Genomic DNA, 71,940 nt, shown 5'->3' with positions numbered 1-71,940 from the left:
TCTAGAAAAGTTTTGTTTAGACTCCCAATTTTCAAAACAAAAAATCCAAAAATATTTTCCATTATTGACTTCTTTAGAAAGTCTTTTTAATTATTAAAAAAAATATATATATAATAAAATAAAAAAAATCCGAAAATATTTTCCTTCTTCTTTAAAAATTGAAAAGAAAATTCAAAAAAAAAAAAAATTTAGAAAGCATTTCTTTTATTAGAGGTAAAATTCCAAAAAATATTTTCTTTCTTCTTTAGAATAAGAAAAAACAAAAAAAAATATCTTCCTTTTACTTTTGAAATTCTCAAAGTTCAAATCAAAAGAAAAGGAATTCTTAGAAGTCTTTCTTTCAAAAAGAAAATCAATCAAAAATCCAAAAAAAATATAAAAATACTTCCTTTCTTCTTTTAAAGCAGTTCTTTTACAAAAAAAAATAAAAAAAATAATCATAATTTAAAATCAGTTTATTTACTTTATTCATGACCTGCCCGAACTACGCGGGTTTGATTCTCACCGGATGTGAGATACGTAGGCAACCCTCATCGGGTCCAACCCCCATTTTTGCTAAAATAGCCAAAAACCAATAAATAAATAAAAAATATGTCAAAATTTTAATTTTTTTTCATAAATAAGTCGGGCAGTGTCCAGCCTCCACTTTTTGCTAAAACAAAATAGCCAAAAAAAAATATGTGTCAAATTTTAAGAGTCATAAAGAAGTCGGGTGACGTTGTTTTATCAAAACATAGCCGAATGTTCCCGAATGGGACGCCAGAAGGCCGACTTTGCATAAACAACCACCTTTTGGGTCATGTTTAGGATTTTGGTCTAGTTGACCCACACAGCCTTAAAAATCTTCGTCCCCGAGGCGTTGAAGGGCCGTGTTTGCAACACCAGGTTTTTATTGTAATTTGAAAAAAAAAAAAAAATAGTCGGCGGTCAGGTGAATACCGTTTGAATTTTGTCATAATAAGCCGAGCCAGCTTCGACCGCGTCTTAAACCGTTCTTGCCGAAATAGTCTCAGAGTATCTTTCAGTTGTCGAAAGGCTATTTTCGTAAAAGAACGGACAAGTGTGTAAAGTGTCATAAAATAATCCTCTCCGGCCTCAAAATTTGGACGGGGCCACATTTGCAAAAATAACCGTTTGGTTGCATTTGTCAAACGGAGAAAGGAAGCTGGCCGTTTGTTTTGGAGTTTGTAAAACTTTTGATTATAATATGTGGGTCGTTTGATTTTCAAGTTTGTAGGTCATTTTTAAACCTTTGAAACCCAATATGAAAATTGAAAAAAAATGATTAGTATTGCTTATCTTTTATTGGTCCGAACTACGCAAGGTCTGATTCATGCGGGGTCATGATACGTAGGCAATCTCCATAAGATTCGACCACCACTGAAAAAGAAAAAAAAAGAGGGGAAGAAAGAAAAATAAAGGAAAGCGCAAGTGCATCGCATTTCTGATAGAACAGTTTAACTGCTTAGGTGCATTGCATCTCTAATATATGATTATCTGTCAAATGCCCTGACACTAATGTGCTGGCTTCCTTTTGTTGTGTTCATATATAGAAAAGTGGTTGGTTGTGGTAACTCCTCCCTGCAAAGCAAATGACACAGAACATCAAAACAGGATGGGTCGGTACTGATGACCGACAACAATTGGTCGAACAGAACAACGGGTTGGTAGAAGAAGTGAAAATGCTTAGACAACATGTGGCAGACATGTATCAGGCATGGATAACTGGGAAAGCACCACCCCCACCACCGCCAAGCTTTTCAAACTCTGGCATTACCCATCCCCCATACTCTCCATCCCAACCCACTTATGACAGCTTTCCTAGCTACCCGAGTAGCTCCATCACTCGTCCACGCTACTCCCCTCCCCAATGCTACTTCTCTCCACGAGGTTCCCAAAGATGGGCTTCACTTTCCAAATACCCAGCTCCACAGAAGGCATATCCACCCTCACAAGCCTACCGGAAGCCCCCTGGATCAGGTTTCCGGCCCAATCAAGCATTTAGGAACGAAAGGTTGCTGAAATGAGGAAAGGCTCTCACCCCTATCGGAGTATCTTATGCAAGTCTGTTTGAAAGGCTAAAGCATGCTGGCTTGATTGAGCCGCTCCCCGCATATACTCCAGATCCACATGCAAGAAACTTTGATCCAGCAGCGCAATGCGCGTACCACTCCAATGTCATAGGGCACAACATTGAGAGTTGTCGTAATTTGAAAAGGGAAGTAGAGAAAATGATCCAAGAAGGGCGGATTGTGATCGATAACAGTAACATGGAGCACTCAAACCCTATCGAGAACTTGTTGACGGAGGTTGATGATATGGAAGCTGATAATGGTCTTGGCAATACTAATGCAAAGCTTAGTGGCTAAGATGCCAATTTTGATAAAATGGGAGGACGCTCCGTTCCTTGGTTAGCAAGAGAGAAGCTGTTGGTGGTTTATTTTGTTGTCATTTCTGTTATCCGGATTATTCTTAGGGTTGTAATCCGAATATTGTCTTGTGTCAAACCTTCTTATCTTTCCATTTTTGTCGTATCAGTTTGTTTAAGTCTCGTGGATGTTGTGTTAAGATTTTATTCTGGTTGTTTTGTTTGTTTTTCTAACCATTTCGCCGGAAGTCTAATACAAAAGCCGGTCTTTTATTATTTCCAATCATCTTTTTATTTAGTCCTTTTGTCATTTTCGTTCAATGCCGATTCTAGGGACATGACATGTGCACACAGTTTGGGCCTAGTCTTTAAAGTTAATCATAAAACCCTGGAGAGGTGATCAAAGCATTTAAGGGAAATAAGAATAGTTTGATATTATTTGAAACCCGAGCCATGTGGAATTGGGGCAAGTAAAACATAAAGAAAACCGTTAAATGCAAGATTCACCAAATTGGCATGAGGGTCGTACATAAGAGTGAGAGTGTCGCCCAGCAGTGCTTTAGAAATGACAAATGAAAAAGCAAGTGTTTAACATAATTGTCAAGTCCAGCACCATCGGAAGAGACTATAAATCTATGTTCAATTGTGTTGTTTGCACTTGGCATGTTTTGAAGACTGGAATGACGAAGGCATTTTGTTCTGCTACCTAAACACTTCATCCTTCGTTACCCCTTTTGAGCCTTATTTATTTTCTTTCATACCCCTCGTTCGGAATCAATAGCAATGACTAGGAAATACGAGCCTGGAAGGTAAAGAAAAAATAAAAAAAAACGAAAAAGAAAAAGAAAAATGAAAAAAAAAGTCAAATAAAAAAGAGGAATTGGGAACTACGTTTGACCTGATTCCTCAAAGAGGATACGTAGGCGCTTCACGGCTCGGTCATAGGGTGCATAATGGCCACAATGGTCACAGTGTACATGGTGTAATAATTTGGAAAAAAAACATAATAATAATAATAAATAATCCCCAAGCAAGAAACTGGGGCAAGGGTTGCGCTTGTTGTAAACAAATATGATTTCGAAGGTTGTAATTTTGAACCCCAAATTTATTTTGTTTTTTTGAGCCTTTAATATCCTTTATTTCTAGCCTATCCAAAACCCACATTACGGTCCAAAGAAAGACCTTCTGATCAGTCTGCAAAAGATGCCAAGTCAGACAAATGAGAATCTTACCGACGAACATAACATTCTGTTCCACAGCAGAAAGAACTCTAATCTCCAGCAGAGAGAATCATACCGGCAACACTCCAAATCCCCAACTGGAAAGTGCTATAAATGAGAGAGTCTTATCGGTGAAAATCTTCACGGACACCATAAGGCGATGAAAGCTGAGAGAAAAACCCAAAATGAGAGAGACTTGATAGTGAAAACCCTTCGGGCACTACAAGTCGAATAAGATTGGGAATCAGATGGGGGATAGTCAAGGGAAGACCTTGAAAGACGATTGATGACGAAGGATAGGCCACATATGCATGTCATGACCATTAGAGTCAGTGTTTTCATTTGATAGGTTTTTATTTATAGTTTCTTTTGTTAAAGAGTCATTTTTTCCTTTGTCTTTTATTCTGTTCCCTTTTATCTTTTCCTTTCATAGAAATTTCCCCAGTAGAGTCTGTTTGGTCAAGACCAGTGGGAAATGACTTCAAAGTAGACCATCAGCTTTCCAAGATAAGATCTGACTAGTACATCCAAGTGATATAGTCAGGAAGGAACAAGCGCGAGGCCAATGTCAAGAAAGATATCCCCGGCAAAAGGGAATTGACAAAAGGATCGACGAGTGTCAAGAGGGATATCCTTGCCGAAATCAAAGGTTATCAAAACCTCAAGGCCAAGGCCCATGGAAAAACAAGAAAAACAATAAGCATGATTTGGGAAATTCATGCGAGACTAAAAGGTCGGGAAAATGCAAGTTTCCGAGCCATGCCACGAAAGAAGAGGGATATCCCCAGCAAAAAAAAGGATTATCCCCAGCAAATAATATCATCCCCAACAAGTTGTGGAACGCAGAGCAAGGAAGGGAAAAGGGAAAACCATCCCAGTGAGAGTATCACAACCAACCACCGCGTTTTAAACTAACAAATTTTGTTTAAATTGAAACAGGTAAAGGAAGTGGCATTGATGATAGAAATGCAGGCCATAAGAGAGACTGTCAAACTGGGGCACTGGAAGTCAGATACCTATTCAGGGTAAAATGAATATAGCACCAGTCTCAAGGGAAGTGGTCTTTGAACCAGTTTTACCCCCAGCATAACAAGTTTTAATAAAAGAAGTTGTTCCCCAGCAGACAGAACAAAGGGATGACATTTGTGCTCAGAAAAGAAAAAACCATTATCATCCTCAGCAGCTTCCAGAAGAATGAAGCATCGATTTGAAAGGATAAAATTCCCCAGCAACATTATCCTCAACAACGTTATCCCAAGAAGATAACACTTTTATCCCTAGCAGTGTTGAGCGAAAATAAATTCTAAAAAAAAAAATTGAATTTGAAGGAGGGGAAGAAAGGAGACTCCCACAGTGGTATTATCCCCAGCAAGCAAGAACAAAGCAGAGCAAAGGAAAAAGAAAAGAAAAAGTCAGGCGTCCACCTGGAGAATGAGGATGAAAAAATTGAAGAAGAAGTCAGGCGTCCACCTGGAGAATGAGGATGAAGAATTAAAGAAGAAGTCAGGCGTCCACCTGGAGAATGAGGATGAAAAAATTGAAGAAGAAATCAGGTGTCCACCTGGAGAATGAGGATGAAGAAATTGAAGAAGAAATCAGGCGTCCACCTGGAGAATGAGGATGAAGAAATTGAAGAAGAAGTCAGGCGTCCACCTGGAGAATGAGGATGAAAAAATTGAAGAAGAAATCAGGTGTCCACCTGGAGAATGAGGATGAAAAAATTGAAGAAGAAGTCAGGCGTCCACCTGGAGAATGAAGATGAAAAAATTGAAGAAGAAATCAGGCATCCACCTGGAGAATGAGGATGAAGAATTTAAGAAGAAGTCAGGCGTCTACCTGGAGAATGAGGATGAAGAATTAAAGAAGAAGTCAGGCGTCCACCTGGAGAATGAGGATGAAGAATTAAAGAAGAAGTCAGGCGTCCACCTGGAGAATGAGGATGAAGAATTTAAGAAGAAATCAGGCGTCCACCTGGAGAATGAGGATGAAAAAATTGAAGAAGAAGTCAGGCGTCCACCTGGAGAATGAGGATGAAAAAATTGAAGAAGAAATCAGGCATCCACCTGGAGAATGAGGATGAAGAATTTAAGAAGAAGTCAGGCGTCCACCCGGAGAACGAGGATGAAGAATTTAAGAAGTCAGGAGCCCACCTGAAGAACAGAATGACGATATATTGGTTGAAGTCAGGAGCCCGCCTGAAGAGAGGAATGGCGATTATTTTCAAAGTTGTTGTCAGGAGCCCGCCTGAAGAGAGGAAAGGCGTTTTAAAAAGTTGTTGAAATCTTGCCAACCTAAAGAAAGGAATGGCGATGTATGGTTTGAAGTCAGGAGCCCGCCTGAAGAGAGGAATGGCGATTATTTTCAAAGTTGTTGTCAGGAGCCCGCCTGAAGAGAGGAAAGGCATTTTTAAAAGTTGTTGAAATCTTGCCAACCTAAAGAAAGGAATGGCGATGTATTGTTTGAAGTCAGGAGCCCGCCTGAAGAGAGGAATGGCGATTATTTTCAAAGTTGTTGTCAGGAGCCCGCCTGAAGAGAGGAAAGGCGTTTTTAAAAAGTTGTTGAAATCTTGCCAACCTAAAGAAAGGAATGGCGATGTATGGTTTGAAGTCAGGAGCCCGCCTGAAGAGAAGAATGGCGATTATTTTCAAAGTTGTTGTCAGGAGCCCGCCTGAAGAGAGGAAAGGCATTTTTAAAAGTTGTTGAAATCTTGCCAACCTAAAGAAAGGAATGGCGATGTATTGGTTGAAGTCAGGAGCCCGCCTGAAGAGAGGAATGGCGATTATTTTCAAAGTTGTTGTTGAAGTCAGGAGCCCGCCTGAAGAGAGGAAAGGCGTTTTTTTTTAAAAGTTGTTGAAATATTGCCAACCTAAAGAAAGGAATGGCAATGTATTGGTTGAAGTCAGGAGCCCGCCTGAAGAGAGGAATGGCATTTATTTCTAAAGTTGTTATTGATGTTGGGAGCCCGCCCAGATAACAGAGTCATACATATCAGTCTTTACATTTCAGTTGTTGAAGTTGGGAGCCCGCCCAGACAACAGAGGCATACATTTCAGTCTTTATATTTCAAGCATTGAAGTTGGGAGCCCACCCAAATAATAGAGGCATACATTTCTAGTCTTTAATTTTCAAGTATTGAAGTTGGGAGCCCGCCCAGATAACAGAGGCATACATTTCAAAATCAAGTCAGAGGACAATAAAACAGAGGGTTACAATAGGAATCCCCAGCAGGAAACAATAAAATTCCCCGGCACCGGGAAACAGAAGGTTGCAACAAGAGGTCACAGCACAAACTCAAGTGCATGTGTCAAAAAGAAGAAAAGCACCGGAAAAAATGCAAGAAGACAAGAAAGCAAGGCAACAAGAAAAATTGCAGTATAGCTTAGCTTCTTGTTTTCTTTTAAGCACGGTGTAACAAGGAGATCGGTAAGCAGTAGTAATAGCATGCAACAACAGTAACATTGCAGTCCAACGGTAGTCCCAGCTACCAAAATTTCCCGAACTACATTGACCTGATTCCTGTTTAGCCCAGGATATGTAGGAAACCTTTGAAGCAAAGGTTCGGTCAAATCTTTTTCAAAAAAAATGTTTCACACGGAGTACTCGGATGGGCAAAAATCGCTCGCTTTATCTTTGCACGAAAACCCTTCGTGTCTTCGGGCAAAGAGGGGCAGCTGTAAGCACGTGATTTTTGCCCAATATGAGAATTACTCCCAAAAAATTCAAAAATAAAGTAATTTTTCTTGGTGTGCAATTTTGTGATATTTTGAATAATTATTTGTATTTATCTATGCATGTTTATTTGCTAAATTAATAAAAAATACAAAAATATGTCGCATTTTGCATATAGGATTTAATTCTACAATTGTTAATAATTAAATTTGTTTTACAAAAATTAAAAATTACAAAAATAGGCATCGTTTGCATTTTTAGCATTTAATGTCCAAATATACAATTTTATGCTTAATTAATACTTAATTGTGCGTTAATTGTTATTGGGAGTTAATTTGCGCGTTTATAACTTAATTTAGTTCTTAATAATAGTTTAAGTATTTTTATAATTTAGTTTTAGAAAAAATAAAAGAAGAAAAAAGAGCGAAAATATAAAGAAAGTCGGAATTAGGCCTCTTCTTCAATTTCAAGCCACAGGCCCAAAAAATGGCCCAATCTTCCCTACGACCCACTCCATTTCGAACTGGGTCGACCCAGTCCATAACCCAAAAGACCCAATACCCCTATCTTGCATTTCAAAGACACAAAACAAAACAAAAAAAAAACCCAAAAACCCTAAAAATGACCTAAGTCATCCCCCCCCCCTATCATTCTTCTTCTTCTTTTCTTCTTTCTTCTCCAAACTCTAAAACACACATCCATGGTGCCATGGCTAAGCTCCAGCAGCTTCATCTCCTTCGACACAAGCGCACACACCACCAAGAAGCCCATCTTCTCCATGTCGAGCTCAAAAGGCTCGTCCATGGCTGCGTCTTCGTCGTCGACCCATCGCCATGGCCATAACGCCATGTTTGTTGCTTCTTCTTGCTGCCTCTGAGTCGTCCGCATCGACACTGCTGCTGCTCGACACCCCACTGCTGCTGCTGTTCGACGTCGACCAAACGCTATTGCTTCACCATAGTTCGTTGACCAAGCTCCTTCGTCGCCGCTGCTTCTCCTCCTTCCTCCGAGCTGTTGTTGCCGCGATGCTGCCTCACATTCGTCTTCTTCACTAATCGAGCTGTTGCTGCCTTCTGCTTGTGACGGGCTGCCATTTTTCGTTTTTAAAACGATGCCAAACGACCACCTTCTTTGGTCGTCCGTTCGTGGTCATCTTCGGCGTCAAGTTATCTAGGTGCGAGATTCGTTTCCGGACAGATTGTTTCCATCCAAGTTCATCGTCATTCGCTCGATGCTTGGGTCGTCAAAACAGTCCGTATGTATGTCGTTCGATCCGGTTAGTAGATTTTGAGTTTTATGTTTGTCCGTATTTCGTTTTGATATTTCTCGAATCTAAAATCGTTAGATATTTGAATTTTTGTGTTGTTTGTTCATGTGTTTTGTTGATTTAATTTTCAGATTTCAAATGGAAATTTAATTAGTTGTTTTTCATGTTTATGTCATGTTAATTTTATTTATTTTGTAAAAAAGGTAAAAATTTGTTAGTTTAAATGTTTGTTAGATTCAAATTGAAATTTAATTAATTGTTTCTTCAATTTGTTTCATGTATTTTATGTATTTTCCGGAAATTGTTAATATTGTTAAGTTCAAGCTTAAGTTCATAATTGTTTCTTCTTAGGTTTTTGTTTTGTCATTTGCCTAAAAGAATTTAGTTGTAATAAGGGAAGTATGTTGGTTTTAATCATTTGAATCCATCGTTTTTATTTTTAGATTTAATTCATGTTCATATTATGTTTGTTTGATCTTGAATCCGAAATGTGTATAGTTTGATTTTTTGTTTATCATTTATGATTATTTCTTGAATTTGTCTCATAATCTTGTTTATAGGAATTGTTTGTTGTAATGTTGTTAGAGTAGTTGATTTCAAGTTCAATATTATTGAATTTAGAAATCTAAATATACTTGTTTGTTGTTGTTGTTGAATCCGAAAATAGGATTGTTTGTTGCTAAAATATTGTTCAATCAAATTTTAGTTGTTCTTTGTTGTTCAATTTGTGTTCATGTGATTTGTTGTTGAAATGTTGTTGAAATCATGTTCATGTGCTTTGTTGTTGAAATGTTGAAGAAATCATGTTCATGAAATTTGTTGTTTGAACATTGTTAGAAATTAATCATATTGTCTATATTTTGGTTATGTTTGATTAAATGATGTGTTATAGCTGATGGGTAGTTTGGTAATTTGTAGTACGTTCAGGGGTAGTTTGGTAATTTCAGTAAGGTCGTGAGGGGTAGTTTAGGAATTGTACATTTTGAAATTGTTTATTTGAAGCACGGGGGACAAAATGAAATGGGGTGAGTTGTGATATAGTTGTTTAATATAAAGGGGGGACAAGATTTAATTTAAAGGGGGAATCTTGCATTATTTTAAATGAAGCATGGGGGACAAAATATAATGGGGTGGTGTGATATGTTTATTTAATGTAATGGGGATGAGTGGAAAGATAATGGGTTGGGTAGAGAAAAAATATGAATTTTAATTAATTGAAAGGTTTATGGGATGGGTTATAAGAAGAAGTCTTGAACACAAGACATGGAATAAAAAAAGAGAGAAAAACGAGAAAAAAATACACACACAGATAGAGAGAAAAAACGGACAGAGAATAGAAGAGAGAAAAATTCCGAAAAATATTTAAGCTTTCAAAATAAAAATAAAAACTAAAAAAATCTACTGCTTTCTTTCTTTGTTTGAAATTAGTATTGATGGTTGTTGTTTCATTTAAAGCTTAAGGCTTTTGTTTTTGGGATTACTACTCCACCGGTCTGTTACTGGGTTGTTACTGTTGATGGGCAGTTGTTGTTGTTGTACTGTTATTACTGCTGCTGATTCTCATCTTCATTTTCTTTTGCTTCCAATATCAGGTACATATCTGTAAATTCATGTCACGAAAAGCTTCAACATGACAAATTAATGAAGTTCGGGAATTATAATTCTGTTTTCCATTCGTTCAAGTTCATTAGTTAAAAAATTTGGTTTTTGTTTCAGTTGATTAATATAATAGTACGTTTGGTGTAATGAATATAAGATAATTGTTACCTCTTAAAATTCGTTTAAGTGTTGTAATAATATCATCTATTTCGGAATTTTCATTAAGTGAAGTCATGATTGAAATATCAAGGTAGGGAACATGGCATAAAATGGGCCATTAATTACATCCCGTAATATTGTTAGCTAAATGTAAAGTAGAATGGAAGTATCAAGAAATTACATTATTAGTATATCTTGTAAAAAATCTGATTTTGGTTTAGATTGATATAAGTTGTATGTTCATATATGGCATGATGATGAGTATATATATAATCATATGTGGAAGGTGAGTTGATACAATATTAGGAATGGTTCAAACGTACAACTATATTGCATGTGATGAAATTTTATTGAATCAATTTGTATAATAGTTCTCTTTCTTATCAACTTGACTCTTGTCTTCCATTGCAAACATTAACCAAACCATTGCAACTTTGGACTAAAACATATACATGAGAAGGACATAGGATTTATAAACGAATCGTGGCATTTTATGTAAAAGATATATAGAAGAAGAGTTCGCCTTAAATGAAACAATGAAGATTCTGCGGAAACTATTAATTTGTTTACCATTTTAAGTTCTTTCCCAATTTTACACACGATTCGATTTATGGACATCCAAATGTTGTATCCACGAAAAAATGTTAGTTTTAGATACGTATTGTCTGTTTTCTTTTTCACGTCATTAATTCTTTAAAATTTGAGGTATATGATTCATATGTGTAAAACAAGACTCGCGGTCAACACATAATAACAATTTGTAGAGAACCTTATCAAGAATATTTTTGAGATTAGGGATACGTTCGCGTAACCTGATTATATTTCTAAAAGCAATTCGGATTATGCGTTCGCGCAACTTCGATCGAATATTTAATAAAAGGGATTCCTCGGAGAATATCATTATTAATTTCATAAAAACCCGAGATATGAGGTTCACTACTTAATTATACAAAAGGGGCGAATGTTCTTGATTTTATTAAAGCATAATTTCGAAAATAATTATAATAATTATTATATTATCAATATCATTGTGTATACGTACGCGTAACACGATTTTTCACGTTAAAATATAATTTATAACACGAATATACGTACGCGTGATTCGATTCAAAGAAGGGTCTTTAAATCTAAATAGAAGCGGTAACAATAAAATCATGTAATAAAAATGTATTTAACAAATCAAAATAATCAAGCCGAATATAACAGTTGAGCGACCGTGCTAGAACCACGGAACTCGGGAATGCCTAGCACCTTCTCCCGGGTTAACAGAATTCCTTATCCGAATTTCTGGTTCGCAGAATAATAAACAGAGTCATATTCTCCTCGATTTAGGGATTAAAATTGGTGACTTGGGACGCCTTAAAATTCCCAGGTGGCGATTCTGAAACAAACAAACAAATCCCGTTTCGACTGTCCTTTAATTGAAGAAAACTCCTTTGTACCCTCGCGGGAGCGGAAAAGGAGGTGCGACAACTACCATCTGACCAATTTTCATTAAATGATGCCATTTTTCAAAAATAAGAAAATAAACAAGAAACAAACAAGAAAAATAGATCAAGGTAAGAAAAATTAATTACACAACTATTCACAAGTTTGGACCAAAGCACTTACGCTTATTTCTCAAATAACCTAAATTACGTCAAATTGTTCCCTAGAAACGGCGCCAATTTTGATGACGTCCAAATCCACTACTAAAAAGTAAATGGACACAGTCACATGCAATATAATATACCCAACTATGAGTCGGTGTCGAATCCCACAGAGAACTATATGTATGCGATTAGGAATGTAAGAGAATTATCACTTGTTATGCAATGCCAAACATTTAGAATTGGTTTGAGAAAATATTTATATCTAAATGTGGAAATGTAAACTAACCTAGAAAGCAAGTAAAATGATCAATGGCTACAAGTATGGATGCATCGAGAATTACACTCAAGTAACGATCCAACGTATTTCACGATTTTACAAATATGGGCGAGTTTATGTTAATTAGACACGGGTAATAATTCTATATTAGCTTCTTCCAAATACTAACAAGACTTCCTAATTGAATTATCCCTAAAATAATTAAGAGATTAAGCACACCCGGAATGGCTACAAGTAGTTCAATCCCATCCCTAGGTAGATTCTATAAAATGAGGGTTAATGCCTCGAGTTCTTGTTAATTAATCGTTCCCAACCCCAAATAATCTTTCCCAAAATTCATTCGGAGTTAATGGGCAAGTCCTAGGGTTAGCTAATCCCTTTGGAAACATTAAAGAACAAGAATAATTAAAGTAATAATGACTCACTTCATAAAAGAATAAAAATCATTCAATACATAAGCACAACAAGGTATTTAATCCACACTTTAAACATGAATATTTCCATAAACAAGATTCAAGTGTTGAATAAAATACTACACACTTAGATATACAATACAAAGCAAGGAAATGAAGAAATGAACATAAATGGGTAAGAAATTCTCAACCACAAGCTTCAAATCTTCAAGACCAAAGTGTATGTGCAAAATCCTAGCTTCCAACCTTGTTCTCTCTAGTGTTTGGAACTGAAAATATGCCAAAAGATATTTTACAAGTGAGCTGGTTTGGGTATTAAAGGATTTGGGGACAAAAAATATGAAATTCCAAAAGTGCCCAGAACTGAACCACAATTTTCGCATTTGCGAACAAAAGTTCGCAATTGCGAACTATGGCTCCACTGCTTGACTTCACATTTGCGATAAAAACATCGCATTTGCAAAGGTTGACTGCCTAGTTGACTTTCGCATTTGCGGAGTATTCTTCGCATTTGCGAAGATTGCCTGATTGCTCTTTATTCGCAATTGCATGAAACGTCTCGCAATTTCCATCACTGATATATAAGCAATTCCCAGGTATATGTCGCATTTGCGACAACTGAGGCCCCTTCCCAGATTTTTTTCTTTTTAGCTTCTTTTTGACTCGTTTCACTTGGTTTCTTCAAGATCACTTTTAGATGACATAGAACCTATAATATAGAAGTAAATGGCATTAAACACATGATTTTATCACTCAAACAAAGCAAAAATATAGGCTTAAAGACAAGATAAGTTGGTAAAATACCAACTTATCAAACAACTGGAGTTTTGACTGAATTACTTTCACTGGCACGGATCATCATGATGAACTTCGAAGGCTTCTCGGGCTTCCCATCCTTATACACTATCTCAATCATATGTGTTTCGGCATGGGATGGTAATGAATTTTGATTGATGTTGGGTGCTTCCGGGCTTTGGACCTCAATCTGGTTTGGATGGCGCTCTTCAAATGCCAACAATTTTCTATTTCATGCCCTGGAGCATCAAAACAGTATGCACATCTGAGGGAATAATCCAGGTTCTTCGGAGGGGGATTTGGTAATTTTGACTCAATCGGCCTTAAAGCGCCCAACTGCTTTAACCTCTGAAATAGACTGGCGTAAGACTCTCCAAATGGGGTAAAAGTTTGCTTCCGCTGCTGCCTTTCCTTTCTATACTCCGGCCTGGGGTGAAATTTTGGACCAGTAGGGTTTCGGTATATTTGTGGAGGCGGATAAGGATTTTGTGGAGCTGGTGCACGTCATTGGGGGTGAGGAGGGGGTTGAGCATATGACTGTGCATGGTGGACATGGTATTGGGGTGGCCTGACTGAATACTGAGGGTCTGGTGGTGGGAAGTAGTGTTGGGGTGGATTATATGGAGTTTGGGTGTAGGTTTGAGGCTGGAGTCGAGGCTGGGTGTAATGGTGTCGTGAACCCTTTGAGCCAGGCCACGATCCTGAGATGACCATAGCAACATCTTCTTTCTTCTTTTTCCCTAACACGCCCCTGGTGCCATTCTGGATCGCTTGTGTGGTTGCTTTGATGGCAGAGTAACTCATGATCTTGCTCGATTTGAGTCCTTCCTCTACCATTCCTCCCATCTTCACTACTTCATTGAAAGACTTACCTATGGCCGAGACCAGATGACCAAAGTAAGTAGGCTCCAAGGCCTGAAGAAAGCTATCCACCATTTCATCCTACTTCATTGGAGGGTCGACTCGTGTCGCCTGCTCTCTCCACCGGAAACTATACTCCCTAAAGCTCTCACCGGGCTTTTTCTCTATCTTAGTTAAGGATAGGCGATCTGGGACAATTTCTATGTTGAACTGGAAATGCTGAGCGAAAGCTTGAGCCAACTCATCCCAAGTGTACCACCTGTTGTTGTCCTGGGGGGTGTACCATTCCAATGCTGCACCACTCAAATTTTGACTATAATATGCCTTCAGCAATTCATCTCTTCCCCCAGCGCCCCTCATTTTGCTGCAAAATCCTCTTAAGTGGGCCACGAGGTCTCCATGCCCGTCGTACAAGTCAAATTTGGGCATTTTGAATCCGGCAGGCAGCTGGATATCGGGAAACAAGCATAGATCCTTATATGCCACACTCACTTGGCCACCTAACCCTTGCATATTTCTCAGCGACTTCTCCAAGCTCTTTACCTTCCTAAATATCTCCTCTTGCTCTGTGTTTTTGGGCGGCTTCTCAGTTTCGACAGGAAGTTTAAAGTGAGGAATGTAGGAGTTGGGACTTTGAAAGTGGGCTCTGGGGAATAGTACTAGTTATCTTGGGCTTGGAATGTCGGTTCACTAGAAGATCGATGGAGGGTAGCTTACGGAGCTGCTACGAAGACAGGGGTAACTCGCGGAGCAGGGTATGTGGTTGTTTTGGATAGTGGAGGTTGGATGGTTTGGGAAGTGGTGCCATGATAGTGATGGTAAGGGATGAAGCTTGGTACATGTTGTGGGGATAGATCAAGAATGGGGGGATCTTGAGATTGAGCTAGTGGTGGGATGAAAGCAAGGTTAGCAGGGTATGACGGTGGAGGATGCCCCTTCATCCATGCCTGATACATTTTGGCCAGTTATTGATTTAGCTTATGTACCTCTTCTTTCAAACCAGACTCAGATTCCTCCATTTCTCTCGGCGGGTCAATAACACTCGCGTCCAATTCTTTGCTAGCCATGATCGCCTTGTGTTTAGACCTGGTATTACATGGATGGCTTGCCAGAATGCCGAACAAACTAACCGCCTTCCTAAACTCAAGGACAACAGCAAACTTGTTAGTGTTTAAGGGTTTAACAGATAGGCAATCGCACGTTTGGGATGCAATGCACCTAAATAGTTAAATGCTTCTATCGTGTATCTGAACGATTACATGCGTCATCTCGGCTTTAACTAACTCTTTTCACTTTGCATTTTCTCTTCCCTCTTTTTCTTTTCTTTTTCACTACTGCCCTTTTCCAGTCACTATTGACTTTCCCACTAGGCACTTGTCGCTCCCCTTTTATTTTTACACTCGCTTTTGTTCTCTTGTTTTTCCACTCTCTCTCTCTCCACTTGATTTTTTCCCTTTTTCATTTTATGGTTATGGTCGAATCCTATGGGGATTGCCTACGTATCATGATGCCGCATGAATCAGATCATTACATAGTTCAGGTGATAAATGCGAAATAAAGAAATAAATACTTTTGGTTTTCAAATTTTCATTAAATAAAAACATTATGATTTTCCTCTATTACAATGACTCTGTCATACAGACTCAAACACTAAAAAAACCGAAACAAGACTCAAAGTGGACTAACATACTCTAAAAGAAACTAAAATACAGACTCGAAAATAAAATCAGGAATACATAAGTGCCTCCAATACTGCTCCAGGGACCAGCGGGACATCAGTCGGTCTCGCTGCGGGCCTACGTGTCATATCTTCTTGGAGGCGATATAGTTCATCCATTATCCGACGAACAAAAATCATTACTGCAATGAAGAATATAGACCTGTTCATGTCCTCGCATTTATTACACTTTATCATAATAGTCAGCAATTCTTCTAATCCTCTCCCTGATGACGCCCTTCTCTTGTAGCAGACGTCCAATATGTTGAGATCTAGCCTCCAAAACTTGTGTGGCTGTATGATTTTGCTCTTGCAGCTGTTGCAAGTCCTCTTCTAGTCGCAACATCAATGCATAGCAGTGCTCTCTTTCTGCTTTGAAGTTCTTTGCTTGCTTGGTCATTTCATTCTCAAGGGTATTGATCTTTTTCTTCCGACCCGTGATTCCTTTGTCATACCTTTCCTTCAACTGCTGAACGAAACTTGCCCGCTCTTCTGCATTCTTAGCCAACTATTCCCTGACTTTTGCTAATTCACCTTCGGCCCTCTCCAAATCAACCCCAAAATCGCACACTTTCCGTCTAAGGCCGTTGATGAGCTTTTCATGTTTTCACCTTCTGGTAGGGTTCTCAGCTGCTATTTTCATCTTCTGGATTTGGGCTCGGATGACTTCATTTTCTTAGGCCAACCTCTTCTTTTCGCCTTCATTCGCAGCGACTTGCAACCCACTATCAAATTTAAGATCTCTGACTTACTTTACTAACTTGCTTATGGTGGCCCTGTATTCATTTTCTTTGGTTAGCCAATCCCATTGTTCTTGTGATGCTTCAACAAATTCTTGGATGTGGGGTCTTTTAGCTGGTCTTCCAAAATCAACACTCCTTTTATACCAGGCAAGGTAATCGGGCGAGACTTCACCCTTGGATAAATCACGTACTCGGGTGTTCGCGGTCAAGTATTGGCACTCACTCCAAATCTGGCAAACCACTGCTTCATGAAATTGGCAATTAGAGCGGATCTCGACTGTATGAATGCTAAGGTCTTCGTCTTTGAGGATTATTTGGCATCTTAGTAGCTGTCTCAAAACTCGGTATGGGGCATCAAGTTGGATACTTCTGAGACCCATTAGGAGGAAATGAGAACCGATGGCAGGCATGTATATAATCTCATTAACAAGAAGCCAACCTAACGTCCATTCTATCTGATCTGTTGTTATGGAACAAAGGTGAGATATCCAATCTACTACCCCTTCTGGCATCTCGAACCCATTGACCCTTGTATCGAACTCCTCTATGGTGACATTTGTAGTAATAAATTGCACCCTTCGAAAAAATCTACTCCGGATTTGCAAGCTGTGAGAGCTCGAAATATTTCAGATATTATCATAGGTGTGAGGGTGCTCTTGGCATTGGTAAGCAAAATATTGACGAATCCAGCTGCCCGTAGATCAATATTCTCGTCCTTCCTGGGAAGCACTAGAAGACCTAAGAATGCCACCTTGAAAGCGAAGCATCTATGCTCTTCCCACTTTGGTCGGTTCCTTTTACTACAGATTCGAGTGGAAAAGCCATCCGCCAAGTCTGCATTCTGGACCTGTCTGCTTATTTTTAGTAAGTCCAGAAACTTGTGAGGAGTGACGGCCCTTGGAGCGACCAGGTATTTATGTCTTAGACCTTCTGTACTCCCAGCATAAACCGCTATCTCCTCCAAAGTAGGTGTAAGTTCGAAGTCCGGGAAATGTAGAACGTTGTGAGCTAGGACCCAAAATGTCACCAGTGCTTTTATTATATCACCCTAGGCCTAATCTTAGAGTCCGGTGAGTGCCCCTAGGTAATGGTTGATCGTGTCTCGTCCTTGCTCACTCAAATCTTCCCACCACATGTGAAGTGACAACGAAATCTTAGTCATGACCTTCATTGTTAAATTTTGACTCGTGCTCATTCTGCACATTTAGATTAGGGTGATTGGTTTAAAAACAAAATGAATCATATTTCAAATTGATAAAAAGGGTTTATCTTGCAAAACTCAAATAAATCAGGGCTACTTTTGCGAATGCGGCCCTTCAGTACTTCGAAATGGAAGATTTTAGGGTTGTGTTCGCTAAGTGGCCAAAATTGACGAAGAAACTATCGGTGGTTATTCTTGCAAAAATAGCCTTCTGGCGTCCCGTTGGGACATTTGGATATTTAGACAAAAACGGTGTCACCCATTTTATTTACTACAGAAAAAATGATGACACTTCATATTTTGGTTATTTTTGCAAAAACGGGGCTGGACCCGGTGAGGGCTGCCTACATCCTACATCCGGTGATAATAAAACCCGCATAGTTCGGTCAGTTTTGACACAATAGAAAAAACATAAATATTTTGAAATAACTTTTCTCCTTTTTTTCTTTTTTTTTTTTCAAAAATTTCGGCATAGTTTTGAGATATTTTGGACAACAGATTTTGGGAAACGGATGAAATTCTCTCTCGTACCCCGAACTTGGTTTTTCTTTTGATTTTTCTTACCTAATCTAGAAGCCGGTCAACATGCAAGCCGAAACAAATAAATGTACAGGTAGCACGTAAAATGCATCAGGTTGGTCTTTTTATTTTCGGGTACACCTGTCCTAGATGGACCAAACCCCTGTGTTGAGTCCCCAAAGTCAAATGCACTTGAAGCAAACAAGCGCTCCTACAAGGGATCTGGCATGAGGCTATGTTATTCTAGGTCTAAAACCTCGGTGTATTGTTCTAGACTTGGTTTACCCGAGCGGACAACTCGAGCCGGGGAGGCTACGTACCGGGAACCAAAAGGTCATCCGGCTTTGTAACTGGTCCGAACCTCGTTCTAAAATTGGGATATGACTCTAACAGAAAAGAAGTCACGCCAGCGTGCACTTTCCAGAAGATTAGAAGAGAAGGGTTTCGCAGCAATTTATATACAGTTCAAATAATATCAAAGTGGTAAAAAGCAGCATTTAGCATGTTAGGCCCAAGCATATAATAAAAATTAGATAATAAATAAGCCAAACATAACAATTACTCTAAGCTCGAATTCTTGAACCCTGAACAAGAGATTTTATGTTCGTTCCCCAGCAGAGTTGTCAGTGCTGTTACACCTCATTTTTCTACCCACAAGGGGGTATAAGGGAGTTTTTCCAATTAAAGTGGCAATAACCGAAACTGGATTATTTATTCACATTCATAGTCATCACTTGGGATAATTTATGGTGTCCCAAGTCACTGGCTTAAAATCCCGCATCGAGAAAGTTTGACTCTTATTTATGGTCTGTGAACACAGAAATCCGGATAAGGAATTCTGTTAACTTGGGAGAAGGTGTTAGGCATTCCCGGATTCTGTGATTTTAGCACGGTCGCTCAACTATTATTATTGACCTAATTATCTGATTAATTATATGTTTTATACCTATTGTGCATTTTTAGCTTTTCACCGCTTTTAATTATTTATGGGATTATTCTAGAACAAGCTACGACTGTCGTACATTTGTTTGGTCGGTACACATTGCGAATCGTGTCACGAGAACCGTACCCACGACTTACAACATGTTTAAATTATTAACACTATTAGTTGTTATGGCCGGGTCACATAAATGTACCCCCGGATTTGGAAATTATGTATCACAACTACATCACGGAACCGTACCTGTAGCTATGTTAATTTTATTATAGCGCGCCTAAAGCAAAACTATGAAGGTTCATGTTTAAAGTAAGTTTGGAGTTATAAAAGGCCACTAATTTTAAGTTTGCATTGGAAGAGAAACCAGACCCTTAATTATTTAAAAAAAATAAAAAATTGGGCCAGCAGTAAGCCCACCAGGTTATTTGATCAGGGAAATGCGATATTAAAGCTTTTTAGGCTCGAAACATGAGCCCAGAAGTAACGAATCATCAAAGACCTTGCCAGGTCTAAAACGATCAGGGCTATATTATTTTGGGCTAACGTTAGGCCCATCAGTCTAACAGATGAAATAAACCTCCACATTGAATTCATTTTTTGTTATATTAACAGAAAATTTTAAAACTAATGCTGAAGACTCTTGGGCTCGGAATTGAGCCCCAAGGCAAGAGAGACCTAGATCTGATCGCCTTAGGCCTTATGTCAAGCAGGTCGTCTCATATAGGCCAAACACCATGCCCAATTATTTCAACCAAAGGGATTTTGGTGCTTGGGCCTTAGTTGAGCCTCATTTCATTTGTGCACAAAATACACTACCTAATTACTGAGAATGTAGAATACATAATCATTCACTATAAACTAATTTATCAACATGCTGATAATATCCACAAAAGATTCAAGTCCTAAACTTACTCATTCATTACCCTTAGATCTAAACATGCCATTAATCTAACAATACTGTCATTCGAGGTGATTCAGCTAATAATTCAAACACATATCCCTTCTAGACATAACAGTATACACTTGCATATTCCCAACGAATGTCCAGGTGAATTATTACAAGTTAAGCATTGTAAACTGTCAAACCATACAAGAAACAACTAAGCTAATTCAATCCTTCAAACCTAAATATTGTGACTAAATTATAGAATAGAACATCAATTTCAGCAAGCTTAAACAAAATCTGGAAAGAAACTTCGAAACCAAAAAACGAAGATATCAAACAAAGGAGAAAATCTGAAGTTCTACTCAAGGCCAACATGTTACAATCTTCATCTTTGTCATTTCAAAGCTCATGAGAATACCTGGATACAGCAAAGAACAGAAAGATGTAAGAATTTCAGCAAGAAAATAAGGGGAGATCAGTAGCCAATCAACAACAGTAACAGCCTCGACTTAATCCATACTCAAGCCAGAAATTTCAGGAAAAATGTTCTAAGTTTTATGCTAAAAATCAAAGGAGGATAGAACCAGCTCCCAACAGAATAGTAGCTGAGTCTTTTGTAATGCTTTTTAGGGTTCTGAATCTCTCTTATAATGAATGAGAAAGGTACTATTTATAGGCATCCAAAATGCCATGTGCTTAGAAGGATAAGGGAATTATTCCATTCAACCACAAAAGGCATCTTTTAACAGAATTGGACAGCTGGTTGTCCCTCATTGGCTTCAGCATTTTGTGCAGGCCAAATAGGGCCAGCTGCCCCTATTCTAGAACCTTCTAACATGGTCTTATCCTATTTCATATTTGCCCGTCCTTCAAACAACCCCCTTTAAGTTTTTCTTTTGTTCAATTGACCCCTAGAAGTTTTCACTAATTTACAAATTAGGGTAAACACAAACGAGCAGGCCAATGTAAATCAAACAACAAAACTAGACAATGTGATTGAATTTTGAACATCTGAACATTAAAAAAAAAATAGACCTAAAATGAACTAATTTCATGGTGAATCTCTGATTTAAACAATCAGAAATCTAATTCAAACGGCTAATGACAAACTACTCAAATCACAACAAAAATATAAATCAGATTGAATCTAAGGGACAAACAATGAAGGATGAATTGGCATGGAGCATTCAAATCAAATGGATAACAATAACACAAAATAACCTAAATAACCTAAAACATGCAACTAAATACCAAAGCGAGAAAGAACAAGAAGAACAAAAGCAAGAAAAGAAAAACAACATACGGAATCTATCCTAAAAGTTACGATTTAATTAATGTTGTTGCTTAATTAACCAAAACAAGAGAAGACGGAGATGAATAAAACCCTAACAACACATTTTTTCATTTTCTTTTATTTTTATGGGCGTGAATCAGAACAAAACAAAAAAAAAATAAGATAAAAAAAATAAAGAGAGGGTAGTACCTAATGACACAGAGAAGAACAAAATGGACCTCGTGTTTGGCTTCGATACAACTTAAAATCGACCCCGAAAGGTTGTTCTTGTTAAGAACAACCATTTGGGGTGAATCTCAACACTATGGAATCAGAAAAGAACGATGAGGAAAGGACATGCATGACCCAGTGTTCTTAGGGTTCTTAGATCCAAATTTCGCGGAATTGTAGGGGTTTTGACGGGAGATATTTGGTGATTAGTGGTGAGGGGGAGAAGGGGGTTGTAGGGTGTGAGTTTGGCGGTGTTTGGATATCGGCCGCCGTCGTGAAATAGTTTTCGGTGGGGCAGCGACTAGGGTTTGGGTTGTAAGGGCTGAGAGCATTTGGGGGCGGCTAGGGTTTAGGTTAGAGACGGGGGAGTGGGAACTGAAGGGATTCTCTGGGCATAGGGAAGGTTAGGATAGTTATATAGGTGGGGGTTGGTCAGTTCTGAGCCGTTGGATCGACTGAATCCAATGGCTGTGATGAAAAAACGTGAAATGGGATCGTTTTGGAGAGTGGGGATTGGACCAGGTATTGAAGGGAATTGGGATGGATTTTGGACGGATTTGAGCATTAAAAATTGGCCCAATTATTTCATTTTCCAAATTATTTTCCCCTTGTTTTCCTTTCTTTAACTACTTAAAATCTTAAATTAATTTAATTTGCAAAATTAAACTAATTATCTAATTTTAATATTTACAAAATTTAGTTAACCCTAAATTAATGAAGAAGAAATTACTAATCTAGCATTAAAATCTAAAAATGTAAAAGGAACGATATTTTTTGTGATTTTCATTTTAATAAAGCAATTAATTAACCAATTAATCCTAAAACATGAATACAAAAATCTAATATGCAATGCATGAAACTCGAATATATAATTTTTGGTATTTTCTATGCTTTTAATGTATGCAAGAATGTACCTAAAATGCGTATAATTAAGCAAATATTCCTAAATATTTTATAAAAATTAAAATAAATTACAAAAATCTATTTTGTGATTTTGTAGGAGTATTTTGGGTTGGGCAAAAATCACGTGCTCGCAACTTCTTTTTTTGGCTTGAAGGAGGACCTGGCATACCTTGATCTTACACATGCATCACACACCTTATGATCCTTGAGCCTTGAAATAGGCAGCCCGCGAACCATGTCCTTCTTAACTAGCTTGTTCAGCAACGAGAAGCTTACATGTTCCAATCTTCTGTGTCATAGCTCAACATCATCATCAACAACACTCAAACATGTAAGATCCCCGCTGTTTAAAGACGCAAAATCAGCAACATAGATATTTTTGAATCTTTTTGCCATTAGAACTACTTCATCAGTCACAAGATTTGTGACTGTGCAAGTCTTTGATAAGAATTTAACTTTGTTTCCTTTGTTGCAGATTTGAGTGACACTCAGTAGGCTGTATTTCAGACCATTCACATAGTACACATTCTCAATTGAGTAAGTGAGTGTCTTCCCAACTCTTCCAGCTCCCAGAATGTATCCCTTTTTTCCATTGTCAAAGGACACTCTCCCACCTTGCATGACTTTGAGTGAAAGAAAATCATCAGTGCTTCCAGTTATATGCTTAGAGCAGTCGTTATCCATATACCATCTTTGGCTGCTTCGTTTCACTACTCCCTGCACAAGGAAATAAGAGATTAGACCTAGGAACCCAAACAAGTTTGGGTCCATTGTAGTGAGGAAAAGGGCGAATTAAAATTTTTCTTATCCAAACAGGCATTACACGTTTTTTATTGGAGAGACCAGGTTCCTTAGTAGTAGAAATTGATCTAGTATCAGAGGACCAGGTCCACTTTAGAAATTTATCTAGGTCATTTTTAACCATGCCTAGATCTTCCTGGAGTTGTCTATTTCTTTCAAGTTTAGCACACAGACTCAATTTCATCATTTTGAGCTTATTTCTGGTTTAAGATGTGCCTCACTTGCCACTTCCTCGCGTTTTAAAGTGTTTCCAGAACTGTTTTCTCTTTTTAACTTTTATTGTTTCTTTTAGATCTACAACTACTACCAACAAGTTATCTCTCTCATGCTCTACGCTTTCAATTTTCTCAGTTAGAGCATCATTTTCTTTCTTTAAATCCTCAATGTTTTTTTTGAATTAACCACTATGACTACAAATCATCTCTCTCGTGTTCTACCTCTCCTAGTTCCACAGTTAACACATTTTTATCATTGATAAGATTATGATATGCATCAATCAGAATATTAGCTAAGGATACAAGCTTCTTTTGAGAATAAGAAAATTTCTTTGAACGTCTAGAAAATTTACCTCATCTTCATCCTCGTCAGATTTTTCCATCAGGGCAAAGATGGAGTCATATTCAGCTGCTTCGTTTTCAATGGTCATCACAGAGGTGTCGCCTTATTCATCATCTCCCTCAGTCACTGGAGGAATCTCCCCATGCACAAGAGCTTGTTTCACAACATTGTCAGCAGTATCTTTTCTTAAATTTTCTATCAAGAACCGGGTTTCTCTTGGCTGTTTTGTCTATGTTGTGCTTGTACTGGTCTTACTTGTGGAGAGAAAATTTTTTGATGAAATGTTCAGGCTTCCCGCATTTATGACACAAGTCATAGCCTTTTAATCTGCTGGAGCTGCCCTTTTTTGGAATGTTTCCATTTCTGCAAACCATTTTCTGAAATCTCTTTGTCAAATAGGCTATGTCAGCATCCTCACCATTTTAATCATTGTTGCTTTCTTTGAGGATCAGGTTCTTTTCCATTTTGGGTTCTTTTCTTTCATGGTCCTTCTTTTTCTTCATTTCATAGGTCTTCAGATTTCCAATGAGTTCGTCAATGGTCAGCTTTTGTAGATCGTTTGCCTCTGTGATAGTATTGACTTTACTTTCCCAAGAACAAGGAAATACACTTAGTATTTTGCTGACAAGTTTGTTCCTTATATTGATCTCTCCTAGAGAGTGGAGCTCATTGATGATGGAGGTGAATCGAGTATGCATGTCCTGAATGGACTTATCATCCTTTCTCCTGAAGGGTTCATACTCAGTAGAGAGCATGTCAATCTTTGACTTCTTGACTTGATTTATTCCTTCATGTGCAGTTTGGAGAGCCTCCCAGATCTCCTTTGGCAGATTGACAAGCAAAAATTCTATTATACTCGTCTGATCCGATACCACAGACGAGGATTTTCTTTTCTCAGAAGTTTTTCTCTATAGCTTTGCGGTCGGGATCGTTGTACTCATTTCTTGTCTTTGGAACTGTTACAGCTGGCTTGAAAATGGTCTTCATAGGGACGAAGGGTCCATCGCAGATGACATCCCAAAGCTCTGAATCTTCAGCCATGATAAAATCATGCATCCTTGTCTTTCACCATCTATAATATTGTCCATTGAATCTTGGTGGTTTGTAGGTTGATTGACCTTCTTCAAAGTTTGGTAAAGCATCCATGTGAATCCTTTCTAGGTATCCTTATAGAAAGAACATACTCTGATACCAATTGATGTAAACTTAGAGTTCACCAAATTGTATAGAGAATCTGGTTCTCTATTAGTTGCCACATAACACACACATCAGTAAGTAGATGACACATCAGTATTTTACGTGGAAAACTCTCAGCCCCGAATTAAAAATCACGACCTACACTCGTAGGATTTTAAATTCACTAACTGAGCAAACTTTAGATTACAACCTATTGTAATCTAGAAATTTACCTCTTAAACCCTCACCTACTTGCAATAACTCTATTGCAAGCTTCTTTGTAATAACTCTATTATAAAGCTCTTTTGACTAACTCTAGCCAAACACAAACACAAAGTTTATGGTTTTACAGACGATGTCCTACGGAATGCTTCTAACTAAGTTGAGTAGGAATTACAAGTAATAACACGATCAAAGATACAACAATACTAAGGACATATAGTAGACTCAGTGCTGGGATCCGGTACTTTGTTCTGTTGCTACTTTGTTCTTCAAGCTTTTGAGTCGATGAAGGCAGCAGCACACTTGAGAGGGACTTAATGATTTAGGGTTTGCAAGTGTATATTTTCCCTTGCCTCATGTTGGTAATATATAAGTGAAGTCATTGGAATGATATATGCAATTATCCGGTACAAAGGATGCTCCATAAAATTGCACAATTGAGTGTGCAGAGAAATAGTGCAGCAACTTTAACAGTTGTAGGGAGTTGACTTGTACTGTTATCGGAGGAACTGAGAGCCATCTGTTCCCTCTGCCGTTTCTTTGACTGATCAAGTTGGAACTTGTGCCAGACATGTGACTTGTTGTTCTTGAACACTTTGAGGATGTGTAACAGGTTCCTTATCTGGTCCTCATATGAAGTTTGTAAATCATATAAATACAAAAGGCACATAACTTATCAATATATATTATCATTTCCGCTTATATGCACTATCCTTACCCTCTTCAATTGTTTAATTAATTCCTGCTTTTATTGCCATCGGTGATTTAATTCCAATTATTCGCAAAATAGTTTAAAATTGCTATTCTTTTTCTCGTAAAACAGGGAAAAGTTAAATAATTCCTATAGATATTCAAAGTAAAATTAATAGAGTCAAAGTGTTCTAAATCTGTGTGGTCAAGAGGAGATGTATCGGCAAATGACTTAACAATCTTACTTTGATTGTGAGAACGATTTTCTTTGTATTGTGGTTGAAAACTAGTTTCAAACCTAACCAAGCAGGGGAGAGTGCACGGTTAGCCACTAATAACACATGTATTACTTTTAAGCCACTATTTAAAATATCTTTAGTCTTTAGCCACTGCTTTAATAAACTTTAACTGTCCGGATGAAAATACCCCTCTACTCATGTTCTTAATTTTTGAACTTAACTTCAGGACATCAAGACTATATGTCCTTAACTTTTGAACTTGTAACTCTAAGTTCAGAACATCAGGACTACATGTCCTTAACTTCAGGACTTTAAGACTACTTGTCCTTAACTTTTGAACTTGTAACTGTAAATTCAGGACCAAGTGTCCTTAACTTTTGAGCTTGTTAGTCTAAGTTCAAGACCTATTGTCCTTAACTTTTGGGCTTCTTAGCCTAAGTTCATGTGCTATTGTCCTTAACTTTTAAGCTTGTTACTCTAAGTTCAGGACTTCAGGACCTATTGTCCTTAACTTTTGAACTTGTAACTGTAAGTTCAGGGACCTATTGTCCTTAACTTTTGAGTTTGTACCAATAGATCCTTCTTATTTGATTGATTCACATTTTCATCATCATTGTTGTTATCCTCATCAAAAGTCTTTTCCTTGTGAAATATACAGCAAATCTTAAAGCTTCTTGTTGAGGAACCCATTACCCACTGTACCTGGCTTCCATGAAATGCTCTTCCTGTTCTGTTTCAGTTTCAGAGTTAGGGTGTTGTTATATGTTGCTGCTGGTGTTCGGACGACGATGAGCAGGAGGATTCCGATGAGTTGTTTAGGGTTAGGATTATTGTTGCTATTGTTGTTCCGGTGGTCGCCGGTAATGGTGATTGTCTTGCGCTTCTCGCCATTGTCGGGGCTCCAGTTCTATGGAAGAAAGGGTAAAAATGTCTTTTCATATTAATTTTAATAGAGTAATAGCTATTTTTGCTCAACATTAGAATTGCTGTATAAAAAATAAATATCATCTTAAATAGTGGCTATCCCACGCCATTTCTTCAACCAAGTATTGTACCAGTTTGTAATGCTTTTGTGGCTCTAAAAGCAATAAATAGGGTCAATTACTCAACTTCCTATTGTTTGTAATGCTTTTTCAAGTTGTCTTAAACAAGTCATGATATTTTCATGACTAGTAATGCATATTGTTACGGATAAAATTAAAAATTTACGGTTAAATATTTTTAACAAACTAAAGAAAGAAGAATAACACATAACCAGGGGCGGATGTATCGCTTAATTCACGGGGCAAATGAACCCATGGTCTCTTCGTCAAAGTAGGTAATTTATGTACATATTTTTTAAAATTGATTTAATATCATCTGCTGGCACTCATGCTCCAAAGAGGCTAAATGATGCACTTGGTTGAATGTTAAGTTATTTACTAAAGGAGTAGCGATCAATTTCTATTTAATACTTTCGTTTTTCTCTTTTCTTTAATGGTGCACTCATGTTATAAAAATCCTAGATCCACATAACATGGGAGGGAATGCTATTTAATTCCACTTGCTTTATTACTCCAATAACCATGTTATTTCTCATTTACGAATTTAGAAAATATACAATACCATTTTCTATGAACGAAACAAATAGAAAAACTGAACCAGCATTCCTTTTCAATTAGTAATTAATAAAACAGGACGAAAAGTATATGCGGTGAGCGTGGATCGAACACGCGACCTTCAGATCTTCAGTCTGACGCTCTCCCAACTGAGCTATCCCCGCAAACAAATTAAGTGCACCAGCCGGGAATCGAACCCGGGTCTGTACCGTGGCAGGGTACTATTCTACCACTAGACCACTAGTGCTGCTTGTTTATCAACTAAATATTTAACTATTGGTTGTCACTGATATTTATTCTAACAATTGAAAGATGTTATTTTTTTCTTACAAGTTTATGATAAATATATGATTACACTATTGACGAATATAAAAGCAAGTCAAAAAGTAATAAAATAATTTCATTTTCTTACATTTTTATTCAATATAAATGTGTAAATACACACCATCAACAACGACATACATAATGTGATCCCACAAGTGGGGTCAGGAAAGAATAGAGTGTATGCAAATCTTACCCTATGTGAGATAGAAAGGCTGTTTCCGATAGACCATCGGCTTAAGAAAAGCGTGAATGTGTAAAAACACATATTAACCGTAAAAGTTAATACAAAAAAGAACGGTATGTCCTGCATTTGTAGCTGCCAAATTGACTATGTTCATATTGAGCTGATGATCTCCTAATTCTATAAGAAAAATATAACAATTCCTCAAACAAACTGTACATATACCTACTTATGCTTTTACAAGAAAAAATCTCTCTACACTCTATATGCTTATCTATCTTGTTCCTAAACTAGAAATATATATAGAGAATTAAATGTTCTTCACATTCCTCGAGCCTGAGCTTGACCTGCTCTTGCCTTCTCCAGCCTCGCTCGTCGTGCAGCTTCCTGGATCTGACGATCATGGTCTTTAAGCATTTGATCTACTTTACTTGATTGAACTAGTAGTGAACCAGAAAAATAGATCTTGTTTCCCTCGTAATCATGGCCGTTCTACACAAAGAAACAAGAGCTAGATAAGTAATCGATCATACGAGATACCCATTCTCACTAACCACAGAAATGTAGCAAATTAAAACAGCAAGCATGCTATTACCGACTGCAGACAACATTTTGATTAGACGAGAGTTTACTGGCCTTCGAGTAAAAGTAGCAGTGATGATACGAGGGCATCAAGGTGCAGGGTTTGGAGAAGGGCCGCACCCTTGACCTAAGGGGTATAATGTTAGTAGCCTACCCTGATGCAAGCATCAGTGGCTGATCCCACGACTTGAACTCGTGACCTTTGGTCACACGGAGATAACTTTATCGTTGCTCCAAAGCTCCCCTTGGAGTGATGATATGAGGGAACAACAAAATAAGACATCTTTAGTCAATAGCTAAAGAAGTTCAATAAGACTGCTTAGTATTGCAATGAAATGGAATTAAATAGAAAAGAATTGACACAACGAATGAATATAACCGACCCCAACTTATTTGAAACTGAGGTGTGAATAATTGATTGATTGAGCTAAAGAAGTTTGCGTATTCTTGAGAGTTCGAAGTTTCAGTAGTGACTACACAGTACCTCAGTTCTTTCCGAGCACTCAAACTCTTAGATATATGTGGTTATGAGAACTTACCATATTTGCCTCCTTCAAACTGGTCCTTCCACTTTCAAATTGATGAGAACCCGTATAGTTCTGCGTGAGATACTTCCCGTCCTGCTTCCTCGAATGTTCATCTAGCAACCGCGCTCGCCTTTCTACTTGATGGGCTGCATCTCGAGCATCTCCAGACACAACGGACCTGGATGCTGCTAAGTTCGATATGTCGGCTCTATTCAGACCAATAGAAATATCATCATATTTCATCCCAGATTTTGCGCACCCAACCCCTAGAGCCAGAGGGACTGAATGAGAAAATGTCTCCGAGAGATCCTCGTTGGCTGAAAATCTCTCTGAAAGATTCTCGAGGTGATTGTTGACAGTTTCTTTCACTGCTTGTGATGCTTTAGGTGGATCATTTCGAAAGCCAGAAGCAGCTACCTTCTGGGGATTGAACCGATCACTTTGGCTCTTAGGATTGGAACTGGTCTGCTTCCCCTGCTATAAGGAGCAATTAACCAAACAAATCGAGAACTTACAGAAAAAACACAAGTGCAGATATATGGTATGGGTGCAGATTGAGTTATTTCTGAAGCAAAGGTCAGCAAGATACAAGGGTTATCAAATATAGACTACCTCACAATATTTAGTGGTTGAGATCTTTTTTTATTCATTTTGAGTTTTTACATAAATTTAAACTTGCTCAAAGCTCAAAAGTCACAATAATATCTCAATTTTCTTCACATTATACTACACTAATGCTCCACCAGGAAGGAAAAAGAAAACAAATCATATGCTCGCCGATAGCTACCACAAGTTTCCAATCTTTCACGGAATACAACTAATTTATCAACAGTTATATTTTCAACACATTCCAATTTCCAAGAGGAAAATTTGAAGAATCATGATTGTCTAGCTTCCCGTATTCTCAGCCTCTGGCCTTAAAAAAAGGAAACTTGAATTAATTTGAACACAAAATATAAACACCCATAAAAAATTACCTGCATTGACCTTGCCAACTTGGCATTAGCATCATCTGCTGGAGCTGCCTGACGTTCTTTTGATCCATTTGCAGTGGGTTGCCTGCAGTAATTATTTCAGATGACTATTATGATATGGACATAGGATATTTGCAGTCCGAAAAACAAATTTTAGGTTGCAAATTTTTTATATTTAAGAAACGACAGAACTGTATAAGCCAAATACCGTCATTTAATGCAAACATCTATTTCGTTATGTTAGATCCATTTAAGTATTTAACCATATTCCAAGATAATGTTTATGTATAGAATCGAAAGCATGTTTTAAGATGATAAATACCATTTTTACAAAAAAGAGACATGCTTTCAGGTTACCCATACAAAAGATGGATTTTGTTAACAGCATTTACCTTTTAGCTTCCTCTTCCCGCAATTTTGCATCAATTTCCTTGCTGGGAGGATATGTCGGCAAAGTTAAAGGATCACAAGCAAATGGCTTTGTGGTGAAGAACTGTAAGAACAGGGAATACCTTATTGTTAACAAGGAAAACAGTTGTTGCTACTTTATAATGCGATAAATGATGGAAACACATTGAAGGAACAGTATAAAACTGGCTACTTGGAAATAGACTTAAAATTCAGATCTGAACAGTGGTTGATTGTGTTCTTCATTAAGCATTTCTTACACAAAATCAAGAATAAGATGAATAGTTTTAAAAAGAATGATGAATAGTTTTTCTAACGCCATTATGATAAGTTATTCAGTCTCATATATCAAAAAAGAGGGGAAAAAAACAACAGCAACAACAAGGTTAGTCAATGTCAATCTCATCTTCCTAATGTGTGAAACTGTCTCATATTAGGGCAGCCCGGTGCACAAGGCATCCCGCGTTCACGTAGGGTCCAGGGAAGAACTGCACCTCACGGGATGTGATGTAGACAGACTATCCTAATAAAAGCATTAGCGGCTGCTTCCACGGCTCGAACTCGTGACCTATAGATCATACAAGAACAACTTTACCGTTGCTCCAAGACTCCCCTTCGTGAAACTGTCGCATATTGCTTCTGAAATAAAGATTCACCTTTCCATGTCTGCTTCTTTCTTGTTGCCACTCACCCTGGCACTTATGTGGTTACTTTGCGAGAAAGCAGGACGACATTTGAAAAGGTGGAGCAAGACTTTGTACATCTCAGAGCATGTCTTATATTTGTGCTTAATTCTGCTGTGCCCATGAGATTATTGTTAGCGTAGATGACTGAGAATTTCTTGTAAAGACTCATACATATGTTAGAACTCCCTTTATCCCAAAAAGCATAACCTACTTTGACTAGAGTGGATATTAAGCCTAAAGTTTGAATATATTGTTATACCATATTAAAAGATTTAACATAAATTTGAATCGTTGGAAGGAAATCTTAAAGGGACAAAAAGGAAAATAGTTCAAATACTAGTAAATGACAACAGCTACTAGGCTCCATTAACAACATGAAATATGTAACATAAAGTAAATAAGTTACAAAAAGTACAAATATTTCAGCATTGAAAGAAAGAAGTTGCTGAACTTGAATGACAAGGCTTCAAAGCACCAACTTTTGGACGGAAAAAAGGAGGGGTGGGGTTAAGGGGCAGAGCTAGAAGCCTGAATGCGGGTTCGGCCTAATCCAGTAGTTTTTGCTCAAATATTGTCTGTGTTAAGAAATTCATTAAATATGTAGAAATATTAAATTTAGAACTCAGTTAGTAGCTCTTAAATGATCGTTCTAAAAATCCAGAACCCATAAAGTTAAAATCCCGGTTCTGCCTATGGTGGGGTTGGACGAGTTAGAAAAGTACCTCACTCTCAAGAGCACCAGCTGCTGTTCCTCTAAGTGAAGGATCGATAGAAAGTAGTGTCTCCAGTAATCCGACAGCAGATGGAGGAAGCTCCTTAAATCTTTCCCCAATACGCCGTTTGTAAGGCTGTACAGGTTTAAATACTGCTGAATAAGATAGTTTTGTTTTTTTCCAATAATCCGCAGTTGGCGAACCACAAAGCTTAAAGATTTTATGTAGTTGCTCCACCTACGATGACGGAAATTTAACTCATTCATGTTAAATCTCTGATAACTAATAATATCATAATTAAGGAGAAAAATACACTTGGGATTGAAACGTAGTTGATTGATAGGTCGAGTACTGTAGAGAGTCACAAAAAGTGTTAGAACTATATACCTCTGTCCTACCGGGCATTATAGGCTTGGCGACATATAATTCTCCAAGTATACAGCCAGTACTCCACAAGTCTACTGCAGCTCCATAATGACTTGCTCCAAGTAATAGCTCTGGCGGTCGATACCAAAGAGTCACAACACGGCTTGTTAATGGAACACTTTGCTGGTTATCGAAAAAGTTCGCCAACCCAAAATCTGCAATCTTTAAAGCGCCATTATTGTCAATTAGAAGATTAGAACCCTTGATATCCCGATGCAGAACACCTCGATTATGGCAATGATCAAGTCCACTTAAAAGCTGTCGCATGTAACATTTAACCTATAAAAAACAAAGAAAGATTAAAATCTAGTTATTAAAATTGAATCGTGCAGTGTGAATGGAGAAATTATCATATTTAAAAAAAAAAATAATAACGTCCAACAAACAGCCCATTGAGAAGTACCTGCGGCTCTGTAAATTTAATACCGGGAAGAGACGCCAATCCAGTAAGATCGTGTTCCATGTACTCGAAGACAAGGTACAGACTACAAGATGCTCTTGATACAACTAAACCTTCCAATTTGATGATATTTGGATGATCAAGCCTCCGCAGAATAACAATCTCCCTTGCCATAAATTTTATACTTTCGGGATCCATTTTATCAAACCTCACTCTTTTGAGCGCAACAACTTTATCATTAACCAGGTCACGTGCCTTGTATACGCTACTATAAGTTCCTTGGCCAATCTACAAGAATAAGATGCCATCACACAATCAAAAAACTCTTGATTAACAAACTATGAAGTATAATTATTAATTAACAACTTTCATGATAGTTATAGTAATAGGAACCTATGAACTACAGAACTAGTATGTTAAGAACTACAATACTAGTATGTTCTAGAGTCAATTTGATTGCAGACCATATAAACTATTCATTAGGAATTAAGTGTATGATTATTAGACAATTTAATGAGTTTATCCCATATAATATCTTTTAAAGAATAATGTTCAAATACATTACAGTGATTCGTTCTTATATGTTGTCATTTTAAACTCTAGACTTCTATGCATTTGTTGATCTTTAAGAGAAAACATAGAAAGTAGATTTTAAAACTTTGCTAACGGCAGGGGGAATTTTGTCCCGATAGACATAGTATAATGGAGGTTAAATGTAGACAATATTCAAAAGTAGAGTAAATTTGACCCTTTTCCCTTAAGTAAATGATATTCTGTATTTTTGAAAACCGTTGTCGTCATGTCGTGCATCATGAAATCTTCAAGGTCAGTGTGTATTCCTCATAATTCAATTGTAAGAGGATATTACCAAGATTACTACTGGGATAGAGCATACATGGCATTTATCCAAAATGGAACTATTCAAGGAAAAAATAATTTGATGGAATTAAGCAATGTCACTCATGAGGAAACTGATACCTTTTTTCATGTGCTTATATTGGTATTAGAATAGATAGCAAATGCACAAGATTTAGTTGTTGTGCAATGTAATTGACATAAAAAACTCGTCATAGAACGAGCAAACCGAATTATACCTTGTCTAATTTCTCAAAAGTATCAGCCTTGCGTGGAAGCCATCCGTTAATAGCTTCACCGGCCACAGAAGCAAGCGAAGAAGGCCATCCGGCAGCAATCAACTCCGCCTCCATGGCTTTCGGGACAACTCCATATCCTGCAAAACTATTCACAGAAACTTCAAGCTTTTGCTTTATTTTCACATAGTGATCGTCCCCGACCCTTTTAGATCCATTACCTTTCCTACCGAAAGAACCAACCTTAGCATCCCCATTTTCCAACTTCTCCTTCACCCTGAAACTTTCTCTTCTCTTTGACACCACAGTTGATGCACCTTTAGCTAATTCTCTCGTCTTTTGGCCATCTCGCCTATCTTTGACAGACGGAGAAGCTTTCCCACAAACACAACCCATAATCAACCTAATGACCTACTCAAATACCTCCCTTGAGTTGTCCCCAATCCTTAGAAGTTGTAAGCTACGGCTCCACAAAAGGCCCAGGGGCGGATGTAGAGTTCAACCTACGGGTTCATCCGAACTCAGTAGCTTTGGTCCCAAGCCTACATATATGTTTAAAAATTTCACTAAATAAGCACAAAATAATTGTTCTCGAACCCATAAAGTTTAAAACATGTATCTGCCTCAAAACCAGGCTTAGAAAAAACCATCTTTTCCAAAAGAACCGTTGAACAATGCTTAAAAAATCTCAACACAAGCAATAAAATTTCAAACAGAATTGACTGAAACAACAACTCAAGATTCCAATTCAAAAGAGGGGCAGCCGGTGCACTAAGCTCCCGCTATGCGCAGGGTCCGGTCCCCGAGAAGGGTCGGACCACAAGGGTCTAGCAACTTTACCCTTCATTTTTTCAAGAGGCTATTTTTACGGCTCGAACCCGTGACCATGAGGTCACATGTATGCAACTTTACCAGTTACGTCAAGCTATTCCAATTCAAAGCTATCAAATATTAGAACTTAAAAGAACTACTTATATGAAATACCCAAAATTGGAAGCATATAAACTGCATAGAGGAACTAGCTAGAACACCAAAAAGATCCCAACTTTTCACACAATACAATTATACAAGTGAAATCAAGATTCTATCCATACCTTGTTCAGACCTCAATAATAATAAACCCCAAAAATTTCAAAGGCTAAGATTCATATGAAAGCGTTCAAACTAAAATATACACAAAAGAAAAAGATAAAAAAAAAATTACTCAACAGATTAAGAAAAGAGAGAAATAGGAGCCGCCAGAAAGTTCAGTCAGACAAGATATGCTGAAAGCTCTCTCTCTCTCTCTCACACACACACAGAGTAAAAGAGTCATAAGGGGTGGTTGGTTTTGACAGTTTGGGATGGTACCACTGCTTTTGGTTTCTGACACATTATTTTACTATAAACAGTCCACAGTTTGAACCAAACACGACTTTAAAAAGTCCGTTTTGTACTGTCGACCAAACAAAAATGGGGAAGGCAAAATTGAGAATGAGAACTGTGCAGAGAGATTTGATGTTCATTTTCTTATTTCAAGGCAAAAATGGTTCACGTCAAATTAATCAAAAGAAAAATACAATTGTCACGGTCCAATATTAGGGTTGCTTTTCGCACAGATCGGACGGATAATTACACTTAACGATTTGGTTAATCGATTATCGATCTGTAAATATACTAATTCACTAGCCATCCGATAAGATATCGAGTTGATCGGCATCACGTTAGCGATTATCGGATAGTTATTGGACAGTTTATCGGCTAAATAAAATTAAAAAATGAGAATTACATAACTAAGCAAGATAGTAAACAATAAATAGACATCCAATCAAATTCACACTTCAGTAGGCCAATGAAGTTCTCATTGTTAATAGCAATTTCTTATTCTTCAATTCTTTTACAATAAGCAAGCTAAGATACAAATAAGGATCCTTACCCAGTAATAGAAGTTTACTTAACATAAATTCTGGATATAATTTTATTTCAGTTACCAAATTAAACGACTCATTTAAGCATAAAAGCCTCAAAAACTATCTAATTATGCCTAGTCTTACTCCCAAATAAGTTATGTGTTGAAGCTTAGGCCTGATTGGTGTCGATATTTCCTAAGAATTGTTGAGAGAAATAGAGAATGCTACTGAAATTTAGGGAAATAAGAAATTAGGGTTTTATACAGTGGAAGAGATATTTTATATACGTTGGGTAAAAATATAAATATAATAATTATTAACGGGTTAAAGCTTTATCCGATACAGAATTGAGTAATCCGCCCCGAACCGACAAATCGTTAATTATAAAATTTTAATCCGTTCACCAATCGTGAATCCACTAAAAGAGCCAATAATCTACTTTTGTAGTTTAGTTATTGATTACGGTTCGATTTTGAACAACCCTGTCCAAAATAGATACTATAGTTTGACAAAATGAGGAGATATTAATGTTATGAAATAAACCTGAAGAAAAGTTCTTTGGAATTATCGATATTTTAATTGATATATGGAGTAAGATCTTTGACTATTTTTCTCCATACAGAAAATGTAAGTAACGTCTATTTATCTTCGTATATTTCAATATTAAAAGAATTATTATTTTGATTATTCAGAGTCTATCTTGAACGAAGTTTTCGGTTAATAAATATAAGAACGTTTGAAAGAATAAGGTACATAACACGTTAGAGTAGTTTAGGACAATTAAGTTGCTTCACTCCATTAAATTAAGGCACTAAGAGCCCATTTGGGCATAAGAATTTTTTTACTTTTTTTTTTAAAATTAGTGTTTGGTCATAAAAATTTTAATTTTCACTTGAAGATGAATTTTGGAATTTTTCGAAAATTTGAAAAACTCTAAAAACTGTTTTTCAAAATCACTCAGATCACTCACAAAACTTCAAAAACAACCCGAAATTATATTCATGTCCAAACACAACTCTAATTTTCATTTGAATTTTTTTTTCACTTTTTTTTTTAGAATTTTATAATTCTTGTGTCCAAACGCAGGGGCGAATCCACCTACGGGTTCATGTGAACCCAATAGATTTTGTCCAAACATGTTAAATGTGTTCGAAAAATTTATTAAATATCTATAAATGTTTGAATGTGAACCCAATTACTATTGAAAATTTATTCGAGATCGTTGCAAGAACTCGTAAACATTAAACGCTCACTAAAAATCGGTCACGATTTTGACCAAAAATCTGCCGATGACAGTTGACTAATTGGCCAAGAAGCTTATTTGAGCTTCCATTTATTCGGGGAATTTGTTTTTTTTTTTTTCAAGTGAACATGTATTAAATCTGATGTATCTTTAAAAGAAGAATTTTCCTGGATTAGGTAATCAGTAAGTATAATATTCATAGAGTGAAGAAATGGAGTAGTTAATTTGCAACGGACTATTATTTTTATAAGAGACTGTTTCCACGACTTGAAACCAATGATGTGGGGAAAATGATTGTTGAAATTTCCAAGTGAAATTGATGAAACACAACTGCCCATTTTCCTCAAAAATCAATATTGCAGAGAACTCTTTCGACAAAAGTGCATCAATCACAGCACAATGCCGATACACACAATCTCTGCTATTCTTTTCTTTTTAAAAACTTATCTAAGAACTATTTGAAGAAAATAAGGGGGAAAAAAAGAAAATGAAAACAACCAAGATAAGAAAAGGGTTTAGGGTTTTAACGCCATAACTATGGTTATATAGGCGCAGCCTGCAGATAAAAAGGGAATATGCACAAATAGCCGTTTTTTGTACCCTTATTTAAAGAATAACCGAGATTTATAAAATTTTAAACTTTAACCACTTTACAAGTAACTTCATCGGGTCTGAAGTTGAGAATCAAGGGTCTAAAGTTTCAAACCTCAGACCTGATGGTTTGAAGTTGACTCGAAGGCAAGAAGAAGAAGACGAAAAAGCAACATCATGAGTCGTCCGAAATTTGTTAAAAACTGGTAAATTATTAAATAATTTTTTTAAAATTAAATAATGTTAAATTGCAGTGCTCATGTTGGTTTTTTAAAAGATGGGGCAGCAAAATATTAAAAGTGTTGATTGTCTTAATTTTTATTAAACATAGAGGGCTTTAAATAGCCAATTTGAGAACATAATATGTAAAAAAATCTGCATAACAAAAATTCAAAAAAATTAAAATATCTCAACAAACCTAAAAACCTAACTGAAATTTAAATTCAAAAAAGTAGGTTTATTCTAAAATTAAGCTAACTTATTATGCTAAAAAAATGCAATAGTAACTGAAGCAAATCATCAACACTCCTCATTTGCTTCATTTGCTCTAAAACAATTGTTCCTCCTCAATTACTGCTTCTGGTTTGTACTTGAGGATTGTGTTGAGCATCTTTAAACTAACACACTTTTGTAATATGGCTTGTTTGTTTGCAAATACCACATATTGCATTATGTTTCCACCAACAAATTTTTTCTAGGTGTGTTTTCTTTTTGCAGTGCAAAGAGGATAATTGATCTTTTCTTTTTTGTTTTGTGCATAAAAAACACCTTCAGTAATCATTTCTTGTCTAAATGTTCTTCTTTGCTCTTGTGCTTGAAGAGCACTTATTAATTCTACAACAGAGATGGTATAGAGATCTTTAGACTCTTCTAGAGAAGAAATTTTGGACTCGGATCTTTCTGGAACCGTCACAAGAATTTTTTCAACTATTCTGTCATCTTTGAAATTCTCGCCAAGCAACCTGGTTCTATTAACAACAGAGGAAATCCTATCAGAATACCTTGTGATAGTCTCGTCTTCTTGCATTCTAAGAAATTCAAAATTCCTTTTCAAATTTAAAATCTGCATTTATCTAACTCGATCACTTCCTTGGCACTTCTTTTTAAGCTTTTCCCAAGCTTCTTTTGATGTCTCACATTTATCTAACTCGATCACTTCCTTGGTAGTTTTGGCTTTGTATTTTTTTATTTTCTCTTCTGAATGATTTTTAATTTGGGAAAGAGTAGGATTTGCAGGGAGTGGTTGTAATGGTCTATCTTCCATTACAACTTCCCATAAATCATAGGCTTAAGATATGATTTTATTTTCACTGACCAAATATGATAGTTATCACTAGTGAAAGTTTGTAGGGCATTCAAAGAGAGACTGCTGCTTGTCATGCTTAAAATGGGTTTAAAAATTAATATTGGTTGAAAATGATTTGAAAATGGTACTTTGGAGGAACTCACAGATCCCGCAAGACCAATGAAACTCTTGATACCACTGTTGGTTTTTTAAAAGATGGGGCAGCAAAATATTAAAAGTGTTGATTGAAAAAGTCTCTTAATTTTTTATGTAAAAATTGCATGGAGCGCCCTATTTGGTCGCCCCCCATTTAACCTATACCTATTTTTTTTTAAAAGTTTTAACGTGTACCCATTTTTAAACAACTTCATCCCCTTTTCTCCTCCTCCTTCTCCCAGTGTTCTCCGTATCTCTCCGGAACTTAACATTGATGTAACAATATAATGGCTCGATTTATCATGTGTTTCATTGGTTTGATTTTTTTACTAGTCTGTTGTGCAAACAGTTATGAAGCAAGAAAAGTACTCTTGAACAACATGGAAAAGAAGAAGACTGATCCTAATCATCCTTCTCAAGAAAAAAAAAGCAAAAAAGAATTCATGCTTTAAGTTATTACGTGGTACTGTATGAAATGCCTTTTGAACTTATGAGTGAATTAAGTGCTGATGTTTTCCTACTTCATTCTTGTATAAGAATCTTGTTCTTCTTCTCTAATTTTCATATGGAAAGTCAGTTAAAACTTCAACTCTAAGAAAGCTGAAGTTTGACAGTTACAAGAGTTGAAGTTCGTCAGTTACAAAACAAGAACTTCAGCTATCACCAGTTACAAAAACAAAAATTTCAGGTCTAGAGTTGAAGTTCGCTAGTTACAAAACAAAAACTTTAGCTCTAGAGCTGAAGTTCGCCAGTTACAAAAAAAAAAATTCAGCAATTACAAACAAAAACTTCAGCACACTTGGTTCATCACACTTGCTACTTCAGTCCCGTCTACTAGAATGCTGAAGTTTTTCGTGATTGTCTTTGCTACTTCAGCCCCCTATGCGGAAGTTATGCGAAAAAGTAAGTACGCTTGTAAAAAAAAATTTCAAAGCGGGCACAAGTTAAAACGTGACCCAAAAAGCGGCTATAGATACAAATGCCCCATTTTTTATTAAACATAGAGGGCTTTAAATAGCCAATTCGAGAACATAATATGCAGAAAAATCTGCATAACAAGAATTCAAAAAAGCTAAAATATCTCAACAAACCTAAAAAAAACTAACCGAAATTTAAATTCAAAAAAGTAGATTTATATTAAAATTATGCTAACTTATTATGCCAAAAAATGCAATAGTAACTGAAGCAAATCATCAACAGCTCAAGCCAAAAAATTGCAGAAATATGATACTTTTTGGGCTGATTTTTAACTTTTGATTTTCCCTTACTTCATCGGCAGAATTTTAAGGTCAAAAGTTAAAAATATTGCGTACAGGCAAACGAGGTAAAATACTTGTTAAACTAAAAGTAACCCACGGGTGCGTAGTGATAAAAATTTCATTCACTTTTAGGGCTATTTGTGTACTTCACCCACTCAAAGTGGTTAGATGATGTAATTTCTAGGAGTAAAAGGGTTTAGGGTTTTAGCCATTCCTATCTTTACAAAAATACCCTCTGCAGAAGACTCTGTTTCCCGGGCATATTAAGGTCTGTATAATTAATTGTATGCTACTTTTTTCTTTTTCAATTCTTCAAAATTTTCGAAAAATCAGACTTTTCCTGAAGTGGGTATTGTTCAATCAATGGTGTTAAGCTTCTTTACATTTCAAAGGTGAATTCTTGCACCTTAGTTCTTGATTTTTTCTTCAAAATTTAGTAAAACAAGGCTATTTTACAAGTGGGGGTTGGTCAGTCAATGGTATTAAGCTTGTTTAGGTTGCAAAGGAGGAATCTTTTTGTTAGAACTCTTCATTTAGGTCAGCAATTCACAACCCCAAAAACAGAAGACATCTTATTCAAAGCAGTTTGTGTGAATTTGAGAGAAAAGAAATGGAAATTCTTGGACCAAATGACTTCAACTCTCACAAACTCTGTTATTTATCGTGTTTTTCGCGAGTTTCGCAGCTCTCACCATGTAGTTTTAGAGCTTTACAAGAGAATTTCAGCTAGTAAAAGTATGTTGAATTCTTTGGAAAGTTGTTGCATTGTGATTCATTCATTGGTGAGTTGTAAAAATTATGATGATGCTTTGTTCTTGATAAAAGAGTTAATGATAAGTAGAGGGAATTCGCCTTTGGAAATTTTGGAAGTATTGTTGGATACTTATGATGTTAGTTTTACATGTAATGCAGTTTTTGATACGTTGGTTCGGGCTTGTACGGAGTTCGGGGCAAGTGATGGTGCATATAGTGTAATCAAGAAGTTGAGGATAGAGGGTTATTTTGTTTCAATTCATGCATGGAATAATTTTTTGAATCATCTAGTTAAAGTGGATGATGTATGTCATTTTTGGTTGATGTATAAAGAAATGGTTTCATATGGTTACTCTGAGAATGTGTATACCTTTAATTTGGTTATTTATGCCCTTTGTAAAGAATGTAAAATATTAGAAGCTATTTCGGTGTTATATAAGATGTTGCAGTGTGGGATAATGCCGAATGTTGTTACATTCAACATGCTCGTAGATGGTGCTTGTAGGATAGGTGAACTTGATATGGCATTGAAGCTAGTTAGGAACATAGGGATCATATCGTGGGGATGTGTGATTCCTAATACAGTTACGTGTAATTGTCTCATTAATGGATATTGCAAGTTAGGAAGTGTAGCAATGGGAATGCGATTTTTGGACGAAATGATTGAGATGGGTTTAGAACCAAATGTAAGAACTTATGCAACCTTGGTCGCTGGGTACTCAAGAAGTGGAATGCTGGAGGAGGCATTTAGGATATGTAATGCAATGGTTGAGAAAGGGTTGATGCCTAATTCAGTAGTTTACAACACCGTAATCCACCAGCTTTACGTTGAAGGAGATGTCAATGGAGCTTCTAGTTTACTGTCTGACATGATTGAAAAGTATATATCTCCAGACAAATTCACCCATTCAATTCTTGAGAAAGGACTATGTAGGAACGGTCGCATAACTGAAGCTCTTAGTTATCATAAGTGCGTAGTGGAAAAGAACCTCGTGGAAGACTCTTTTTCACACAATATTCTCATTGATTATCTTTGCAAAAGCCAGAATACATTAGGGGCACAGCAACTCGTGTGCAGCATGCTTGTTCGTGGTCTAATCCCGGACTTAATCACATATTGTACTATGATCGATGGATACTGCAAAGAAGGCAATATTAATAGAGCTTTTGAGGTATATGACGATATTATAAAGGTGCAGAAAACTCCCAACTTAGTGGTATACAATTCTATTTTGGATGGCTTATGCAAAGAAGTGTCGGTAGATGTAGCAGAATTGTTGGTAGAGGAACTAAAGGGAACGTCTTTATATGATTTGATCACTTACAATACATTGTTGAATGGGTATTGCATCAGTGGGAAGATTGACAAAGCATTGCATTTATTCTTGAAAATGAGAAAAGAGAGGATATCCGTTAACGAAGTCACTTACAATATTTTGATTAATTTCATGTGCAAGTTGGGGCTGATTCAGCATGCAAAAGAACTGATGTGTCTCATGATCACACAAGGTATTTTGCCGGATTGCGTAACTTACACAACACTTCTCACGAGTATCAATAGGGAGAGAAGTGCAGAGGAGGTTGTTGAGCTCCACGACTATATGGTGCTTCGAGGTGTAATTCCTGATGGTGAAACTTATAGAACCATTGTCAATCCACGTATTAAACAAATAGGTCTCGGCTCTGATTGAGCTATGCTGTTACAACGAGTTATGCCATATTATATCAACCCACGTAACCATAGGTGTGGGAAACACGTGGAACCTTGTGCAGGTATTCTTACAATAGCTGATCAAATGAATCTCTCGTGGCTGAATATTATGCTTCGAATTGTCCTACAGTATACTAAACCTTGTTTTGTTTCTTGCAGATTCTGTAACTTCTATCTGGTCACAAACAGATGAGATGATATTTTCTGCTGAGGTGAAACTTCTTTTATATATATTCTTCTCCCTAACGTTTTCCTTCTAAATTTCCTTTTCTCTTTTGCTTGGAATTGGATATCGGGATTGCAATGTGTTTACGTAGAATGCTCTACTTTCTTTTGTCCATTTGACTAATTTTCTTTCTTCCAAGCAATGTTTTGTAGTAGGAATTAAAAAGATCTACTAGTTAAGAATGTTTGTGCAATTTTATGCATATCACCTGTTGAGAGTGTGGTCAGTTCAAAGTAGTTATTAACTTTCTTTTCTTTAATCCGATATACCGCGGATTGCGGTTAGCTGCTGATAGAAATTTGTAAAATTACCAGTTGTGAGGAATGAGGTATCAGTTCGGATTCTTGTGGCTGTGGAATGCTTACTGGGGTGGGTATCACCTCTCCTGTTAAACAAAGTTTTCATTGACTAGTATTTAGGATTCAGCTGAATGTTTTCATGTATATGCCAGAAACTTAATTCTGCAAAATATGAAGTTTACAATTTACTGTGGTACCTTGTTGCACTTTGTGAATTTACATACAAGTGACATTGTGAAGATGTCTGCATTTCCTTATTTGCTTTGTTTGCCTGTAGTCGAATTGTTATCTATTGAAACCAATCGAAGTTTAAATGTGGTTTAAATTTCTTACTCATTTTAACTTAGCTGGAAGCCTAGGTGCCTTTTGGGGTAGAACTAATTTTTTCGAGTAAGTGATGTCCTACATCTCAAGTCCCTTATCTTTTATCACCTTTGCGTCTTCTGTTGATTGATTAGAATGGCTAACGGTTGTAATACCGTTATTAACATGAATAACAACTCTTGCAATTGATCATTGAAAAGATTTGTATGACTTCTAAAATTTCTATGAGGTTCTTATTATGGGACACCACATTATCATAAGGTTCTTATACTGGTTTATCTGAAGTCCGAACTGATGCCTTGAGATCTAAGCTTAGTTTTCTTGGCATAACAAACTTGATCTAATCCCTCTTCTTTTAATAGGTGGAAAGTATGTCAAATATTCATAGCTGTATAGTAGAGTCGTCGCACAATTTGTACTGTTTTTGGATCCACATTGTTCAGGCCATTAGCTAACAAGGCTGCGGAATTTGTTTGGTTGAGTCCCTCAACAGCCAGAGCAAATATTTGTTTGTCTCGTTATAATCAATAGGTAGGGTGATCGTTCCAATGAATGCTTTGCACTTTGAGCTATTTGGCTTGTACGTCCAAAACACCATGTTAAAGATTATCTACCTTCACTAGGTAGAGGTAAGGTCTGCGTATACACGGCGCTCCCCAGACCCCACCTGTGGGAATAGACGGGATTTTTTGTTGTTGTTGAATCCCATTGCATTTTCTTTCATTTAAATATTTGACAATGACTTATCTGATATGGTGTTGTATATTGGAAAATTTGTTAGAAATATTTCGTCATGCATCTCCACCTTTTAACATGGTGATTAGGCCCTATAACATTATTTTTCTCCTTCTCAATGTGTTGGTGTCAGGTACTAGTACATCGAATCTTTAGCCGCTGGACTCCAGACAAGCCGTTACAAAGCGCCATGAGCCTGGGTCAGGCGACCCGAAAGGACCAGACATAAGCCACGCGCTAAGAGCATGGTAAATAAGTCGATCATTGGTTTGAGAATAGAATGGTCTTGCACAAGAAAGGCCAGAAAAGCACCAACAACACAATGTATTGAAGACAACCTCACTTTTGCTCAACATCGATCCTTTCACATACTTCCTCAAGCAGCGATACACCTAATACCCAAGCAGTTATGCTCAGCACCAACATACCTTGTTTGAGTAGCAAGAAGAGTTAACTTTAGAATATCAAGCTTTTTGTAAAGAAAATTCAATTTCCTATACTTCCAATTTCAAGTCAGTGTATATGCCTTTTCCCCCCAATCTGGATGGGTTTTTTCACACTTTTGTATTTTCAATCTGATATTCTTACTGGCCCAAAGGAAAATGAAAATGTTAACAAGACCAAACATCAAGCTAAGGTATTCACCTGCTGGCAAAATCCCTCTTTAAAAAAAAAAATCCATTTGTTAAAATGTTCTGTAAGTTGTCACAAAAACAAAGAGTGGAAAATTAATCTGCTCTACTTTCATTTTTATGCAAACTATATAGTATACATCTGTAAACTGAGAAACACATGGTGTAAAACTATCCTGTATCTCCTCCTAAACAAATTTCAAACAAGAAAGAATACAACCAGATTCTTCATTATACGTATTGAATTTCTTTCTTATCCAAATGAATACATGGTTTATACACTCGTTCGTGTACAAAAATCCTTCAAATGTTCCGTTTGTGTAGGCAATACACCGTGTTCTCTAGCCAGCCTACACGACTGTTCAGTTATTAGCTGATACGTCGAAGGTCTCTCCCATGGAACAATTCCAAAATCATCATTATACAGTTCCATTCCTTCAACTAAAAACTGCCAGATAAACGAACCTGCCCCCGACCTGTTTCTTTTTGCAGACTTGTATATGATATCAAGAACCATTTTGTAGAATCTATCTCGTTGAACAGGTTCAAAGTCATCGTTCTCGTTTGACAAACCGAATTCAGTGAACATTATAGGTTTTCTTAGTTCCTTGTCACCGTCTTCGATGTGAGAAAGCATCCATTTGGCTGCAAATTTTAATTTTTCTTCGAATTTTTTGTGAAACCTACCAAAAAAAGGATGTCAAAGAGGGAGACTGTTCTACAACAACAACAAAATCAATGTAATTCCACAACTGGGGTCTGGGGAGGGTAGTGTGTACGCAACCTTACCCCTACCTTGCGAAGGTAGAGAGGATGTTTTCGAAAATGTTCTGAGGGGCTAAATTTGATCAAGCACTTCCTCTTTCAAGTAATACCTTTTTCTTTCTCATTTCCTATTTGTATTTGTCACAAATTAATAAAGTTGAGTATGATAAAAAGCTTACCAATGGTCTGGGTATATATGTACAGAGGCGAAATCAATCGTCGAAAGCATGGAGTTGCGGATGAAATCTGATCCAAGATCCGCAGCCCAAAATTCTGGATTGCCAGTTGATCTTTTGGGACTTTTACGGCCGTAGAATCCTTCTAGGCCTACGGTGAGCAGATGTTTCCTATCAATTGATTTCACAAATGTCGACATCTCTTCTATCCAATCCTGCAAAATTTTGAAAATTCAACATGTAATGCTATAATACAAAGTTTAGGGCGGATTGCATGTAGATACCCTCTGGTGACTATTACCACAAATCAACATAATGCAAGCAAAAACATTTTGCCCAGGAGAGTTTCCGCTCTCTCAGTTGAAAACATTTACTAATATATGAAGTGACGTCCAAACTTCAGAGAACAACATAATAAAAATGAATAGCTACTCAACTGAAGGACTACCTTTCTGTCAAACACTATGATGATATTAACAATGAGGTGAGAGTCTAGAACTTACTTGGAGTGTGTCACCAGAAGGATCGGTCATGCAGCGAGGCTCGTTTATTAACTCCCATGCAAAGATAGTTGGATCGTCCCTGTACTCAATCCCAGTGTATACGTTTCTCCTTGTTAGCACCATCTGGAAGTAAGAAAAGAGAACAATTACATGGGTTAGAAGTTTATAGCAAGAATGTAACGTTAGTATTAGTACCAGGATGTGGCATGTGACTGCAGACAAACAACAACAACAACAAAAACTCCAGTATAATCCCATACGTGGGGTCCGGAGAGGGTAGTGTGTACGCAGACCTTACCCCTACCTTGAGGGTAGAGAGGCTGTTTCCGATAGATCCCGGCTCAAGGAGCAAAAAAGAGCTTCAATCATGAGTTATGACATTGCCTAATGCCAAAACTATTCTGTCCCTCCTTTAGCACAATGCAAGGGGCAATTTAATAAAGCAATTGAGTCATTCCGTAGGCACACAAAATTAGAAGAAGATAAGAACTGGAAAGCGCCAATATAACTCAGTTCATTCATAATGTACCTTTATGGAACAATAATGGCCATTCGGCCTAGGAATCCAGAAGTGAGAAGAGATCAAACTCTTCCTTATCCCCATTCGCTCTGCACCTTATAAAGGGCAGCCCAGTGCACTGAGCTCCCGCTATGCGCGAGGTCCGGGAAGGATCGGACCACAAGGGTCTGTTGTACGCAGCCTTACCCTCTCCACCTTATCTTCACCTCAATTCACCAGTATTCCAGAAATAGGTAAAAGTAAATAATGAGACTTTTTCACTCCTTTTTAATGTTTAAAATTATGTTGTGTCTACAAGTACTGTAATATGTCAATCTTCCTTTTCATATTCCTTCAACCTCCAACAAAGTAAAAGTATCTCCTTTCTATTTCATCTTCTTTAGTTTAAATTTCTTCCTTTAAATCGTATATTCTGCATTTTCAGTCTTTTCAGATATTGATCTCCTGATTTCATAGTCAGCAAAACTCCCAGAGTGCAGGCACTACTAAACAACTATACCTCAATCGCAAGCAAGAGAGCGGAAGCACTAATTTAGATAACTATCATGTGATTCATGGTCATTGATACTCTCAATTAATATACTTGTAAGTCGTCAATATTTTCAAGTAGCACCAATACTCGCTGCACTTCTTCTGCACTATTCGGCAACTTAAAATGAAAATATTATTGCACCTAGTATGACAGTAAAAATCACAGTGGCACTCTGGAATGAGCATTCCTCTCGAGCCGAGGGTCTTTCAGAAACAACTTCTCTACTTCTCCAGATAGGGGCAAGGTTTGTGTACACACTACCCTCCCCAAACCCTACTTGTGGGATTTCACTGGGTTTGAATGTTGTTGTTACTCTAGGAATAAGCAGGAACTTCAGTAAACTGTTGTTTCACTTTAAAGTACGATCTATATCAGTCATACTTAAAGATACTTCTCATCTTTTATAAACTTCATTAAGAGGAAGGTGTTAAAACAACCAAAGAGAAAATCAGGCGAGGTGGTCAAGGTAAGTGATCTTATCTGACATCTCAATGTGGAAAGTTTTGTACAGCTCAATTGAGATTTCTGAATTAAGAACTCCTAAAATATGGGCTTTTTGAAGTGAAGTTAAGACCTATGTTGCGCGGACTCTCCAAAACAGCTTCCGCACCTATGTCAGATCTTCCAAAAATACACTATTTTTGGAGGATCTGACTCGCATCCATCGACATTTTCGGAGAGTTCGAGCAACATAGGTTAAGACATAGCTTTTCCAATGAATTAATGTTTCAATTAGAACACTTAGGTCTAAGTAATTAAGTAAAGAACATTTTCCGGTTATTTAGATAGTGCCTCAATAAGGTAAACTTTTCAGCACTTCAAAAATAGTCTTGCAGCAGAACGAGCAATTTGACCAAGCGAACTACCAAACTTTATAGGATCCAATGCGCGTTCTCTTGCTCTCTGTCCGACAATTAGAACAATGCTATATAGCGCAACATACAAGTTTCTCCTGAAGAAATTTTTTCCCTAGGAAAATTACCTTGACATAATGTTTGAAATAACGACGAATGGTAGGATCATAGAAGAATGAATCATTGGAAGAACTTAAAGCAACACCTTCTTTCTCTGCCCATTTTACATACTGAGTCTTCCCACCAAATGCATTCAGATTGTTAACCAAGCTAAGCATTAGCCTAATACCATTCTTTCTCGCTTCTGCAATAACATGATCCAATGCCTGCAACAATACATTTCTGCATCAAGTGGAAAAAACTGCAGAGCCAAAATAAACGAATTTGTACACCATATAATAGCTAGTAACAGTACTTAATCAAGAAAATAACAAAAATCCATGCACCAGAGAAGAAAAAACTCATGATCAAATTAGTAATAATGAAAACTCATTAACTAGAATTTTGGGGGATTTTTTTAAAAATGAACTAAAAAAAGCTGGAAAATCAGAAAAAGATTAGACATAGTTTACATGTTGGTAATCTAAAAGACTATAGCTATCAACACTAGATTAGATGACTTCAAATTTATGTACTTGACAAAAATTTAGAAGTCAAAATTTAGAAGTCCTAATATCTAAAGATCCTTCATACGAAGAGTTTAAGTTCTGACCAGTGGGAATCAAACCAGCAACCTAACAAAGATTTTGAACTCCCTGGCCACCGAGCTACACTTTTGGGTTAAGGGGATTCAAAATATAATATGTAGAGATGCAAACCGAATTTTGCTTTATATGTACAGTGTAATTTTTCGGTAAAGGAGGTTCGGAACCCTCTTATGCCCCCCTAAATCCGTCCCTGACTGACAGTATATAAACTTTTTATACTATCAAGTTAAGTTGACCTATAACAATAGGAAAATCTTCATATCGAGCTTGAAACATAGAATAATAACCTGCAATAGTCGATTATATCAAACTAATGGTGCAAAATGATGTACATTGTCAGTATATATAATTTAAATCCTTTTACAAATAGGGTACAATTCACTGTAATTGGCAGTATTGAATTAAAAAAAAGGATTGCCCGGTGCACTAAGCTCCCGCTATGCGCGGGGTCCGGAAAAGGGCCGGACCAGAAGGGTCTATTGTACACAGTCTTACCTGCATTTCTGCAAGAGACTATTTTCACGGCTCGAACTCGTGACCTCCCGTTGAATAAGACCAATAATTGTAGAAAGATTGCTCAAAAAGGGAAAACAACCAAAGCAAAAGACATACTAATAATTATAGAAATAATACTAAAAACAAGTTTTGCTTACTCTAAAAACTCTTTCATCAAATCTACCAGGAGAAATCTGCAGAGCATTATATCCACCATCATTAAAAGCCCAAGTTCTACATACAGTGAGACCCATCTTAGCACCAGCTTGTAAAATTCCCCTAATTCTTGATCTTTTACTATAATCCACAGCATGATCCATTAACCAATAAGAATTCCAACCATTTATATAAAAAACTTTACCATCAACAAAGAATTGAGTCCCATTTCTCTCCACAAAACTTAGCTCTATTTCTTTGTTGTAACTGAACCACAATAAATCTCCAAATGATAAATAAAGAAAAGTGACAAATAATGCTAAACCAATGACTGGATAAATTAGGCCACCATTTCTTGTGAGTTTTCTGCTCATTGGTGATTTAACCATTTGCATGAAATGGAAAATGCTGAAACCTATAAAACAAGATTGTAAATTTATGTTATAAATGTAAGAAATTTGAATAACATAAAACACCAAGATGTGTGTGTGTGTTTTAATACTTGGGATCTCCTTAGCAGCCCAATGTGTTGGACTTGTGATATTTCAAGAACAATGAGATCCCTTTTCTGAGAAAAAGTAGAAGTATAAGCAATTACTTCAAGCAGAGACAAAGTCGTCAATTTGGACAGTGAAGACTGAAGATACCCACATGAAACTGCATCACGTGTATTGGTTTTATTGGGTTGGAGGGGGGGGGGGTGAGGGAGGAGGAGGAGGGGGTGGGGGGCTAAGTTTATTAGCCTAAAGGATCTAATTTTTGACGTGTTTTATGTACGTGATTTATGGGTATAGTTACTAGGGCATCAGTGTATTTTAATTAAGAGTTTAACTTATATAATACTCCTTTCATCCATTTTTACTAGTTAAGTATCAATTTTATACTCCCGTTAAATAATTTTTTGGTACTAGTTTGTTTTACTAAATTATTCTTATTAATGATGATTAAAATCCTATTAACAATGTAATGATTGGAATGTCACTACTTAATGATAAGAGTGACACTTGAAGAAAATAATAATTTCTCTTAATTTGGTTTAATGGATAAATAAAAAGGAATAATTTTTAGTATACTGAACTGGTAAAAGAGAATAGAAAGAGTATATATAATATACTGACAGTACATATGAACATAAGTTAAATTATTTAATTAATGAGTTTAAGTTATATACACTACCGCACAAATGGTATAAAAATCGCAATCAGATTACTTATTAGATAATTACAAATAAGTTTAATTAATAATACAATACAAATAATAATTTACCTGCTATCACAAGTTAAATTTATTCATGATATAAAGATAGAGTATTATATTATTAGTGTATATATAACTGATAATATTAACACGTACACTTACTGTTTATGTTGTATTTGCCACTGTTTATGGAAAAAAGTCAATGAGAAAATGAGATAGAATTAAGAACAAATGGGAATAGATGTAAGTAAGCATACCTAACATGTAATCAGAGGCGGATCCAGGATTTTAGGTTTATGAGTTTCTACAAAAATTTTGAGTTGATATACAATACTAACTGAATGAACGAATGGATTCCAAGCTAAATATTCTTATACATTTTGATGAATTTTTCAATACAAATACAAGTTGTAGACAAAAGCTACTGGGTTCACGGGAACCATACCCCTCCATGTAATCCAACAAAAACTCTCAAAACATCATGAGAATTTATACTAAACATGAAGATGGGAGTGGGGTAGAGTGTTTGTGTAAAAAATGTTAGCTAATTAGATTTGAAATCTTGAATATAAAGATTGTCACGAGGAATAAGTTGCTCTTGGAAAGTTGTGGCTCACGAGAAATAATTCTATCGAGAAATCATAATAAAAATAATTTTCTCTATTGGTTTCTTAGTTAGCTGACCAGAAATTGAATTTATTTTTTGGTGTCTCATCGGGTGTTTGCTACACGCTTTGCAGCCAAATTAATTTGAGTTTGTACCGAAAAATCTTACTTTAAAGAATAAAACGCTATAATAAAGGTAATTTTATGCTAAAGGCTCAAATCCGAAGTTAAGGATGGATAAATACTTACCGGACACTCCACCACAACTTTGATGGTAGATATCATTACCAATAAAATGGTTAGATTACCTTATTTTAATCCTCATTATTTGTTCTATCATTCTATAATTGCCATGATTACTCCTATAAGAAGGGTTTGCCTTCGTTTCAATCTCTTTTGAGATTCGGCTTGAAAGAAAAACAAGAAAATAATCACAATATGACTTTCTCTATTTTTATTTTGGATTATCTTCGTTTTTTATTTTCTAATCTTTATCACGTAGTAAATTCGACATTTTCGTAGAGCTTAAAAAGAAAATATTTGGGAAAAGAAAAATTCAACCTTAGTAGTCGGCGAGTATCGACAAACTTCAATCATGCCCTATTATGGGCGGATTTTGTGGAACTCTTAAAGTCAGTTCAAGAAAATATTTTTAGGAAATCTACCTTGAATTAATAGCCGTCCTAAAAATAACAGCAGTTTTTTTTTTTTTTTTTTTTTTTTGTATATTTACATATTAAGTATATATTTTCTGTACATTTAATTAGCAGTTGCAATTATTTTCACCCGAACAACCAAACATGTTAAAAGCCCTACTTTTTCCATAGAAGTAACAACGTTTTTGATTTATCCGCTTGGTGCTCCAATTGCACATAAAACTCATTAAATGAGGAAGCATTCTCCATTATAATATTTTTTATTTCAATGCTAATTTCTAATTAATGGTGGAGATATTATCCATCTAACCACGGTCTTTTGTGATACAAAAGAAAGATTCTTTTTTATAATTTCACATTCTATTTTGAGATAAGACGTAATTACCTATAAATTTGTCTCAAGTTTAGAATTACGTACACGATTAATACTTTCTGGAATTTTATTACCACATGACCATTAAGTACTCTATTGAGTGATGTGTGCTCACTCTTTTGAAAGCGTGTGGGAGCAAAAGAATAATTTAAAAATTGACCAAAAATCCCCAAGTGTTTTTTTTTTTTTGAATTGGACATTTTATAAGGATTCACTTTTTAAAAAAATATCAAAGGTCCATCATCACGAGGGGTTAGGCAGATCTCAACATGTATATAGCAAAAATAATAAATACACGAAGGAGAACATATATCTTTGCCTCCCATATAAAGTGTAGATTGTATTCGAGCAATCTAATGAATAGTTGAACAATATGAGATAGTCTCACAGTAAGAATCACAACATTGTTGATATGGTACCTACCTTCGATCAAATACACTACACACAAGTTCATCAGCAGACTTCTAATATAACAAGTTCAAATGACGCCATAATCAATTATGAACTGATTTTTCTTTCGCTTGATCCTTAGGTAGGGTAGGCCAACTTGTTCTAACTTCAAAGAAGCTCTAACTTGTCTAGGAAGAGAAAAAACTTCATTGAAGATATGAAATGTCCTTGAATTTTTTCCAAAATTAGCTAATTGATCTACCACTATGGGTGTTAACCGGATGGGCTGGTCTGGGCTGGACACGAAAAAAAAATAGCTCGCTCGATTAGTGTTCCGGGCTGGATAGTGGATGGATAACCGGGTTGGTAACGGGTTGGAAAAATTCTGATTAATTAGGACCCGTTCGGGTTCGGCCTTAACGGGTCCACATCAGGCCGGGTTACTTATTTTTTTAGTATATTATGTTTTTCTTATTCAATGTTATTGATACTTAATTGTTTGCAAACTTTTAAGGCTTAGAATTAAACTTTAAAGTTTAAAGTTTTACATTTGAAATTTAAATTTTAAAATTTTCAAATTGAAAGTAAGTGGCTACAAAAAATTATTTAATAAGACCAATATGTAAGGATCAAACTCCGAAAGCTTTCGTATAAAATTTTTATTTAATAATACTTCAAATTAATTTGCAAGTTCTATTTTGATTTTTTTATTTTTGAACTTGCAAATTAAAAATTTACAACAATTATAAAAAAATAAGAAAGAGTACATCACATGCTTTGCATCATTTTTGTAAGTTCATCCATGTCATTACGAGGTTCTTGGTTTCCGACATTGCTTGAATCAGAACCATAAACCATTATATCTCCAATTTCTTGGTCCTCTGTTTCATCGACCTCTTCACGCCCTTCATTTCGCCATTCTGATCTTATCCAATCTCTAAAGCACACTAGAATTTCCAAAGCGTTACTGCCCAATGAATGACAGGTATCTCCTAGTTGCTACCTTGTTTGGCTAAATGCGCTCTCTGATGCGACTGTTGAAATCAGTACATTTAGCACGTCTCGAGCCATGGCCGAAAGAACAGAAAATTGATTTGAGTTGCTCCTCCACCAACCCAGCAGTAGAAAATTCTTTGTACGGTCTATGGTGACTTTTGCAAGTAGAATTGGTGTTCATCAATATTCCTGCTACTGGTTTGTTGATACTCTCCTAGTGTAGACCAAATCAACTAATCTTCAGCACCATCATTATCCTCCAAAGCACCGGATGCAGATGTTGAAACTGAACTTGAAGAAATATTTGCATCTACAACAACAGAAACATCAACAATATTAGCATAATAATTATATAAAGTTTGTAAATGTTTGTGTAGATCAGAAATATAAGTTTCAACATTAGAGGTTTCAGTTAGTCCAATATCCATATAATCATATAAAGTTGTGATTAATTGGCGACAAGTGACCATTTTGATAGAAGAGTTTAAAATAGCACCAATTAGGTAAATAGAGGGAATTGGGTAGAAAAATTTCTTAAAGTTATCTAGCATAGATTTAACAACAGAAGTATATCCTTCTTTCTTCTTCAAATTATGGAGTAAAAAAGAAATTTCAGCAATATGAACTAAACTGTTTGCCATAGTAGGATAATAAGCTCCAGAAAACTCAAGTGTAGTTTTGTAAAATTTTTACAACATCTTCAATGACATCCCAAGTTCTAGATGTTAACAAACGGTTAGGATCGGTACAATGAGAATTAGCAACTTCAGCTATAGGCATTTTATATTATGACAACATCTTAAGAATAAATAAGTATAATTCCACCTAGTAATGATTTCTTCAGACATGAGTCTTGGTTTTAGTCCATATTGTACACATTTTTTGTCACGACCCAAACTACCATGTCATGATGGCGCCTATCGTGCTACTAGGTGTCACACCTCCTTTTTCGCCCGCGCCACCTTAAAAGGGCGCGGAAGGGAGCTTTTTCCAATTAAAGGACAATCGAAACGAGATTTATTTATTTATTCAGAGTCGTCACTTGGAAGATTTAGGGTGTCCCAAGTCACCAATTTAATCCCGAATCGAGGAAAATATTCGACTTTCCAAATGAAGTCTGCGAACCAGAAATTCTAAGTAAGAAATTCTGTTGACTCGAGGGAAGGTGTTAGGCACCCCGAATCCCGTGGTTCTAGCACGGTCGCTTAAACTGTTGTAATGGCTAAAATATCTGATTTTAATACATGTTCAAAAACTATAGTGCAATTTCAACTTTTAACCGCTTTATTGTTATTATTATTTTTATAGAGAATTGCAACATCGAGAAAATATATCTCGAACCACATCACATCAACGTACCCGTGGTTATCGATATATTTCGACTCTGTTGAGATTTTGATTTGGGTCACATAAATGTGCACCCGAGTTTTAAGAAAATTAAATTATTAAAGGCGCGCCTAAAGCGACTAGCGTATCATTTACTTTGGGTAGGACCGTGAAAGTTTGCTAAACGGTCCATTCCGAAGTTAAGCAATTTTTATAGTAAATATTTACCGAGGGCCCCACAATTTGTGATTTACTATGGCGAGGCACACCTCCATTTTATTTTAAAAGGATCGTCCTATAGTAACTATGTTTTTCTATTTCCGTCCGTCTCTAAAATAAAATAAGAAAAAGTACCTAATTTATTTACATGCTTGCGGGTTATTAGTTAAGATCCGTATACGATTTGTTAATTCTGAAAATGATGCAATAAGGGCGATCCGTTTGCCATTTATTGGGCCCAAGTCCAATGTATGTGAGGTAAAACTGGACCCGGGCCATCCTTAATCCAATAGGACTAGTTAATGGTTTCTACACATTCATAGCTTGTAAAAAATTGGTGTCATCTTATTAACAAGTTTCTTCAAATTTAAAGTGGCGTTCTACTGGAATGTAAGAACTTGGAAATCTAATTAATTTTTTTTTATCCTAAACCATTTGCATGCATTAAATTAGCTACTGGTATCTAATTAAACAATGTTCCTATCAGTTTCCGAAACAGGCCATTTGTTCAATGAGATAACTATTGAATGTTTGATAATAATCTAAATGGCCTAACATGCTTTTGATATATGCTATTTAACAAATAATACTGAAGTAACAGAACAAGAGTTACTATATCATCAATCCTTTTAACTAAACATACATGGGCAGTTTTCTTACTAAACTATTGCAAAAGGCATGTCCAATTATACATAAATAAACACTTACATGATTCTAATGAAAAAGGTATTCTAATACGTATACAAATAAATAGACAACTATAATGAATTTAAAACTTCAACTCTTCACTTCTTTGTATTCATGCTTCAAGTTTTAACCTACAAGAACCAGTGTATCAATTTGTGTACCTGGTATTTGAAAAGCAAAGAGAAGAAGAGGAGGATCAGTGCAAAAAGCAGCAGTAGCATACACAACAACACAGCAGTACAACAACAACCAGTAAATCCAGGAAATACTAAAACTGAAAACCAGTAGTACCAAAATGAAACACAGATAGATGCAAGGACACAGACTCCTGATTTGTTAAACACTCAAGAAAAGCAGCCTGAAACGCTTAATGTAAAAGTTCAGCCTTAACACCCTAACTCTTAATGTAAAAGTTCTGATTTTTACTTTATGAATTTTTCCTCTCTTTTCCAGTATTTTTTAGATTTTTCTCTCTTTCAGTCTGCCCCTTTTTCTGTCCAGACCTTCCCCTCTCTTTATACAAGTATCCTCTTTTCTCCTAGGTGCTGCCCGACCCCTCTCTTCTTTGATAAATCAGAAATTTTCCACTATCTGCCACTAAGACTGCCTTTTCCACTTAAACAGCCCCCCATTACCTTTTGTTCCCCATTAATGTATTAGTTAATACCCCCATTAACAAAGCACTAATACTAAAATATAAACTTAACTGTTTCAATCCCAAATTGCCCCTGAAAACCCTTAATATTACTGCCCTCCTAACACAAACACTACTGCATTACAACTTTTCTAAATCTGAAATATGTTTTCAACTTTAACAAAGATTTGAAAATTAAACCTGACTTTCAACTGTACCCAAACTTATTTCTGATTACTGAAGGACTAAGGTTAGAAATTAATTGGAACAAATGAACTTGGAATTAAATCAATCTAGACTTAACACAACATAGAACTTAACACAATCCTTAAAACTGAAACTGAAATATTTAATCAATATGCACATGAATGCAAACATCAAGAATGCAAGTTCATTGTCATCCTAATGACAATGCCCTGAAACCAAATGACCACGGATCAAATATACACAACAACGTTTGACAGACTTTCTGTTTTAACAAACAAGAGTGAATTAATTGACGAGAACTAATTTAACTGACTACCTAAAACAAACGATAACAGTCAATCAAAAATAAATAAACATGCTGTTTCAATCAACATTAACAGGAATATGGATTTATAATAAAATAACTAATCGACGAACTTAATTAAATCGATTACACACATTGTAACTCATAGCAATTATAACAAACAGAAACAATGCTAGAAGTTGATAAAATAAACGGGTCTAGTGGATATGAGACAGAATTAAGTAAAAGAAAAATAGGAAAATTATATAGATTATTACAACAGGTAAGATGTACATAGAATACAAAAGAAATTCAGGAAAAATACCTCTAAATCTTCACCCCAAAATACGTCCTAATCTTGAACTGGATTTGACCTTTCTTGAGGTCGAACGGACTTTAATCGAAACATTCTCAATTGAGAATACCTCGATTAAAGTCTATTAGACCCCAACCCTTCCTTTAATTTTAGACAGATTCCATGATTAGGGTTCTTGAGGGTCTGATTTGGGGTTTGAACCTTTCTGGTCAGATTCGAACCAAACCAAGTTTGGTTTGGTTACGAGTGAGGTCAGGAGAGTGACTGGTGTGATTTTGGGGTACCAGGAAGATTCGACCTAAACTACTACCGGATCCATAACGAGGATGGTCAGGAGAAACCATGGTGTTGATTTGGAAGCCATCGGAAAAGGTTGGGTTTTCAGACCAAGCTTTGATCGAAGATTCGAGACATTAGGGCCTGATTCGAAGGAAACTAACATCAAATCTGGAAAGAGGATGTCGTGGGGAAGCTATGGTGTTAAGATGTGGTCATTTGGACCACCGGAATCGCCGTGAGGCGATTTTCGGTGGGCGGTGCACGGTGGTTGACGGTGGGGATATGTTTGGTCTCTGAAAGTCAGAGACGAAGGTGGGAAAGGGGGGTATGGCTTTGGGGGGTGGGGTAAGGATTTAGGCTTATATAGTGGGATGAGGATTGGATATAGGCCAGGATCAGTTCATTTAAAGGAGACGGTGTTGTTTTGAGGTAGTGCTGGGGCGGTCCGGGTATTGGGGTGATGGGTCGGGCCAAGGAATGGGTAAAGGTTGAATGATCTGGACCATTTGATCAAGTGAGATCAACGACCCAGATTGAGAGTGATGAAACAACGTCGTTTGGATTAGTTGCAGGTGGACTGGATTTGGGGCGGGTATGGGCTGGTTTAAGGTATATTTTGTTTGGGCCTTGAAGCTTTTGGCCCAAATCCGGATATTCTAATTTTTGAACTCTTTTCCTTTTCCTTCTTTAATTCCTAATTTTAACACAATTCCTAATTAAATTGTAAAATCAAAATACAACTAACCAAATATTAATTAACACTTGACAATAAATATCACACAAGTTAAACATTTAATTAAAAATAAAATCACACAATGGCATATTTAAATGACAAAGTTACAATAATTACATATTTTTTTGTGATTTTCCCTCTTTTAAAACCAAATTATGGTTTAATTAATTCCTAAATATATTTTTATTTTATTTTATTCTTTTATATAAACCAATGATTAATTAATTATGAAAATTGCAAAATTAATTCCTAAATGCACATGTACCTATATTACTATTTTTTCTGTATTTTTCTTTAATTAGAATAAAATAAACATGCACAGATAAAATGCCACGAAAATTCCAAATCGTATACAAAGAAAAATTATTTAGGATTTCTTTTGGAGTAGTTCTTGTGAGACAAAAATCACGTGCTCACAGCTGCCCCTCTTTGTCCGAAAACATGAAGAGTTTTCGTACAATGATAAAGTGAGCGGATACGAGCGATTTTTGCCCGTTGGAATACTCCGTGTGAAGCTCTTTTTTTTTTGGAAAAGATTTAACCGAACCTTTGCTTCAAAGGTTTCCTACATATCTCTGGCTAGAAGGGAATCGGGTTAATGTAGTTCGGGAAGTTTTGGTAGCTGGGACTACCATGGAACTGCGATTTTGCCGTTACTGTTGTTGCATGCTGTTGCTACTGCTTTTTGATCTCCTTATTGCACCGTGCCAAAAGAAAACAAGAAGTTAGACTAAACCAGTAATTACAAAATCTTTATCTATCTTCCACTTGCTCTAGTTGTCTTGCTTTCTTGTCGGCTTGTGTTTCCTCTGGTGTTTTTCTTTCAAAAACTGCTGGGGATGACACTGGCCTCTTGCTTTTCTGAACACAAGTTTTATTATTCCGCTCTGTCTGCTGGGGACACTGCTTCCTAAATTAAAGCTTGTTATGCTGGGGATTTATGTTGGACTCCTCCTCATTACTGACTTCTGTTTGATCTTGAAATGTACTCCTCTGTTTTGTAGGAGGGCTCCTGACTTCAACAACTTCTTAAATTTTAACACCTCCATTTTCCAGGCGGGCTCCTGACTTCTTCAACTTCTTAAATTTTAACACCTCCATTCTCCAGGCGGGCTCCTGACTTCAGCAACTTCTTAAATTTTAACACCTCCATTCAACAAGCGGGCTCCTGACTTCTTCAACTTCTCAAATTTTAACACCTCCATTCTCCAGGCGGGCTCCTGACTTCAGCAACTTCTTAAATTTTAACACCTCCATTCTCCAGGCGGGCTCCTGACTTCTTCAACTTCTCAAATTTTAACACCTCCATTCTCCAGGCGGGCTCCTGACTTCATCAACTTCTCAAATTTTAACACCTCCATTCTCCAGGCGGGCTCCTGACTTCAACAACTTCTTAAATTTTAACACCTCCATTCTCCAGGCGGGCTCCTGACTTCTTCAGCTTCTCAAATTTTAACACCTCCATTCTCCAGGCGGGCTCCTGACTTCTTCAACTTCTTCCTTCAAAATTGGTGTTTTATTCCTCTGAAAATTGCTGGGGATAACACTGATATTTTATTTCATCAATGTGTCATTTTCCTTCTTCAAAGACTATTTCCTTTAAAGCTGGTGCTTTCACTTCCCTGAAACCTGCTGGGAATAACACTGCTGGGGAATTATCTTTCTCCTTTTAACAATGGTGGGGATGATACTGATTCAAAGGTCATTGCTTTTACAACTTTGGGTTATCTTGCTTCTTCCAAGATTGCTTTTCTCTTAAAACTTGTATCTCCTTTCTCGTATACTATTGGGGATTTTTCTTCTTTCAAAACTTGTGTTATCTTCTCTCTTTCCCAAATGACTATCTGATTTTAAGAAAATTTTCGTAATGAGAGAAAATTTTCTGCCCCAGTTTGATAATCTTCTTTGTGACCCTGTCTTCCTGCGGTCAATAATATTTCCTTTCCCTGTTTCAAATCAAAGAAAAATTTGTTAGTTTAAAACGGGGTGAGTGGTCGTGCCACTTCTGCTGGGGATGGTTTTTCCCTTTTCTTTTCCCTGCTTTGCTATAAAACTTGCTGGGGAGAATATTGATTGCTGGGGCTGATATTCCTGCTGGGGATGGTTTTCGTTTTTCTTCCTTCCCCGCTCCGTGTTGTCCGACCATTGTGGAGCTTGGTCGAGAATCTGTCGGAGTTGTTCCTGTATCTCGCAAATCTGCTGGGGATCATCTTGGAATTTGATCCATAACTTCCCTTGGAAATTTGGGCCTCTTAGGATCTAAACCCATTCATCATTTGGTCTTGCGACAAACTTCTTTTCGCTTTGTCGCCTTATCTTTGGATTGTCCTATTCGCTTTTTACTTTGCACCATTTTGGCAACTGGTAGTAAGCTCTGAAAATCCTTTTCAACAATAAAATGCTGGGCAAGTAAAGTCTTTTAAACCAAGAAATGAAAAAGTGATAATTTTAAGAGATAGAAAAAGAAGAAGTTTTTCTGAACAAATACTGGGAAAAAGGAAAGAAAAGAACTTATCTGAATGATATAACCAATCCCAATGATCATGTAATGCATTCCGGATTGATCAACCCAGTCTATTCGTACCAATCAATCTTTCGTATGGCCTCATCTCGCTGGGGATAAATAAATACTCAACTTTTGCCAAATGTGGACCCTTTCCGCCAATCTTGTCTTGTCGCCTCATAGTGCCCTTCGAGGGGTTTTCACTAATAAGACTCTCTCATTTCTCTCAACTCCCGTCGCCTCATGGTGCCTGTGAAGGTTTTCACCGATAATACTCTCTCATTTTATTTTATTTTTTTAGCTGGGGATTGGAGTGTTGTCGATATGACTCTCTTTGCTAGGGATTCTTTCGGCTATTCATTCATTTCCAGTTTATGATCCTCTTCTCTGTTGGGGATCAAAGTGTTGTTCCCGACTGCCGTTTGCATGAACTTGGCACTTCTCGGATACTGATCGGGAGGACTTTATTTTTTTTTGTATTTGTATTTTTTTTTTGTTTTTTTTGTATGGCTAAAAGGAAAAGGGGTATCAAAAGTTTAAAATAATTTGGAGGGGTGACACAGTACAACTCTTGGAATCAAACCTTCTTTTCCCAACTTCTGCCCCAGTTCTTCTTGCTTGGGGATTTTTTTATTTTTTGTTACACTATGACCGAGCCGTGAGGTGCCTACGTATCCTTCTTTGAGGAATCAGGTCAAACGTTGTTCCCAATTCCTTTGTTTTTCTTGTGATTTTTCTTTTGTCTTTATTATTGTTTTTCTTTCTTTTTATCTTTTATTTTAATTACTGACTCCAAAAGAGGGATATGAAAGAATAAATAAGGCTCAAAAGGGTAAGCAAAGGTTAAAGTGTTTGGATAGAAGAAAAAATTGCCTCCGTCATTTCATTCTCCGATAAATGCCAACCGCAAACAAATGACAATTACAATCAAAAGATATCATACATAATATCTCTTGCGTCGGAATTGATAGCCATGTCGACGCATTTTCCTTCGACATCTGTTAAACATAAAGCACCATTGGACAACACTCTGGTTACAATGAATGGTCCTTGCCAATTCGGGGCGAACTTGCCCTTTGCTTCTGTTTGGTGTGGCAGGATTCATTTCAACACTTGTTGCCCCACTTCAAATTTTCCGGGGCGCACCCTCTTGTTGTAGGCTCTTGCCATTCTCCTTTGATATAACTGGTCATGACACACAACTGCCAATTTTTTTTCATCAATCAAGTTCAACTGCTCCAAACGGGTTTTGACCCATTCGTCATCATCAATCTCAGCCTCAGCGACAATCCGAAGGGATGGAATTTCAATTTCCGCCGGTATTACTGCTTTAGTTCCATATACCAACAAATAAGGGGTTGCACCTACTGAAGTCCGGACGGTAGTACGATAACCCAACAATGCAAATGGTAATTTTTCATGCCATTGCCTGGATCCTTCTACTATCTTCCGCAGTATCTTCTTGATGTTCTTGTTGGCTGCTTCAACAGCTCCATTCGCCTTGGGACGATAGGGTGTGGAGTTACGGTGTGCAATCTTAAACTGTTCACATATTTCTCTCATCAAATTGCTATTAAGATTAGCACCATTGTCCGTGATTATCACTTTCGGGATCCCAAATCTACAGATGATATGGGAATGAACAAAATCTACCACTGCGTTCTTGGTTACTGACTTGAAAGTTTTGGCTTCAACCCACTTGGTGAAATAATCGATGGTTACCAGAATGAACCTATGACCGTTCGAAGCTGCCGGCTCAATAGGCCCAATGACATCCATGCCCCATGCCACAAATGGCCATGGCGCTGACATTGTATGCAATTCTGTCGGCGGAGAATGAATCAAATCTCTGTGTATTTGACATTGATGGCATTTCCGCATGAAATTGATACAATCATGCTCCATAGTGAGCCAATAATACCCTGCTCGAAGAATCTTCTTCGCCAATACATATCCGCTCATATGTGGCCCACAAACTCCAGCATGTACCTCTGTCATAACTGTCGTGGCTTGACTGACATCTATACATCTCAGCAATCCCAAATCTGGGGTTCTTTTGTACAACATTCCCCCACTGAGGAAGAAACCATTTGACAATCACCGAATGGCTCTTTTTTGATCTCCGGTGGCCTGCTCTGGGTATATCCCCATCTTGAGGTACTCTTTGACGTCATAAAACCATGGCTCGCCATCCACTTCTTCCTCTATCATGTTGCAATAGGCATGCTGATTATGAACCTGGATGTGCAACGGGTCAACATGAATTTTGTCTGGGTGGTGCAACATTGATGTTAAAGTGTTCAATGCATCAGCAACCTCATTGTGAGCTCTAGGGATGTGTCTGAACTCCACTGATCGAAATAAATTGCTCAGATCGTGCAAACATTGTCGATATGGTATGAGCTTCAAATCCCGTGTTTCCCATTCACCCTGAATTTGATGCACCAGGAGGTCCGAGTCCCCCAAGACCAAGACGTCCTGGACATCCATGTCTGCAGCTAATCACAAACCCAAGATGCATGCCTCATACTCAACCATGTTGTTGGTACAATAGAAACGCAGTTGAGCTGTAACAGGATAATGATGTCATGTTTCAGAAATAAGCACCACTCCGATTCCAACTCCATTCGTATTTGCAGCTCCATCAAAGAAAAGCTTCCAACCTGGTTCCTCAGGTAATTCCAACTCCTCTACATGCATTACTTCCTCGTCAGGAAAATACGTCCTCAACGGCTCGTATTCTTCACCAACATGATTCTCAGCCAAGTGATCTGCCAATGCTTGGGCCTTCATGGCTGTCCTCGTCACATAGACGATGTCAAACTCCATGAGTAATATTTGCCATTTTGCTAACCTTCCTATGGGCATAAGCTTCTGGAAAATATACTTTAGCGGATCCAAGCGGGAAATGAGATAAGTAGTATATGAGGATAAATAATGCTTCAATTTCTGGGCCACCCAAGTTAGGGCGCAACATGTCTTCTCGAGTTGAGTGTACTTAACCTCATGTACTATAAACTTCTTGTTGAGATAATAGATGGCTTGCTCTTTTCTTCCTGTAATGTCGTGTTTCCCCAACACGCAACCAAACGAATTCTCCAAGACCGTTAGATAAAGAATTAATGGTCTTCCTGGCTTAGGGGGAACTAATACAGGTGGATTTGATAAATATTCTTTGATCTGGTCGAATGCCTCCTGGCATTCCGCTGTCCATCCTACCGCAACATCCTTCTTCAACAGCCGAAAAATGGGTTCACAGGTTGCTGTGAGTTGAGCAATAAATCTGCTGATGTAATTCAACCTTCCCAACAGACTCATTACTTCTGTCTTGTTCTTCGGCGGTGGCAAATCTTGGATATATTTGATCTTTGACGGATCCAGTTCAATACCTCGCCGACTGACGAAGAATCCCAAAAGCTTCCCAGATGGAACACCAAATGCACATTTGGCCGGGTTGAGCTTAATATCATACCTTCGAAGTCTTTGAAAGAACTTCCTTAGGTCTGCTACGTGGTCTTCCTGATGCTTGGACTTTATGATCACATCATCTACGTACACCTCAATTTCTTTGTGGATCATGTCATGAAACACAGTGGTCATTGCTCTCATGTACGTCGCCCCAGTATTCTTCAAACCAAATGGCATTACCCGGTAGCAATAAGTTCCCCACGGCGTAATGAAGGATGTCTTTTCCGCATCTTCCTCATCCATCAGAATCTGATGATACCCAGCATAACAATCCACAAAAGATCCGATCTCACGTCCGGCACAATTGTCGATCAAGATATGGATGTTGGGTAAAGGAAAGTTGTCTTTAGGGCTTGCCCTATTCAAGTTGCGGTAATCGACACACACCCTGATCTTTCCATCTTTCTTTGGTACCGACACCACATTAGCCAACCAATCAGGATATCGAGTGACACGAATAACCTTTGCTTGCAGCTGCTTGGTTACTTCCTCTTTAATCTTCACACTCATATCCGTTTTGAACTTTCTTAATTTCTGCTTGACGGGATGGCATGCCGGGTCAGTGGGCAATTTATGAACCACTAAATCTGTGCTTAACCCCGGCATGTCATCATACAACCATGCAAAAACATCTTTGAACTCAATAAGTGTTTTGATCAATTCCTCCCTGATATTTGGTGCAATGTGGATGCTTATTTTAGTTTCTCTGATATCGCCGACATTCCCTAAATTGATGGCTTCTGTGTCATTTAAGTTGGGTTTGCATTTTTCTTCAAATTGGCTTAACTCCCTATTTATCTCCTCGAATGCTTCATCCTCATCGTATTCCGATTCATTATCATAATCAACCTCTTGTATGGTTAGCTCGGAATTATATTGATCTTTTAGACTAGGTTGAAGATCCATTGTGCATGCCATGTCATTAGAACCAGTATGAAAAGAACTGTTCAGAAAAAGAAATGAAAGAAACAAAATTAAAAATAATAAAATAAAGAAGAAACTTTTCGTTTTATTGAATTATGGGATAACAAGGTTTCACACTTTATTGAACACAATAAAAAAATCTGGATTACAACCCTGGAATAATCCAAAAAACAGAAAAGGAAAATCAGAGCCAACTACCAGGACTCCCTCCAAGTAGGAAGAGGAGTAGCCATCCAATTGTTGAACTTGACCTTAGGACCCACAAACTGTATGTCTGCCTTACTGGAACCCTCTCCAGCTTCTATCATGTTGACGTTGGCAAACTCTCTTCCAAAGCTTTCATTCAAATCTCCGTCTGGCTCTATCAGAGGTCCGAGAACTTTCGGGACCGGCAACTTTCTGCACCCTGCTTTGACAAATGATCTGGACAGGCGTGGGACTGGCTTAGGAAGTACCCAGACTCTTTTCTTCAATTTGTGGGCCCGCTTCACATCCGCTGCAGTAGGCTTGAATCCCAACCCAAAAGTTTCCAGGTTCTTGGGCAAAGAAACTAGCTGGATCATTCCCTGCAGATCAACCCCCAGAGTTTCCCTGGTATAAACCCATTATTCAACATTTCTGAGGCTATCATGAAGGTTGCAGTTGCGATTCTGGGAAGTGGAAGGCCCCCGCCCTCAGGAATTTTATCTACTGAGATTGCGTCGAAAATCTGATAAACCCATGGGCCCTTATCATCGTCGGTTTCTATGAAAGGGCACAATAGCATCGCTGACGGCATGTGTGCCGTCATCCCCGTGTACCACAATCTCTTGTCTATCCCATTCAAACTTGACCATTTGATGCAGTGTAGAAGGCACTGCTTTGGCTGCATGGATCCAGGGTCGTCCCAACAAAAGATTGTACGACACCGCCACATCTATTACTTGAAATTCCATGGTGAACTCGACCGGACCAATGGTTAATTCCAGTATGATATCACCCACTGTGTCAGTGCCGCCCCCATCAAAACCTCGGACGCAGACACTGTTTTTGTGAATCCTATCATCAGCAACCTTTAGCTTGTTTAGAGTGGCCAAAGGATAGATATTGGCACTTGACCCATTATCAATTAGTGCTCCAGTGACCACCGATTCTTCACATTTTACCGTCAGGTAGAGTGCTCTGTTGTGTTCAGTACCCTCTACTGGTAACTCATCGTCAGAGAATGTCACTCAGTTTACTTCGAAGATTTTGTGTGGTATTTTATCCAAATGGTTCACTGAGAGCTTGTCTGGGACATAGGCTTCGTTCAGAATCTTCATTAAGGCCTGACAATGATCGCTTGAATGGATCAGCAAAGATAGCAACGAAATCTAGGCTGGGGTCTTTCTCAATTGCTCTATAATTGAGTAATCCTGCACCTTCATCTTCTTCAAAAATTCCTCCGCTTCTTCCTCCGTCACTGGCTTTTTTATTGTTTCAGGATTGACCCTTCTCAATTCTGCGGGAGCAAAACACCTTCCCGATCGAGTTAACCCCTATGTCTCGCATACGTCTTCCACAACCTCCTTCCCCTTATGCGTCACTATCACTTGACTGTAGCTCCACAACATAGCTTTCTCACATGTTATCGGCAACTGTATGACCGGCTTGATAACAACTGGTTCCACGTGGACCCCTTTTACTACCAACATTGGTTTGCTTGCTACTCCCTGCAACACTGCTCTGACTGATTCTGGCTTCTTCGCAGCAAGAGACGATCCTTTCCCTACTACCACAAATGGTTTGTCATATACCTTTCCCGACTGTACCACTGCCTTTCCACTGGTCGACTCTTCATTAGAACTGGCGCGAATCATCATTACCGTTTGTGAGGGTGTTTTTGGTTTCCCTCCTTTGTGCACTAGTTCGATCATATGGGCTTCATGGTGCACCGGTAACGGATTTTCATTGATGTTGGGTGCCTCTGGTGCCTGAACCTCGATCCTATTTGTGTCAATAAGATCTTGTATGGCAGTCTTCAACTTCCAACATTTCTCAGTATCATGCCCGGGAGCACCCGAACAATATTCGCAACTTACTGAATGGTCCAGATTTCTGGGAAGGGGATTTGGCCATTTAGTTTCAACAGGACTTAGTAGGCCTATCTGCTTCAACTTGTGAAATAGAGTAGTATAGGTTTCTCCCAACGGAGTGAATGTTCTTGGCTTCTGCATCCTTTCGTTCCTGAAAGCTTGATTTCCGCGGAAGCTTGGCCCTGAAGGATTCCTGTAGGCCCTCGGTGCTGGATATGTGTTTCGTGGAGGTGGATATGTATGTTGGGGAGCCGGTGCACGCAATTGAGGACGAGCCGGAGACTGGGTGTAAGCTTGGCCGTGATGGACGGAGAAATGGGGCTCTTGTGGTGGATAGTATGGTTGTGGAGGGTTGTATGGATTGTGTGGATAGTTAGGGTAATGGGGTCTGGTTTGGTAGCGAGGGGCTGGACCTCTTGATCTGGACCAAGTACCTGCTTCGACTGTTGCGACCTCCTCTCTCTTCTTTTTGCCGAGCGCACCTCCCGTGCCGCTTTGGATAGCCTGAGTTGTGGCCTTGATCGCCGAATAACTCATTATTTTGTTGGACCTGAGTCCCTCTTCAACCATGCCGCCCATTTTTACTACTTCATTAAAAGATTTACCAACCGACGTCACCAAGTGACCAAAATAGGTTGGCTCCAACGTTTGTAAGAAGTAGTCCACCATTTCACCTTCCCTCATTGGCGGATCGACTCTTGCTGCTTATTCTCTCCAGCGGAATTCGAATTCCTTGAAGCTTTCTCCGGGCTTTTTCTCAAGTTTTAACAGTGTGAGACGGTCGGGGATGATCTCAAGGTTATACTGGAAATGACCTGCAAATTCTTGTGCTAGATCATCCCAGGTATACCACCTGCTAGGATCCTGCCTCGTGTACCATTCTAATGCGGACCCGCTTAAACTTTGACCGAAATAGGCAATCAGCAACTCATCCTTTCCACCTGCCCCTCTCATCTTACTGCAGAAACCTCGTAGATGTGCCATGGGATCACCATGTCCCTCATATAAGTCGAACTTTGGCATCTTAAAACCTGCCGACAATTGAACATCGGGGAAGGGACACAGATATTTGTAGGCCACACTAACTTGGCTGCCCAATCCATGCATATTCCTGAAGGATTGCTCCAGGCTTTTCACTTTACGGAGCGCTTCATCCTGCTCCTGTTTTTTAGCTGGTCTCTCAGTTTCTGTAGGGAACTGAAGGTGAGGGGTGTAAGTGTATGGCTCGGGTGGTTTGAAGGTGAGTTCAGGAGGATAGTATTGATTGTCTTGAACCTGAAAAACTGGTTCATCAGGGGATTTTTGCAAGGTGGCGGGTGGAGGTGCCACGAAAATAGGAACAGTTGGTGGAGGAGGGTTTTGTTTAGGTGGTGAAGCTTGGGGATTATAGGAAGTTTCCCCTTGATAGTATTGGGTGATGGGGAAGCTCGCTGATGGGCCAGTAGAAGGGTGTTCTGGAGTCCGAGCTGGTGAAAGGGTAGGAGTAGGGGGAAGTATTGGTAGTGTTTGTCCCTTAGCCCAGGCTAAGTGCATCCCAGCAATCTCCTGTCTCAACCTGTCCATTTCCTCCTTCATCATTTGCATTTCTGTCTTTTCCTCATCAACACTTTTGTCCGAACCAGACATATTTTCCGGAATGGGCCCTTTTGATCTTGTGTGGTAATGGTAATCTGCCAGAACATTCTAACGAGCTAACTATTTTGAAATCTCTTTCTCTGATATTGAACAACAAACTTGTTAGCGTTAGAATTTATCACATAGTGCAATGCAATGTTCCTAGACAGTTTAGCCATTTCTAACATGTCTTGGCTTCGAGTACATGCGTCATTCTGGCTTATGTCCTTTATTTATTCACTTTGCCCTTTCTTTTTATCTTTGTGGTGGTGGTCGAATCTTATGTAGATTGCCTACGTATCATGTTCCCGCATGAATCAGACCGGGCGTAGTTCTGTCATAAGTAAAATAAAGACCCAATTTTACTTTTTATTACCCAAATATGCTATTACAAGCTATTATTTGAAATAAAAACAAACGAAATACAGACTCCATACTATTAAGAATGTTTGAAGAGAACATAAGGGTAGACAACAGACTCTGAAAAACAAACAAGTGCAAGATTGAACTAGGGATACATTAAAGCCTTGAATTTTGGTGCCCGCGAGGCATCGTTCGGCCTTTCCGCGGGCTTTGGTGTTAGGCCTTTTTGCAAGCTTTTTAATTCCTCCATGATCTGGTGGACATAACGCATGACTGAGGCAAAAAGGATATCACGGGGCATTTCTTCACATGTTAGGCACTTCGTGGTGATGTAGCGCCCAATCTCATTGATCCTCCCCCTGATTCTATCCCTTTCTATGCACAACTGTTCTATTCATTGATTCTTTAGTCCCAATATTCGAGTATTGTCAATGAGCTGATCTTGGAACCTCTCTATTTGTTCTTCCATTCGGGCTATTGAATCATAGGAGCGTTCCCTGTCTGTTCTAGCATCCTGGGCTTGTTTAAGGACCCGATCACTGAGAGTGGAATTTATTTCTCTCAATGTTGTAACACTCATTTCGTAATCCCTTTTCACTTGCCATAGGTAGTTTTTCCGTGCTACTGTAACTTTTGCCCACCTGGCACGTATTCTTGCTATGCTAGCCTTGGATCTTTCCAAGTCTTTTCGGCATCCAGCAACCTAATTCCTTAACCCTGCTATCAACCTTTTATCAGCCCGGCTTCTCAGTTGGTTGTCGGCATCCATTTTCATCTTCTGGATCTGAGCTTTGAGGATCTCGCTTTCTCTGGCTAATCTGTTCTTTTCTCCTTTGTCGGCAGCAACCTGCACTTTGTTCTCAAATTTCAGATCCTTAATCTGTTGTTTCAGTTTGCCTATTTCCGCAAAATATTCCCGCTCTTTGGCCAAACAGTCCCAATGCTCTTGTGAGGACTTGGCAAATTCTTGAAGGTGAGGTTTTTTAGCCGGCCTTCCAGATGACATTTCCCCTTTGTACCAAGCCTGATATCCAGGTGAAACTTCCCCTCTTGCTTGATTCAGCACACAAGTATTCGCCTCCAAGTATTGACATTGGCTCCAAATCTGGCGGACCCTTGCTTCAGGAAACTGACCATCGGAACTGATCTCAATCACCTGGGTGCTTAGATCCTCATCTTTGGGCACTATCTGACACCTCCCAAGTTGCCTCAAAACCCGATACGGTGCATAAGGTTGAATGCTTTTAAGTCCCATCAAGAGAAAATGGGTCCTAGCTGCTGGCATGTATATGACTTCGTTGATCGGTAACCATCCCAGTGTCCACTGTATTTGACTGGCATCGAGGGTCCAGAAATATGAGGTCCATGCCGAGACTCCTTCAGGTAGGCGGACCTCATTAATTCTGGTGTAGAACTCCTCTATGCAGGTCTTTTCAGAAGATCCATGGCTCAGGAACTGGGCTCGGTGACATAGGTGTTCGGTCATCCACATTTGTAATAACAAGTTACAACCTTCGAAAAAGTTTCCTCCGGCTTTGCAGGCCGTGAGAGCTCGGAACATATCAGATACAATCATGGGTACCAGCGTGCTATCTTTTTGAGTGAGCAAAGTACTGACGACCCCAACTATCTTTATGTCAATATTCCCGTCTTTCTTAGGAACACTAAGAGCCCTAAGAAGGTTATCATGAAAGCAACCTGTCTATGTTCATCCCATTTTCGACGGTTACTTTTGCTGCACAACTTATTTTCTGGCTTGTCGAATCCTCCTATGTGACCATATCTTTGGTATATGAAACTCATAGTGCAAAAACCTTTTGCCAAGTCAGGGTTATGGATTGTTCTGACTATCTTTAATGAGTCCAAAAACCGGTGCACCGCTACGGCTCTTGGAGCGACCAGGTATTTATGCCTTAATGGAATTTCAGCACTGCTGACGTATCCTGCTATTTCCTCTAAAGTTGGGGTGAGTTCGAAGTCCGAGAAATGGAAGACATTGTGCGCAGGGTCCCAGTACGGGATCAATGCCCTTATAATATCTCCTCGAGGCCTGATATCCAACAAACTCGTGAGAC

At 37.7% G+C, this 71,940-nt stretch overlaps 3 protein-coding genes and 3 non-coding genes across 11 annotated transcripts; 1 reads left to right on the top strand and 5 right to left on the bottom strand.

Annotated features, from left to right (window-relative positions):
- Positions 1 to 28,005: 28,005 nt before the first annotated feature.
- TRNAF-GAA (transfer RNA phenylalanine (anticodon GAA)) lies at positions 28,006 to 28,078 on the bottom strand. The gene has a single exon. It is a non-coding gene; the product is annotated as a tRNA-Phe (tRNA).
- A 12-nt stretch (positions 28,079 to 28,090) lies between these two features.
- On the bottom strand, positions 28,091 to 28,161 carry TRNAG-GCC (transfer RNA glycine (anticodon GCC)). Its single transcript has one exon. It is a non-coding gene; the product is annotated as a tRNA-Gly (tRNA).
- Positions 28,162 to 28,469: 308 nt separating this feature from the next.
- Positions 28,470 to 35,753, bottom strand: LOC107807634 (putative serine/threonine-protein kinase At1g09600). 6 transcript variants are annotated; one of them, XM_075256598.1, is made up of 10 exons: positions 35,321 to 35,713; positions 34,448 to 34,768; positions 34,230 to 34,366; positions 33,139 to 33,423; positions 32,697 to 33,014; positions 32,319 to 32,546; positions 30,895 to 30,995; positions 30,506 to 30,587; positions 29,541 to 30,005; positions 28,470 to 28,911 (listed from the first exon to the last, which is right to left on the bottom strand). In XM_075256598.1, the coding sequence occupies exons 2-10, from the start codon at positions 34,620 to 34,622 to the stop codon at positions 28,741 to 28,743; spliced, it is 1,962 nt and encodes a 653-aa protein (XP_075112699.1). In that variant the 5' UTR covers positions 34,623 to 34,768; positions 35,321 to 35,713; the 3' UTR covers positions 28,470 to 28,740. The 6 variants fall into 6 exon arrangements, with proteins under 6 accessions (XP_075112699.1, XP_075112696.1, XP_075112701.1 ...); XM_075256595.1 differs by having other exon boundaries at positions 35,436 to 35,580; XM_075256600.1 differs by having other exon boundaries at positions 29,541 to 30,002; positions 35,436 to 35,580.
- Positions 35,754 to 37,635: 1,882 nt separating this feature from the next.
- Positions 37,636 to 37,783, bottom strand: LOC142165375 (small nucleolar RNA snoR135). Its single transcript, XR_012696168.1, has one exon. It is a non-coding gene; the product is annotated as a small nucleolar RNA snoR135 (small nucleolar RNA).
- A 3,157-nt stretch (positions 37,784 to 40,940) lies between these two features.
- Positions 40,941 to 45,256, top strand: LOC107807633 (uncharacterized). Its single transcript, XM_016632055.2, has 3 exons — positions 40,941 to 43,175; positions 43,273 to 43,325; positions 44,831 to 45,256. The coding sequence occupies exon 1, from the start codon at positions 41,126 to 41,128 to the stop codon at positions 43,091 to 43,093; it is 1,968 nt and encodes a 655-aa protein (XP_016487541.2). The 5' UTR covers positions 40,941 to 41,125; the 3' UTR covers positions 43,094 to 43,175; positions 43,273 to 43,325; positions 44,831 to 45,256.
- Positions 45,257 to 45,416: 160 nt separating this feature from the next.
- LOC107807635 (mannan endo-1,4-beta-mannosidase 2) lies at positions 45,417 to 50,688 on the bottom strand. Its single transcript, XM_016632062.2, has 6 exons — positions 50,540 to 50,688; positions 50,040 to 50,452; positions 48,808 to 49,005; positions 46,774 to 46,896; positions 46,274 to 46,485; positions 45,417 to 46,012 (listed from the first exon to the last, which is right to left on the bottom strand). The coding sequence occupies exons 2-6, from the start codon at positions 50,430 to 50,432 to the stop codon at positions 45,604 to 45,606; spliced, it is 1,335 nt and encodes a 444-aa protein (XP_016487548.1). The 5' UTR covers positions 50,433 to 50,452; positions 50,540 to 50,688; the 3' UTR covers positions 45,417 to 45,603.
- Positions 50,689 to 71,940: the final 21,252 nt, after the last annotated feature.

The sequence above is a fragment of the Nicotiana tabacum genome, chromosome 1, assembly GCF_000715075.1.
Source record: "Nicotiana tabacum cultivar K326 chromosome 1, ASM71507v2, whole genome shotgun sequence".
NCBI classification, from domain to species: domain Eukaryota; kingdom Viridiplantae; phylum Streptophyta; class Magnoliopsida; order Solanales; family Solanaceae; genus Nicotiana; species Nicotiana tabacum.
The sequence above is the reverse complement of the archived record's forward strand: the minus strand, read 5'-3'. Positions and strand labels throughout refer to the sequence as shown.

Coding starts and splice junctions, on each gene's coding strand:
- LOC107807634 (XM_016632057.2), bottom strand. CDS start 34,622: ATGGGTTGTGTTTGTGGGAAAGCTTCTCCGTCTGTCAAAGATAGGCGA. Junction 33,015..33,138: donor TTAAATTTACAGAGCCGCAG/GTACTTCTCAAT, acceptor TGTTTTTTATAG/GTTAAATGTTACATGCGACA. Junction 30,588..30,894: donor CGGGAAGAGGAAGCTAAAAG/GTAAATGCTGTT, acceptor TAATTACTGCAG/GCAACCCACTGCAAATGGAT.
- LOC107807633 (XM_016632055.2), top strand. CDS start 41,126: ATGGTATTAAGCTTGTTTAGGTTGCAAAGGAGGAATCTTTTTGTTAGA.
- LOC107807635 (XM_016632062.2), bottom strand. CDS start 50,432: ATGCAAATGGTTAAATCACCAATGAGCAGAAAACTCACAAGAAATGGT. Junction 49,006..50,039: donor TTGATGAAAGAGTTTTTAGA/GTAAGCAAAACT, acceptor GTATTGTTGCAG/GCATTGGATCATGTTATTGC. Junction 46,897..48,807: donor ATTTCAAACATTATGTCAAG/GTAATTTTCCTA, acceptor TCTTACTTCCAG/ATGGTGCTAACAAGGAGAAA.